At 37.0% G+C, this 72,089-nt stretch overlaps 2 protein-coding genes across 14 annotated transcripts in view; one reads left to right on the forward strand and one right to left on the reverse strand.

Moving 5' to 3' along the window:
- Nucleotides 1–24,600: 24,600 nt before the first annotated feature.
- Nucleotides 24,601–44,772, forward strand: LOC149830135 (casein kinase 1-like protein HD16). Of its 13 annotated transcripts, none has more exons than XR_016433802.1 (19): nucleotides 24,601–25,318; nucleotides 26,351–26,485; nucleotides 26,645–26,718; nucleotides 26,813–26,882; nucleotides 26,985–27,040; nucleotides 27,134–27,205; nucleotides 27,508–27,602; nucleotides 27,698–27,764; nucleotides 27,923–28,052; nucleotides 28,429–28,647; nucleotides 28,742–28,884; nucleotides 28,993–29,167; nucleotides 29,256–29,346; nucleotides 29,434–29,591; nucleotides 29,694–29,882; nucleotides 29,974–30,071; nucleotides 41,159–41,820; nucleotides 41,923–41,956; nucleotides 44,354–44,772. XR_016433802.1 is itself a non-coding variant. In XM_090016330.1 (16 exons), exons 1-15 carry the CDS (start codon nucleotides 24,962–24,964, stop codon nucleotides 30,031–30,033), a joined length of 2,166 nt encoding a protein of 721 aa, XP_089872456.1. In that variant the 5' UTR covers nucleotides 24,601–24,961; the 3' UTR covers nucleotides 30,034–30,071; nucleotides 44,354–44,571. The 13 variants fall into 13 exon arrangements, 3 of the variants coding, with proteins under 3 accessions (XP_089872456.1, XP_089872457.1, XP_089872455.1); XR_016433804.1 differs by having other exon boundaries at nucleotides 41,733–41,820; XR_016433808.1 differs by having other exon boundaries at nucleotides 28,754–28,884.
- Nucleotides 44,773–67,394: 22,622 nt separating this feature from the next.
- The window catches only part of LOC149830136 (kinesin-like protein KIN-14J), an 8,909-nt gene continuing 4,214 nt past the window's right edge, over nucleotides 67,395–72,089 (reverse strand). The window contains exons 11-20 of the mRNA XM_090015389.1: nucleotides 71,748–72,089; nucleotides 71,567–71,648; nucleotides 71,380–71,475; nucleotides 71,114–71,293; nucleotides 70,082–70,188; nucleotides 69,775–69,940; nucleotides 69,131–69,215; nucleotides 68,726–68,979; nucleotides 68,423–68,586; nucleotides 67,395–68,024 (exon numbers count right to left, since the gene is read on the reverse strand). Of these exons, the coding sequence (XP_089871515.1) occupies nucleotides 67,395–68,024; nucleotides 68,423–68,586; nucleotides 68,726–68,979; nucleotides 69,131–69,215; nucleotides 69,775–69,940; nucleotides 70,082–70,188; nucleotides 71,114–71,293; nucleotides 71,380–71,475; nucleotides 71,567–71,648; nucleotides 71,748–72,089 (2,106 nt within the window). The remainder of the gene's footprint in view (nucleotides 68,025–68,422; nucleotides 68,587–68,725; nucleotides 68,980–69,130; nucleotides 69,216–69,774; nucleotides 69,941–70,081; nucleotides 70,189–71,113; nucleotides 71,294–71,379; nucleotides 71,476–71,566; nucleotides 71,649–71,747) is intronic.

The following is a 72,089-nucleotide window of genomic DNA, read 5'->3' on the forward strand; positions in this document are numbered from 1 at the left end:
CCCGACTTTAATCAGATATTTGTTTTTGTCATCAAACATGAACTCTATCTGTAATACTTATAATTTTTTTATAGTGATTAAATAAATAAATGATAAAAACAAAACATCCAGAATTGTATCGATAAATAACCCTAGTTAAATTTTGAGGATAAAATTTTTTTAAGAAGAGAATGATGTAAAACCCATAAATTTTTTATATTTTATATTTTAATGAGAAATAACGGTAAATTTAAGGCCAAAATATTATTTAAAATTAAGATAAAAATTAAATTGTAATTCAAACATTAATTTGTATTTTCAGAATAAATTTCAAGTTGAGAATTTATTTTGAATCGGGTTTTTGATTTATAATCCAATTTAAGTTGAACTTAAATAGAATTTAATTTGAGTTTAAATATTAGTCAAAATTCGAATTAAGTTTACATTTGAATTTGGAGTCTCATTAAATTTAGATTTAAATTTCTGAAGTTTTATCAAATAGGGATTTTGATTTGGGAATTTTGAATCCAAATCAAATTTGGATTTGAATTCAAAATTAATAACAATGTCTTGAATATTATAATTGAATTTGAGTTTGATTCAAATATAAATTTAACATTTTGTTATCCTAGAAAAATCTAGGATGGGACGTCTCCTATAAAAACCCATAATTTTTTTATATTTTCACGAGAAATAATAGTGAATTTGAGGCTAAAATATAATTTAAAATTAAAATAATAATTACATTATAATTTAAACATTATTTTGGATTCAGATTAAATTTTAAGTTGAGAATTTATTATGAATCAGGTTTTTAATATTTAATCGGATTTAAGTTGAACTTAAATAGAATTTAATTTAAGTTTCAATATTAGTGAGGATTCAAATTAAGTGTGTATTTGAATTTAGAGTCTCGCTGAATTTCGATTTCAATTTCTAGAGTTTTATCAAATTTGAATTTTGATTTGAGAATTTTAAATATAGATCGGATTTGGATTTGAATTCAGATTTAATAATTATGTCTCAGATATTATAATTGGATTTGGGTTTGATTCGAATCTAAATTTAAGATTTAGTTGAATGTCAATTCAAGTTTGAATTATACAATAATTTGAATTTTTGTCAAAATTAAATTGAATTCAAATATAATACCTGTAATTCTTTAGAGTATTTTTAATGAAAATAATAATAATTAATATATATATTTTTATAAAAAAATATAAAAAATGAAAATTAGCCTAAGATGAATTATAAGAAATATCTTATAAAAATTCAAACTTGATTCGAGTTGATTTTAGTGAAATTCACATTCAGAATCAAATTTATGAAAAAGATAAAATTTTAAAAAATAATTGATAAATTTTGTTGAAATAAAATTGAATGTGATTTCAGACGAAATTAAGATAATTTGATATGTGTGTAATGTAATTTCAATAAATTTGAATTTAGTTTCATGAGTTTAAAATCTAATTTACAAAAAAATGAAAATGACTAAATTATCCAACCAACCCTAGTGAAAATCGTATTCAAAGATAATTTTGGTAGAAATGATATTTCTAAGAAAAATATTTATATAATTTTGAAAAAATAGCATTTGAAAGAATTTTATATGAATTTGAAATAATTTGGTTTATATGTAGTCTCATTTCATTTAAATTGAATTTTAGTTTTAGGAATTTTGAAATCCAAAATAATAAATAAAGTTAATTAGTAAAATGAATAAAAATAGAATGAAAAATCTAATTTAACTAAATTGAATAAGATGGTAGAAGTCCATAGGTGAGCCGTCCCATCCTATGTGGCATATCCTTGTCGACTTAAAAAAAACAAAAAAACTAAGTTAAAGATTTAAATTCAAAGATTTTTAAAGTTACCAAAAATCATGTTTTGACAAGTAAGTCAAAACTTACTAAAAAAATAAGGATGGCCTCCTAAGAATGGGGGGGGGGGGGGAGGGGATGTCCCATGAGGGATGAAAATTTAGAAAGAAGGAATAAAAGGGTTTGACAAAGGGAAAGTGGGAAAAGAAAAGAAAAAAAATAAAGCTTAACAAGTCAAACTTGCTTGCCAAGGAAGCAAGTTTGATATAGTAGGTTGAAATCCCCTATGGGGATGTCGACTAGTCCATATGATGTAGTATATATTAAATATAATATTTAATATAATACAAACCTAAGTTACAAGCTAGAAAAAATAAACAATAAAAAATATATAACATAATTTTAGTTGGACCATAGGCCTTGAGAATTTGAGAATAGGAAACTTTCTTGGTTTCCTATTCCCTTAGCCTTGAGGTCAAAGGACTTATAAAAAAAAAAAAGAGCTCACGCCCCCTCACTTCCATTTTAGCTTTTCTTTTTCCTTTCTCTCTAATTTTCTTCTATTCTCTCTTTTCTTCCACTTTCATCTCCAGCTTCCTCCATTGGTGTTGAGGAGTTCTGAAATTCTATCAAGGTGTTTCAGCCACACCTCGAAGGATTTGTGCAATTCTCATTAATGATCTGGTCATTTGGTTATCGCGTCTACTGATTTTGGCAAATCAAGGTAGGGGGTTATATTCTCTACATGTAAATCGGAACTCGTAGACATGAGTTATTTTGATTTTTAATAAAAACAAACCCTGTACCACACACCCCATGCATGGGATTGGTGTTGGGTTTGTCAAAATTTTAATAAAAAGGGTTTTGGGAAGAAAACCCCTCTCAAAAATAATTTTTTATCAAAATCAGATTTTTTAATCCGAATTAAGATATAAAAAGGAATTGCTTTCAAAAAATATAAATTTAATTAATGAAAGGGAGTTGATTTTGATTTCCCCAAGAAGAAATCGATTTCACCCCTAAAGTGGTCAAATTGTTGAATTAAAAACTAAACAAAATTAGGTAATGCTTGTTATGGATTTTGTCAAAAACAAAAACCGTAAATTCTTGGAATTCATGTAATGTTTATTGATTTCTTGCCAAATTTTTAGTTTGAAATTGTAGTTAATATTCATGAACATGTATTGTGGTGCTTAGCATATTTTTTGTTATTTTTATCATGAAAAAATATGCATTGTTATATGTGTTATTGCAAAATTACTGAAATTATTTCTCAGAAAATAAGGTTTGGAGAGACGGGTCGATTTTTCCAGCCCAACAGCTGTAAAAATGGGATTTGTCTATGGTAGACGATTTGAAAATTATGTAATGTTAGTTTTAAAGTTTTATGTGATATGTCCATATAAAAAAATATATAAATATGAATTCAAGTGGCTTGTTTTGGCTTACCCGAATGCATATTGGTTGTTAATACTCATTTTCAGCCTGATACCCGACTGGTAAATCGTTCGCATCTCCCTCGTCTAGAGGAGTTTTTACTAACAGTTTATTGTGTTAGAAACATAACAAAATTTTATAGCTTCTGTGAAATTTTAAGCTCTGTTCTTCGACAAAGCACTGAACCGTGACAATTAGAATTGAAAAGTATAGGCATGCACTAAACTGGTCGTATCTCTCTTATCTGAAAAAATTTTTATAAATAGTTTATGGCATTGGAAAGCTGACAAAATTGTATGTAATTCTAAAAATTTTAGCTCTATCCGATGACTGTACATTTTTTTATGACCTTTATAAGAGTCTAGCAGATTTGAGTTTTTACAAATTCTACACTAGTCCAAGATCCGGTTAACTTGTATTCACAATTTTTATGTGTTTTTGTGTACGCTTTTGCGAATGAATATCATAATATATATGAACTATTAAAATCAGTTTTCTGTAGGAAATTAATTGTCAAATATGAGGCATGCATTGAATAAAGTGTTGATGCACTAGCTTGCCTTTGTGGCCTGTCGCTAATAAAGGGGATGAATAGAGTTTGCCTTGTGAATCAATTGCAATTGTTAATGGTTCATGTATGCAGTTTTTATATGAACGACATGTAAGTGATGATGCCAATGGTTGGATGCATTAGTCGTTAAAAATCATTGCTTTACCTTCCATGTGTGTTTAAGTTTGAAATAAAAGAAAGGCATGTGTAATGATACTTGAAACGTATGTTTTAAAAATATGCATCCATGGGCTCTGAACAGGTTGAATCCTTGAAGTGGATTTACATATGATTGTTGTATAGAAATTAATTAATTTAACAAGTCTAACCATGTAACACTAAATATCGATGCTTATAAGGAGAGGGTGAGTGATACTAGTCTAGCTTTGTGGGTATCGTGTTTGAGCACGAAAGGTTGCTTCTTACCAGCCATGAAGATAGGAGAATCCTCCACATTAGACTGCAGCATGGAAGAACAAAATCTCATGAGTAAAGTCTGATGCATCGGAATGGTGGTGTTGGGAGCTTCTCTCGCTCTTGTCGTCCATCACTCGGTACTGGTGAATGGTGTCTGAACAGGCCAAAGTTACCCTTATTTAAAAACACTACCTGCACCATAGCTGTGATCCAAGATTACTATATGTGTTTGTACTCATAAGGATAAGAAGTGTAACACAAATTAAATCTGCATTAAAATAAGCATGGCATGCATCATCTAAGAAAGAAAACCTAATTAATGATAATAAATAACTCATCCATAAAGTCTACTTTGATAATGGTAAGTGCATGCATTTTTAACTATTCATGAATATTTAATTGTTCCTAAATAAGTGGATGCTTGCATAAGAGAAATTTTGTAAATGTATGCTTGAATGCCCTGTAAGAAATTCATATATTTAATTCTAATGTATTTAATCTTAGTTGGGTGTATGAAAGATAGGATTAATACTTGTCTACTTGTTTTAATTTATGTGTTTTAAATAGCTCTATCCTACTAAGACTTCATGTAGCGAATGAGGGATCAAGCGATGGTGGGAGGTTGCAATGGGAACCGAGCCAAGCCTTTCGCACTTTTGGATAGTTTTGGATTGCAAGCATTTACAAATGCTTAAGACTCTGATTTTAATTTAATTTAAATTTGACTGTTATTATTTAAATTTGATATATAATGAACAATTGATTAATATGAATGTTTAAATTTTAAATTCGATGTACATTAAGTAAAAGATGTGATCGTAAAGAAATACGCCAAAGCTTTATCCTGTTTGAATTTTTACTGCAAATTTTAGAAAACTATTTCAAAAAAAAAAATACACGATTTTCAGAGTAGAAAATTTGGGGCGTTACAACTTGGTAGCAAAGCAAGGATTATATTATCTAGAGATATCAATTTGTATTTAGGTAAATAGAACTTGGTATTAGAGCAGAAGAGAAAGTTTGGCTCAAACTCGTCTCACTGACCGATGTGAGTTTTTTTATAATTTTCATGTAATGCTAGGAAATTATTTCTAAAATATTTAATTTTTTAATGATTTGTGCAAATTCTAAACTTAGATGCTAAATAGAGACATTAATAGAAAATTTTATGCATGTTTATGACCAATTGATAATATATGTATAAATTATATATATATATATATATATATATATATATATATATAGAGAGAGAGAGAGAGAGAAAGAGAGAAAGAGAGAGAGATGACTTGAATGACGTATGTAGAAAATACGTATGCTTAAGGTTTTGATGTTTTATGTTATAAAATACACATATTTTGAATTATAAGATATAATTGATTTAGTAAATCGAATATGCATGATTTGAGGTTCAAATTAAGTATGTACTTATATATAAATATATATATATATATATATATATTTATATATATATATATGATGCAATATTACATGTGGCTATGATGAATTTTTTAGAAAAAAAATAATGAAAGTAATGTCTGATATACCATATTAAGGATGTGTGATAGAACGAGCATCATGATTTATATTTTAAATTTATCAGGTTTGATGATTTGATATTGAATTTCAAGGACAAATTTTTTTTAGTGGAGAATAATGTAATACCCATAAATTTTCTATACTGATTAAACAAATAAATGATAAAAACAAAACATTTAGAATTATGTCAATAAATAACCTTAGTTAAATTTCGAGGACAAAATTTCTTTAAGGAGGAAAGATGTAAAACCCGTAAATTTTAAAAAAAATTATGAGAAGTAATAGTGAATTTAAGGCTAAAATATTATCTAAAATTAAGATAAGAATTAAATTATAATTCAAGCATTAATTTGGATTCAAAATAAATTTCAAGTTGAGAATTTATTCTAAATCAGGTTTTTGATTTTTAATCAGATTTAAGTTGAATTTAAATAAATTTTAATTTGAGTTTCAGTGTTAATCAGGATTCAAATTAAGTGTATATTTGGATTTGGAGTCTCATTGAATCTTGATTTTAATTTCTAGGGTTTTATCAAATTCAAGTTTTGATTTGGGAATTTTGAATGCAAATCGAATTTGAATTTGAATTCGGATTTAATAACTATGTCTCAAATATTATGAGTGAATTTGGGTTTGATTCAAATCTAAATTTAAGATTTAGTTCAATGTCAATTTAAGTTTGAATTATATAATAATTTGAATTTTTGTTAAAATTAAATTGAATTTAAATTAAATTTAGATATAATACATGTGATTCTTTAGAGTATTTTTAATGAATAAAATAATAATTAATAAATATTTTTATAAGAAAAAATATAAAAATGCAAACTAGCCTAAGATGAATTATAAAAAATATCTTATAAAAAATTAAAGTTGATTTTAGTGAAATTCGCATTCGGGATTGAATTTATAAAAAAGATAGAATTTAATAAAATAATTAATAAATTTCATCAAAATAAAGACAAATGTGATTTTAGACAAAATTAAGATAATTTTATATGTGTATAATATAATTTTAATAAATTTGAATTTAGTTTCATGAGTTTGGAATCCAAATTACAAAAAAAATAAAAATGACTAAATTGTCCTACCAACCCGAGTGAAAATCATATTCAAAGATAATTTTGGTAGAAATGATATTTCTAAGAAAAAAAATTAGATAATTATGAAAAATTAGCATTTGAAAGAATTTCATATGAATTTGAAATAATTTGGTTTATATTAGTGTCATTTCATCTAGATTGAATTTTAGTTTTAGGCATTTTGAAATCCAAAATAATAAATAAAGTTAATTAGTAAAATAATTAAAAATAGAATGAAATATTTAATTTAACTAAATTGAATAATATGGTGGGCATCCATAGGTGGGCCATCTCATCCTATGTGGTATCTCTTTGCTGACTTAAGCAAAAAATACTAAATTAAAGCTTTAAATTCAAATATTTTAAAGTTACCAAAATTTATGTTTTGACAAGTCAAAACTTGCTAAAAACCTTAGGATGACCTCCCAAGAAGGGGGGGACGCTCCATCCTAGATTTTTCTAGGATGGGGGTTGGAAATTTAGAAGGAATGGAGAAAAGGGTTTGACAAAGGGAAAGTGGGAAAAGAAAAGAAAAGAAAAGAATATATAGCTTAACAAGTCAAACTTGCTTGCCAAACAAGCAAGTTTGATATGGAAAGGTTGAAACCCCCTATGGGGGTGTCGACCAGTCCATCAATCAATTCATATGATGTAGTATATTTTAAATATAATACTTAATATAATACAAACCTAAGTTACAAGCTAGAAGAAATAAATAATATATATAATAGACAATGAAGTGGGTTTAGAAACCACCCTCCTTCACACAATTTCAGCTAGACCATAGGCTTTGAGATTTTGAGAATAAGAAACTTTCATGATTTCCTGTTCCCTTGGCCTTGGGGTCAAAGAAATTATAAAAAAAAGGAACTCACGCCACTTACTTCCAATTTAGTTTTTCTTTTTCCTTTCTATCCAATTTTCTTCTCTCTTCTCACTTTTTTTCCTTTTTCATCTCCATCTTTCTCCATTGGTATTGAGGAGTTCTAGAATTCTATCAAAGTGTTGTAGTCATACCTCAAAGGAGTTATGCAGTTCTAGTCAATGAACCGATAATTCAGTTATCGCATCTACCAATTTTGTCAAATCAAGGTAAGGGGTTTTATTCTCTACACGTAAATGAAAACTCATAAATACAAGTTATTCTCATTTTTAATAAGAAGAAACCTTGTACCACACCCCCCATGCGTGGGATTCGGTTTGTCAAAAATTTAATAGAGAGGGTTTTTGGAGAAAAACACCTCTCAAAAATTGTTTTTTATCAAAATCAAGTTTTTGAATCTGAATTAAGATGTCGTAAAAAGGAAGTGCTTTCAAAGAATATAAATTTAATTAATGAAAGAGTGTTGATTCTAATTTCTCTGAGAAGAAATAGATTCCACCCCTAAAGTGGCTGAATTGCTAAATTAAAAACTGAACAAAATTAGGTAATGCTTGTTATGGATTTTGTAAGAAACAAAAATCATAAATTCTTGAAATTCTTGTAATGATTATTGATTTCTTGCAAAATTTTTAGTTAAAAATTATAGTTAATATTCATGAACATGTACTATGGTGCTTAGCATATTTTTTGTTATTTTTATCATGAAAAAATATGCATTGCTATATGTGTCATTGCAAAAATTATCGAAACTATTTATGCAGAAATGGGGTTCGAAGGGACGGATAACAGTTGTGAAAATGGGATTTGTCTATGGTAGATGATTTAAAAATTATGTGATGTTAGTTTTGAAGTTTTATGTGATATGTCTATATGAAAAAAAAGAAATATGAATTCGGTGGCCTATTTTGGCTCACCCGAATGCATATTGGTCGTTAATACGTATTTTTGGCATAACACCCGATCGATAAATTGTTTGTATCTTCCTCATCTAGAGGAGTTTTTATGAACAGTTTATTTCTTAGAAAATATAATAAAATTTTATAGCTTCTGTGAAATTTTGAGCTCCGTTCTCGGATAAAGCATTGAATCGTGACAGTCTGAATAGAAAAGTATAAGTGTACACTGAATCAGTCATATCTTTCTCTTCCAGAAGAATTTTTATGAACAGTTTATGGCATCAGAAAGCTGACAAAATTGTTTGTAACTTATAAAAGTTTCAGCTTTGTTCAATGACTGTACTCTTTTTTGTGACCTCTGAAACAGTCAGACAAAATTGAGTTTTTACAAATTCTACACCGGTCTAAGATCCAGTTAACTTGTATTCACAATTTCTATGTGTTTTTGTGTACGCTTTTGCGAATGAATATCATAATGTATATTAACTGTTGAGATAAGTTTTCTACAGAAAATTAAGTGTTGAATATGAGACATGCATTGAATAAAATATTGATGCACTAGCTTGCCTTCATGACCTCTCGCTAATAAAGGGGACGAATAGAGTTCACTTTGTGAGTCAAATGGAATTGTTAATAGTTCATATATGCAGTTTTTATATGAATGACATGTACATGATTATGTGAATAGTTGGATGCATTAGTCATTAAAAATCATTGCTTTACCTTGTATGTGTAATTAAGTTTGAAATAAAAGAAAGACATGTGCTATGATACTTGAAACGTATGTTTTAAAAATATGCATCCATTTATATATGATTGTTGTATGAAAAATAATTAATTTAACAAGTCTAACCATGTAACACTAAATATCGATGCTTACAAGGAGAGGGTAAGCGTTATTAGTCTGGCTTCGTGAGTATCATGGTTGAGCACGGAAGGTTGCTCCTTCCCTACCACAAAAATAGAAGAAGCCTCCATATTCAACTGCAGCATGGAGGAATAAAATCTCATGAATAAAGTCAGATGTATCAGGATAGTGGTATTGAGAGGTTCTCTCATTTTTGTTGTCTCTCACCTGGTTCTGGTGAATGGTGCCCGACCAGGCCAAAGTCTGTAATGCCCCAAAATCTCGACTTGTTAACTTTTGAAAGATATTTAGAAAATATTTCAAAATTCAGAGTTTTGGTTTTGAAAATTCGGCGAAAGTAGATTTTCCTTTGAAAGATAGACAAGTCGATAATTCTGGGTACATTAGCGTAAAACCCGCAGAAGAAAATTGGCAAAATAGTTGGTGGACAAAAAATGTGTGTGTATATATATATGTCAAAATTTAGTTTGTACAACTTTGGGGGTTTACCCCCATGAGCAAAAGTACAAAACAACAACCAAAAGCAAGTAACCAGGATGCATGCAGAAAGGAGTGAGATCTTGAGCCATCCTGTATCGCGTCATTAGCTGTCAAGAGCACTTACTCGTCACCTGCACATAAAACGGGTCAGTTTCATGAAAAACTAGTAGGTACGCAAAGAAATGTAATAAAGAACAAAGTTTTAAAGCAAAGTAGGATAAACAACTATAGTAGTTCCACTGATTCTATAGGCAGAGATTAACTAAATACTGAAACTAACTCAACAAAGCAGTCCAACATACTAAGCAGAGTAACTGAATAAGTTAAGCATTCGTAGCAGAGCTCACAATGCCTGCAATTATCAATAAATTCAGACAAGTAACTAAGTACAGAAAGTGGTCAGGTACAGTAACAGTCAATCTCTTAAAAGTCTATAACTAACTTGAAGTATGAGCAAGTTATTTTTATTTTCGATATTAATTGTCCATGCGGGTACACACATAGCATGAAATATAGAAACAACCGAGACCGGTCTAGAGGTTTATTATGCTATGTATTTTATGATACCCCAGATAGTTGACTGAGTCTGCTCCTAAGGGGACGGCCAGTGGTCAAGAGAGTAAATCCCCAAAGGCGTGTGTGACCCATAGATGCATCCAACTTCTGTAAAAGTGCCTGTAAGCTACCTTTTATAGTACATTTCTCCTAACTCCGATGACTGGAGAATCCAGGTCTTTTTATCGTAGGGTGGTCATTAACGACCTATCCATCAAAGTTTTGTACCATCCATCATCTCTCTTAATGAACCATGAAAGGTGAATGGGCATGACGGGGGTTACTTAACCGCCGTCCCATTCTACATGCTCTTGTATGTTAGATGATCATATATACATTCTGTATTGTTATTCATCTTATTTTATGCATGATCCATGTGAAAATCGATTTAAAAACCCATTTTTATCGTTAGTTTTGAGAAACTGCATTGAAATTGAATTTATCAAAAAATCATGAATTTCAAAGCTTAACCTATATTTTTAGTATTTTTATTAGTTTTAGATTTTCTTAATTATATTTTAATTAGGTCAGGTTTGAATTAGCTAATATTAATTAGTTTAGAAAGTTTTGTTTTTTAGAAAAAATACATTTTTCATAAGAGATCCTGTTTTGGAAATTATCAAAAATCTTTGGACTCTTTTTGAAAAATCTGTTTTAACCTAATTAGAGCATTATAAATACATCTTTTCCAGCAAGAGGAGATGTTTTTTCAGATTGGAGTTCACGCCCCCTCCTTCTTGCCACTCTCTTCTATCTCTCCCTTGCTCTCTATCTTGCTCTTTTGTCGATTTTTTTCTCTCCTTGTTGTCCCCTTCTTCTTCTTCCCCTTTTTCTTCAAGCTTCGAACCCTTTCATCATCGACAACTTCTTCCTCTTCGTCGGGGAAGCGTGGATGTAGCTGGATCAACCATCTTCTTTCCTCAACCCTTCCATTGGAGGTGATCCGTGATAGGTCGTTTCTTTCTCTCTCTTTTTCACCATAATTTATATTTTACATTGCATTAAGCATTGCATAGCATATAGTTTTAGTTGTTCATAGCATCTGCATAATTCATCTAGTTTATTTTATATTTTGCATCTAGAAAATAAAAAAACAAAAAACAAAAAACAAAAATACGTTCCGTTTTGATAGTTTAGCCATTTTTTGAATTTAATCATTGAAAAGTCTTGATTTAGGTAGATCATAGTTTTAATATAGGATTTATATTTTGTTTTCTTGTTTCTTGATTAGTTCTAGAATAGTTTAGGATTAGATTCAGTTTAGAATAGTTTGAAGCAAGTTTTCTTTTATGCGGTTTACGTCTAGATCATATAAATAGAATTTTTGTTATTAGCCGTTTAGTTTTTTTCCTTCTTATCGTTTTCTTGAAATTCGGTTTTGACGCCAAGTAGTTTGTTGTTTAGTTTCAATACCAGGTTGGTTAGCTATTGTTACTCTGTGTGCTTAATGTTTTAGTTAGTTAGTTTAATTGTTGGTAGCTTTTGTTTATTTAAATAAAGTGCTTCAGCCAATTCGATAGTTGTAGTTTATTTTTTTTTTACAAAGTGATTAGTCGTAGGTTACTTGCAACCTTAATTTCTTTGCAGCAGCGTCTTTTGTAGTTTTGTCAATTAGTGCAACAATATTTTAGTTTTTTATTATTAGTTGTTTTCAATCAAAGGTTAGCCTTAGTTGTAATTATTTTTTTTTAGTTACACGCTTTCATTAGAATTATATCTTAAGTAATTTTTATTTCAGCCGAGTCCTTGTTTTTTGACTTTAAGCAGATTTTTTTCTTTTTGTTTTATAGTTATGTGAGTTAGTGTTGTACGTTGGTTAGTGTATTGCATTAGTTAGTTATGGTAGTTCAGAATTTTATTATTTCTCATGCATAGTTAGATTGGTTAAAACATCAATAGTTGATTGCTTTGTGATTTTGATAACTTTAATTTCTCATGCATAGGTTAGATTATTTAATTACGTAATTCTGTCTTTTAGTGGTATTAGGTTTGTGTGATTCACGTTAAGCTAATTTAGTCTTTATTTTATTATCCATCTTGCATATAGTTAGCATTAGCCTTAGTTGTTGGTTCGGATTAACCGATTAGCATAGCTTCATTTAGCCGATTTCTCTTTAGTTCTTGCTAATTATTTTTCTTTATTACTTGTTAATTTTAATTAATCAATTAGTTCTGGTGAGTACTTTCTGATTTTTTTTAGTTTACTTTAGTTTCTTGAATTCTTGAATTAGTTAACCACTAGTTTGTTGCAATTTAGTTTTTGAGCAGTTAGTTAGGTGGTTTTGCTATTTTGTCTTTTAGTGTTAGGGTTGTTAATAGTTAGTTCATGCTTAGTTTAGTTAGTTAATTCAAATCTTATTTTTGCTGAATTTGTTAGTCATTAGTTAGTCAATTTCTTGTTAGTTTTTCTCGTACTATGTTGTTTTGTGTTTTGCATGAAAGCATTGGAATGTGCGGTAGAGCCCTTTTCGTGCCCTCAAAGTACTCTCTGAGGTCCTCTCAGGCCCTCAGAAGTGCCCCTCAGGGAGCCCTCTGGAATAAGGATCAGTAAAGGAGAAGTATAAAGGTTATAACCATTCAAACAGGGAAGCACAAGAATCAAGAAGGGACAATAAGACTCGAAGCACTGAAGCCTTCTCTTTTCTTTTTAGATTAGGGTTTAATTTCTGATATTTATTCATTTAATTGGGTCTATAACAGACTATTTATTTATTTTGTTTAAGCTCTCTACGTAGGGTCGTACTCTCTTAGTTAGTTAATTATTGAATTAATTCTTTTTATTTTGGCAATAAAGAGTAGTTTAGCTTATGTGTTTGAATACAAGTATTTCTCATTCTCTGAGATCGACCTAGACTCCACCACTCGTGCGGGCTAGTTTTTATATTTTTTGTGTCTGGATTTCACTTGATGTTGATTAAAAATATTGTTTTAAAAAGGGTTTTTCAAAACTCACACCAAATTTTTGGCACCGTTGCTGAGGAACAGTGATTAATACGAGTATTCACTTTATTGTCAAGTGTTTGTTCGCGTTTTGATAGGTTGCTAGTTTCTTTTATCTTTACTTAGGACTATTTAGTTTCTTTCTCTCTTTTAATTAACTAGGATTGTTTAGTTTCTTTTTAGTATTTAAGTTTAGAACCACGTTGCTTGTAAACCCTAGATACCAGCTTCCCTTTCTTGCATGACCCACCTACTAGGATACCCTTAGAGGTGACTGTGCACGATTGGTATTGTGCTTATAGTTTATTTTTCGCAAAAATATATGTGGGTGCAAGTGTGTGGTGCTTTTTTATTTTCTGATTTCTATTCTCTTTCTTTACCTGCTTTATGGTTTGTTGTGGTTCGGCCACACTGCACGTTAGGTAGGTAGAAAACTTGTTACTTAGGATGGTTGTTGCACCGGTCTACCCTAAGGTGCATGCAAAGGCGACGCTCGATTGACCCCGAGCTTGCAAAGATAGTCGAGGACCCCGAGTCCCTTTCTAGGAGAGCCCATCGATCCGACCCCATGGCCCAAGATCAACCGTTGACCCATCCTCGTAGAGAGTACTTCACTCATAATGCTCACACTTCGGCCTCCTGTATCACAAGACCTGTTGTAGGAGCGTCGCAGTTTGAGATTAAGGCCAACATAATCCAGATGCTTCCATCTTTCTATGGCCTGAACAATAAAGATCCCTACTGTCATCTTAACTAATTCCTCAAGATTTGCTCTATAGTGAAGATCAACAATTTTGGGGATGATGCATTGAGGTTGACATTGTTTTCGTTCTTCCTTAAGGACAAAGCCAAGCACTGGCTGAAGACCCTCGATACGATTTAGATTACCACTTGAGAACATATTCAGCGTGAGTTCCTCAAGAAGTATTTCCTAATTGGTAAGACAAACTAGTTTCGTAAAGTCATTATCAATTTATCTTAGATTGAGGGAGAACAGTTCTATAAGACTTGAGAGAGGATGAAAGATCTTCTCCGGAAGTGCCCCCACCACCAAGTGCCCCGTTGGCAACTGGTGCAGTACTTTTACGATGGCCTGACCGAAAAGGACATGCAAATGATTGATTATTTGTGTGAAAAAATGTTCATGCTCAAAAGCGAGGATGAGGCATGAGTCTTATTTGAAACATTGAGTGAAAATGCTATCCACCATGCCGTGTCTTTGCGGCTTGATAGGACCACACCTGTTCCTATTGGTCCTAAAAAGGGATGGATTTATGAAGCTGGGTCCGGACATGAATTGTGAATCAAAGTTGACCAGAAAAGTAGATCAATTACTGGCCAACCCAACTTCGATAAATCAAGTAGGAAAAGTGTGTGAGCTATGCACTAGCTCTGCACACTTTGTTTTTTAGTGTCCGACAACACCATTCTATCCATAATTCATTCAAGAGCAAGTGAATGTTGCCCAAGGTTTCATTAGACCGATGCACGATCCTTATGCACCCACCTATAACCCGAGATGGCGAAATGATCCCAACTTTGCATAAAGAGATCCACACGATCTACCCCATCTACCATCCCAGACACAACACAGACAGGGTAACCTTTCACAAGGTTACTCGTGTTCAACATTGTCACTGGCCCACACTGCGCTTAGTTTGCCTTCTCCTTAGAAGCCTACATTGAGCTCATCTTTTGAGGAGAAGTTGTTAGAGGCCTTTTATGACATTAAGATCACCCTATGTTCTCACACACAGTCAATAGCAAAGTTAGAGACGCAAATGAGACAATTGGTTGAGGCCTTGAGCAGACGAAGCGAGGGAAGCCTCCTGAGTCAATCTGTCATCAACCTGAAGGGTAAGGAACCCATGTATCACAGCCTGCACCCCACAGAGTTTCACCATGAGCAGGTCAACTCTGTTATGTCCCTTCGAAGTTGAAAGGCATTCCACCATACTCAGGAGTTGACTGATGAGCTCACTGTCATACCCACTGATCAGTCAATCTCCTCCACCAGGCCCAAGGAGAACAGGTAGGGCTCACAACCTGTGCCTTCTTTGTATATTTCCCAAGCTCCTGTTCTGCAAGTCTTAGAAAAATTGAGTGATTTCAGCAAGCAAGGAGCACACATGCACGAAATGCCTGACATAGTCAAGCATATTCACAACAACCCTCCCTTGCTTGATGCTGCCTATATTGATAGTAGATCGGTTCTTTGCTCTCCATCATTTGAGAATGGTCTCCATGTGGAGACTAAACTCCTTCCTTTCAGTCTAGAGAGTCATCGTAGGGTGCATAGGGGTAGAGTTGGAGGAAACACAACAAGCAGTGTCACAGATGACACTCCTTTCCTCAGAGCTTCTGATTGAGCATGACTTCACGTCCATTGATCTCGTGGATGATGAAGGGTTTTCAGAGACCCATCTGGCTGATGACGTAAAACTTAGTGCTTTATGGAAGACAACCCATATGTATGATGTACCATTAGTAGTCTTAGTAGTTTTTCTAGTTTTAGGTAGTTTTCTTATTTCATGAGTTTGATGCCAGAGCATTTATATATTACATATGTGTGCTTTTTTTGAGTTGCAAACTTTAGACAAATGAACCCGCCATAGAGTCATTCATATGTCATATCAGGAGACTTTTAGGTGACTTCTACTCTTTCTCTCATTTATTTTGTTCTCATGTGCATTCACTTAGTTTCATACAAGCATGGGGGAGGGTGTAGTTTGCACACCCAAAGTTTTTGTCTTTGTACTTGCACTTTTGATGTTAACTCATAAAAATTGGGCTTTTAAGGAACGAGTTTGAACTTATATGATTGCTTTGCAAAATCTAATATTTTTAGAGAATTTTTAAGCCCCCTCAAAAAAAAATCTGACACTTATATAGAAAATTGTGGTTATTTATGTGGATTTCAAATAAATTATTATAGATGCATGTTAGAGCTTATTTTGAATCACAAGTATGAATGTGCATAGTTTTATTTTTGAAAACTAAGCAAATAAACAACATTACAATTATGAGCTCAAAAGTGAAAAGAGCATATGTTTAGTTGTTTGGTATCTTCGTATTCTCTAGTAGATGAGCTCAGACACAAGTTGAAGTGTTTGTGTTCCATGTCTAAAAGGATAAGGAAGGAAGTCACTTCTATGTCTAGTTGATATATGTGGCCTATTTGGTTTGAGCAATTAGAGCCTGAGGGGTGTTTATATTTGGTGCCTTAGAGCCATCTAGCGTGGGAGCTACCGCCCCGAAAGCCCACTACATAGACTTTATAGAGAGCCTAATAGATATTGACATTGCACATGACAAAGAAGCAGACTATACGTAAACTATGAAAATTGAAGGTCTAATGACTCAAGCAATTAAGTCTGAGTGATACTTTGTATCTGGTGCCCTAAGGTCGTCTGGCTTGAGAGTCACTGATCCAAAGCTCGCTACATAGGTCACGGAACTGAAAATTTGATATAGTGTTCAACAAAAGAAAGAAAGAAAACATGTGAAAAAAATTGAAAAGAAAAGAAAAGAAAAGAGCGTAAAAGAAAAAGTTTATTGCTTAGAAGCAAATATTGAGAAAACCTGTGCAGAAAATATATGAGCGAGGATTAGTAAATAATAACATGTACGTATTTGAATTTTTGAGAATAAAACATAAATGATTATGCTATTTAGAAAAGTAAAAGAAAATATTTTATTCTGTGGTGGCAGGTGAAAGACTCTAATCATGTTTTGATAATGTAATTGTATGAAATATTTGTGAAAACAAACTCCTTGATTGCCTAATGATTTGTGAAGTTGAATTTTTATGCATATATGACAAAGATGTTTGTGGGTAGTATCACTGCAAACCCTCACGAGACCTTACTCGTCCACTGAGGTAACCCAGAGGTTGAAAGGGCTTGTTGCATATACTAAATGCAAACGTAATTCCTACAAAAGTGAGTTAGGTTTTGATTAGTTTAGAATTTTTGCTTTTTGCTTTAGTTTGCTTGAGGACTAACAAACAATAAGCATGGGGGTATTTGATCATGCATACATTTTGCATTGTTATTCATCTTATTTTATGCATAATCCATGTGAAAATTGATTTAAATACCCATTTTTATCGTTAGTTTTGAGAAACCACATTGAAATTGAATTTATTGAAAAATCATGAATTTCAAAGCTTACCCTACGTTTTAGTGTTTTTATTAGTTTTAGATTTTCTTAGTTATATTTTAATTAGGTTAAGTTTGAATTAGCTAATATTAATTAGTTTAGGAAGTTTTGTTTTCTTAGAAAAAAACATATTTTTCATAAGAGACATTGTTTTGGAAATTATAAAAAATCTTTAGACTCTTTTTGAAAAATCGGTTTTAACCTAATTAGAGCATTATAAATACAACTTTTCTAGCAAGAGGAGACATTTTTCTAGATTGAAGTTCATGCCCCTCCTTCTTGCCACTGTCTTTTATCTCTCCCTTGCTCTTTTATTGATTTTTTTCTCTCCTTGTTGTCCCCTTCTTCTTCTTCCCCTTTTTCTTCAAGCTTCGAACCCTTTCATCATCAATAACTTCTTCCTCTTCGTCGGGGCAGCGTGGATGTAGCTGGATCAACCATCTTCTCTCCTCAACCCTTCCATCGGAGGTGATCCGTGATAGGTCATTTCTTTCTCTCTTTTTCACCATAATTTAGATTTTACATTGCATAGCATATAGTTTTAGTTGTTATAGCATCTGCATATTTCATCTAGTTTACTTTATATTTTATATCTGGAAAATAAAAAAAATAACAAAACAAAAATATATTTCATTTTGATAGTTTAGCCATTTTTTGGATTTAATCATTGAAAAGTCTTGATTTAGGTGGATCATAATTTAAATATGGGATTTATATTGTGTTTTCTTGTTTCTTGATTAGTTCTAGATTAGTTTAGGATTAGTTTCAGTTTAGAATAGTTTGCAGCAAGTTTTCTTTTATGCGGTTTACGTCTGGATCATATAAATAGAATTTTTGTTATTAGCTGATTAGTTTTTTTCCTTCTTCTTATCGTTTTCCTTAAATTCAGTTTTGACGCCAAGTAGTTTGTTGTTTAGTTTCAATACCAGGTTGGTTAGCTATTGTTACTCTATGTGCTTAATGTTTTAGTTAGTTAGTTTAATTGTTGGTAGCTTTTTTTTATTTAAATAAAGTGCTTCAGCCAATTCGATAGTTGTAGTTTATTTTTTTTTTACAAAGTGATTAGTCGTAGGTTACTTGCAACCTTAATTTCTTTGAAACATCTTTTATAGTTTTGTCAATTAGTGCAACAATGTTTTAGTTTTTTATTATTAGTTGTTTTCAATCAAAGGTTAGCCTCAGTTGTATTTTTTTTTAGTTACATGCTTTCATTAGAATTATATCTTAGGTAGTTTTTATTTCAGCTGAGTCCTCGTTTTTTGACTTTCAGCAGATTTTTTTTCTTTTTGTTTTATAGTTATGTGAGTTAGTGTTGTACGTTGGTTAGTGTATTGCATTAGTTAGTTATAGTAGTTCAGATTTTTATTATTTCTCATGCATAGTTAGATTGGTTAAAACATCAATAGCTGATTGCTTTGTGATTTTGATAACTTTAATTTCTCATGCATAGGTTAGATTATTTAATTGCATATTTCTGTGTTTTAGTGGGTATTAGATTCGTGTGATTCACGTTAAGCTAATTTAGTCTTTATTTTATTATCCATCTTGCATATAGTTAGCATTAGCCTTAGTTGTTGGTTCAAATTAACGGATTAGCATAGCTTCATTTAGCCGATTTCACTTTAGTTCTTGCTAATTATTTTTCTTTATCACTTGTTAATTTTAATTAATCAATTAGTTCTGGTGAGTACTTTCTATTTTTTTTAGTTTACTTTAGTTTCTTATTCAAGTTAGCCATTAGTTTGTTGCAATTTAGTTTTTGAGTAGTTAGTTAGGTGGTTTTGCTATTTTGTCTTTTAGTGTTTGAGTTGTTAATAGTTTAGTTCATGCTTAGTTTAGTTAGTTAATTCAAATCTTGTTTTTGCTGAATTTGTTAGTCATTAGTTAGTCAATTTCTTGTTAGTTTTCCTCGTACTACTTTGTTTTGTGCTTTGTGTTTTGCAATAAATCATAGGAACGTGCGATAGAGCCATTTTCGTGCCCTCAAAGTACCCTCTGAGGTCCACTCAGACCCTCAGAAGTGCCCCTCTGGAAGCTCTCGGGAATAAGAATATGTAAAGGAGAAGTATAAAGATTATAACCATTCAAAGAGGGAAGCACAAGAATCAAGAAGGGACCAGAAGACTCGAAGCACTGAAGCCTTCTCTTTTCTTTTTAGACTAGGGTTTAATTTCTGATATTCATTCATTTAATTGGGTCTGTAATAAGCTAGTTATTTATTTTGTTTAAGCCCTCTGCGTAAGGCCATACTCCCTTAGTTAGTTAATTATTGATTTTTTTTTTTTTGCAATAAAGAGTAGTTTAGCTTGTGTGTTTGAATACAAGTATTTCCCGTTCCATAAGATTGACCCAGACTGCACCAGTCATGCGGGCCAATTTTTATATTTTTGGTGTCTGGCTTTCACTTGATTTTGATTAAAAATATTATTTTAAAAAGGGTTTTCCAAAAATCACACCATTAGACCCACAAGAGCATCTAATCTCTGAAGGCGTATCATCACATTTTATGTGGTTCCAGCAAATGTGCTGATTCCACATTTTGAGGTTTCATCGGCCTCTCATACTACCCATCGTAGTGCAACATTTCGTCCTTCTCTAAAGGCACGATTACGATGGTAGGCATGGGTATCTCAAAGGATAACCCAACACATCATCTGACAAAGTAATTTATTATGTGAACAAAGTGTACAACAGAATCATACAAGGCTTATGATCTCCATAGATCCCCATGTACCTCCCAAGTGTCTGAACTCAGGGTAAAGCTAACTGCATCTAGCAGTGCATAGAGAAAGGCTAGCTTAGCCAACTCAAAAAGTCGAGATTTCGTATAAAGGAAATCTCCTTTTTTTAGACTGAAGCGTCGGTATCTGATTTTGCGTCTTTCACAAAGAGCGAGTATCGATACGTGCACCTGCACGCTCTGCGAGGCCTGCAATAGCAGGGTCATATGAGGCAAGGCCTCACTCCGAGTGTGGTAGCTCAGAAAGAACCAGTAGCATACAATAACAACAATGGAAGTAAAGATAGAAGTGTAAGAGCACAAATAATTCATCAAATACCATCACAGAATAAGTACTAAAAAGTAGATGCAGAAGGAAATACTTAAAGTAAATAATCTTTCCATTTTTATATATTTATGTATTTTAGTATTTTGTTTATTCCTAGCCTTTTTGCGCGACTTGCCCCTACCTTGAGGGTTGCGGTCTTGTGTTCGTCTGCGAGTGTAGGTACGAATGGGCTCAGGCCATGGGGCCATGAGCGTGCTCTATCGTGAAAACTGTGAAAAGTCACATAGTTAGTGGATGAATTACTATTTATAATGGAAAAGCGAACAAAAGGGGCAGTGGCTTGGCCCCTACTGAAAAACAAAAAGGCGATAAGGGTTTGGCTGTTGCTGACCTTTCTGGATGCGCAGGCAGTGGCAAGGCCGATTTGTCAAAAGGTTGAAAGAGGGTGGCAGGGGCCCGACCCCTGCCAACCCATCCTTGAAATGGCCAGGCCCTTACCGGAATAAAACAGTGGTTGACAGGGGCTTTGCCTTTGCCAGAAAAATAAACATGAGTTGGTAGGGGTAAAGCCTCTGACATAAAAGGTCAGTCGACAGGGGCTTTCCCCCTTCTGGGAAAATCAATAGGCAGGGGCTTTTGTCCCTGCCGAGAAAAAAATTCATCGAGAGGGCCTTTCCTCTGTCGAAAACCATTGGTCGGTAGGGGCTTTTGTCCCTGCTGAGAAAGAAGAATCGACAGGGGCAAAGCCCCTGCCGAAAAGCATCGATCGGTAGGGGCTTTGCCCCTACCGAAAAATAAGAGAAAGACAGAGGGTGAAGCCCCCTTGTCTGCCAAAGATCGCAGAGGCAGAGGGCTCCGCCCCCTATCGAATGTTGAGAAAGAGAGAGAGAGAGAGACAGGGTGCAGAGCCCCCCCCCCCCCCCAATCTGCCAAAAATCGCAGAGGCAGGGGGCTCTGCCCCTTGCCGGATGCCGAACTAGAGAGAGACAGAGGACGAATAAGGAGAAGAATAAGAAGAAAGACACATCAAGGTAGAGAGAGAGAGAGGGGGCCAATGTGACTGCTGAAAAGGGAAGCAACAGGAGGTTGTCGGGCATTGCCAGCGCACGCAGGGAGAGGAAGAAGACAACGAGGGGGGGGGGGGGAAGAGGAGGTCGGTGGTGACTGTCGACAACAAAGAGAGCACGGGAGAGAGATAACTCGGGGAGGGTGAGGGAGAATGGGGAATGAGAGGGGGTGGCCGACGATGCTGTCGAAAGAAAATAAAAAGAAGGGGGATGAGGGCGGTGGTCGACGCATGGAGGAGGGGCTCGTCGGCTGTCCCTCCCATGCGTGCTTTATTTTTTTTAAAGCATACAGTCAGTGGTAGCGAGGCGGTGCCTGACCCGACTGCATGTTTGGATCTGGGTCAGGTCTGGATCCATATCTAAACTGGGTCCAACAAATTATTGTTTTTTTTCAAGGATTTTACAAAGCCACCCTTGTTTAAAAACATCGCTTGCATCGTAACCCTGATTCAAGATTACTGCTTGTATTTGTACCCACTGGGATAAGAACTGTAACATATATTGAATATGTATTTGACATGCATCATCTAAGAAAGAAAACCTAATTAAAGATAATAAATGAAGCATGCATACAATCATCTACTGTAATGGTAAGTGAATGAATTTTTAACTATTCATGCATATTTAATTATTCGTAGCTAAGTAGATGCTTGTTTAAGGAAAATTTTGTAAATGTATGCTTGAATGCACTGTAAGAAATTCATGGCTGCAATTTTGATGTATTTAATCTTAGTTGGGTGTATGAAAGATCATATTAATACTTGTCTACTTGTTTTAATTTATGTATTTTGAATAGCTTTACCCTACTAGGACTTAATTGTCTGATTCTTTTAAAATTAAATATTTTCAGATAGCGAATGCGGGATCAATCGATGGTGGGAGGTTGCAACAGGAAGCGAGCCAAGCCTTTCCCACTTTTGGATTGCGAGCATTTACAAATGCTAAAGACTCTGATTTTAATTTAATTTGAAATGAACTATTATTATTTAAATTTGATATGCAATAAACATTTGATTAATATGGATGTTTAAATTTTAAATTTAATGTATATTTGAAAAAAGATGTGATTGTGAAGTAATACGCCAAAGTTTTATCTCTTTAGAATTTTTGTTGTAATTTTATAAAATTATTTAAAAAAAATTACATGATTTTCGAGATAGAAAATTTTGGGTGTTACACTATCAGGTTTAGTTTGGTTCAAACTCAACCTATTGACACACTTATACTGCCAAAACTTTGAAAATCTCAGGACATGATTTGCATTTCCAAATCTTTTCGAATTTGCTTTGATATTTGTGAGTATGGTAAAATCATGGCCCTGTTGAGACATTGTAAGTTCGAATCTCAATGGTATGTGATATGTTCCTAGTGGGCTCACCGTGAGTGTGGTTTTGAACCTTGGTATGGGTCAAGTCGCGTAGGTCTAAAACATGGACAAGTTCAAAACATATTATCTTCTTTGATTCTGAAAGACTTTAGAAAAATGATGATTTCTCTTACATAGCTGAATAAAAAAAGTTGATTTTTGAGGTGAAGCTTTTAGGCATGTTGAAGAAGATTTTTTAAAAATTACAAAGTCAAACTCATTTAGAATGGAGAAAAATCACCTTACTAACAGATAGAGGAGCCTTAAGACAGAATGAACGAATAAGAGGGTAGGGATTCAAGGGGTAGAGAGAAGAAGGAAAAAAGGCCTAAGAGCCAAAGAGTAGGTGAGAGAGATAAACACGTCCACTAAAAAGTGGCAATTTCTTGAAATAGAGAGTAAGACAAACTTTATTTTAGTTTTTTTTTATATCCTCGATACAATGAGTTCCTCTTTTATAGGCAAAGGAAACTTCATCAAAGAGATTACAAAATCCTAAGCAACTGCACTACTAACAAAAAAAAAATTAAAGCCGTAAGCTTATTTTGTAAAAACCTTCACCCAAGGCCTTTAAGGAGACCCAATGCACTAGGACCTACTTAGGGTTCTACAAAATCTTTTAATTATGGACTCCAAGAGCTTTGAAATCTTCATGGATGGGTCCCACTCACCTTCTCTTCATTTTATAGGGAGACTCCCCATTGACATGAGTCCCACTTTGGTTGAGGTGCCTTGTATGAAATGAAGCTTGGATAACTGATTTGGATTGACTTTCAGGTTTTTTCTCCTCATGATCCGTATCAATGACTTGAAAAAATGGATCCGAATCAAGGTTTCTTAAAAATTTTGGGTATCACTATGAGTGTATAACTACTGTAGGATCTGCTTTCTCTATTGAAAAAAAAAAAAAATCGTGGCCGCTCCACAAGATACGTGGCTCAAATTGCATCACAGGATTACCATGATCAACCATATTCGTAAAGAGGATGCTCACGCAAACAACCATCATCCATAGAACCAGGTTTACCGAGAGGACATTTTCGTCCATAAAAAAATCTCAGATAAGCTATCTAAGCGCTAGGGCTTCAAATTTCTGTATTGTCCATTCTTTTTTTTTTAACTAAAAAAAGAAAGATAAAAAAAAAACTGTGGATGCTCGCGCTATCGGTACGAGTGGATCCAGACCGTCACCCGTGGTCACAACGGACGGCCAGATCTGCCCGAAATTCCCGACCACACCGATCGAAAACGTATGAATACAGTTGAGACCAGGTCGATCCAGACCGTCATTCGTGGTCACGATCGGACGGCTAGATTTACCCCAAATCCCAGAGACATACCGAAGAAATGCTTAAATATACAGTTCGAAAAGCGTACTCTTATACATGTAATCGCGCCTTTATGAAACTCGCATCTCGTTCGTCGTTAATCTCGATTATCGGACGGCTAGAGCTTGTCCTTCCCAAATGAAAGGCATACGCTGTATGTACGGTTTTGTATACGTATGGGAGACCTCATTATGGCCAATTTAATCGCGTCTCTCTGCAGAAGCTGCATGAAGCAAAACGAAACCCTCGCTGTGTCGTCGTCACCGTTATCCTCTCCCTCGCTCGAATTCTTCGGCGTTCATCCGGCCGATTACGGTCTCGGCGAGCGGCAATCGAGGTCTCGGGAGGGGGCGATCGGCGGGCGCTCTGGTTCGGTGGCTCTCTAGGGCTATCGGTTCGATTTTCTGAGGTTTTCTCGCTGATCGGTAGCGGATTCTTCGGCGAGGGGCGGGAACCCGGCGGAGGATCGGTTTCCCGGCGCGGTATTTTTGTTTCCCGTTTTTTCTACCGCGCGGCGTTGGAGGAGAGTGCCAGCGATCGAGAGTGAGGGTTGAGGTTTCGAGAAGGATGAGATTGGATGGGTGAACGATGCCGGTTCTGCGCAGTGGAGTGCGCAAGGGCCGTGCACAGCCACGCGCGGACTTGAACGGGAAGGCAGCCGGCGGAGCGGCCGGAGGAGGAGGAAGGAAGAAAAACAATGGAGCGGGTGCAAGGCTGAGATCAGGAGCGGCGAGGGGTGGAGTCGCAGCGGCAGGCGGCAGTGGGGAAAGTGAGGCGGCCAGGGTTCTGGAGAACAGCGACCGAGGGGAGAACGCCGTTGTGGAGAACGAAGGGAAGGATTTGGTGGAGGTAGCGAAAATGGAGGACTACGACAGCGGCGGGAGGAGCGCGGATAAGGTCCCTGCGGCTGAAGACGAGGGAAGCACTGCTCCCCTTCCTGAAAAGGTTAACCTTGGTGTTTCTTCCCTTTCTTTTCCGATTCTCTCTTTATTTCGCAGAGAAAAATGTAGATAATCCTCGTTTGCTGGTTATTTGGAGATATTTAGCTTTTGTATCCTTTTTCTCTTTGATACATTTGTTTTATTTGTTGGTCTGTTCGTTTCATTATTTTTCGATTGTTGATCGAATGAAATGGCTTTTAGCTAGTCATTTGGAGATTATGATTATTTGGATGTTCCCCCATTTGCATTGGATGTGTGAAGAAGGAGATGAGGTTTGGTTTGTATTAGAGTTTTTTTTTTTTTGAAATACTCTGCACTAGACTAGTTTGTGTCGAGGGATGCATTTATTCTTTTCTGTTACTTGTGTAGTCTTGTTATTTTTTCCATCTTTATTTGTCCGTGTTATGCTCTGTTTATTTTCATAGTTTCTACTTATCAACTTATCCCTTGATTTGTGGTTTTTTCACTGTGTACGTTTCTTTCTTATATTGAAGTGCAGTCTGTTCATTGTCTTTGTGTAAGACATGACCATATGGGACTGAGGGTAGTTTCGGATTCTTTGTTTACTATTTTTTGGACCTGGAAATATTTATTTTTCAGATTTCTCTGATTGGAATTTGGGGATTTTGTGAGGACCGTTAGACTTTTCTTTCTTTTTTGGTCAGTGGGAAGGTTGAAAGTTATCTGCATTCATGATGGAATCGTAAAACCTGTGCATTACTGTATCCAGGAAGTTCAAAGCTGTGTAGGATTCCAATTCTATGCCTCTTACGCATCCCCAAACTTTTTCATTTGTCTAACTTTCTCAGTTTTGTGCTTGTGCTATAATTGGGTAAAGAAAGATTCTCATGGAGGTTTGTTCTTCTTTTGTTAGTTATCTCTTTGTGAGCTGTTGGGAGCAGGTTTCTATGGCTTCATGCCAGAAATTCTTATTAGCTAGGATAGTTCATACTCTTCTTCATGTGCAAGTGGTTTTTTCATTTGTTTGGGAAAGATGATTGATGATTAAAGTGTCCTATTGCCTTTTCTGCCCCAGGTCCAGGTTGGCGGTTCACCACTCTATAGAATTGAACGGAAGTTGGGAAAAGGAGGTTTTGGACAAGTATATGTTGGTCACCGTGTATCTGCTCCCAATTCAACTGAAAGGACAACTGGTCCTGGTGCCATAGAGGTAGTGAATTTCTATGACGTTTGGCCAATCTCATACACTAGACTATGAATGTTTAGGTTTTTCTGCCCTTTGATTTTTGATTTTCTGGTTGCCGGGGGGAGGGGTAACAAAGACATGTATATTTTACTTGTTCACCTTTCCTTGTCTCTTGCACTACAGGTTGCTCTGAAATTCGAACACAGAAGTAGTAAAGGTTGTAACTATGGTCCTCCTTATGAGTGGCAAGTCTACAAGTAAGTCACTTTTATCTTTGCTAGTCTTGTATTTGTCCAGCTTAGTGACTTTTTTAAGCTGTGCACATATGTCATTCCTCTTCTGTTTATGCAGTGCACTTGGTGGCAGTCATGGTGTTCCTCGAGTTCACTATAAGGGCCGTCAGGGTGATTATTATGTCATGGTATCTACACACTGCCCTCCGTGTGTTGATGATGTGCACATTTATGGGCTAATCGTCCTTGAATGTTTACCGTATTTGCTGATCTTACGAAAACCTTGACAGGTAATGGATATGTTGGGACCAAGCCTGTGGGATGTTTGGAACAATAATGCTCACGTGTGAGTTTCTAGCCAGATTGCTCCTTTTTTCATTATGTATTTACCTATGCTTCTTAGTTTTCTTTCTTATCCTTCTTTTTTAATTCCGTGCAGAATGTCCACTGAAATGGTTGCTTGTATTGCTATAGAAGCGATCTCTATATTGGAAAAGATGCACTCTAGAGGGTCTGATCATTTATTCTGTGACTTTTCAGCAAAAGTTTATTTTTAATCAAAACTGTGAAGTACTTTTCGTCATGCATAATCATACCATTTTTTTTTCTTCTCTTTAGTTGTCTATGGATTCTTATAGATTTTAATTTGCAAAATCTTGTTTACTTTGGATTTAGCTGCGTTTATTGTTAAGTAACTGTCATGTGTTGCTATATTTTGTATAGGTGGTATAATTTGTTGTTCCTTCTGTTGTGGAGATGTAGATTTGAGAATCAAAATTGGACTGATAATGAAAATTATATTTGCTTTTGCAGATATGTTCATGGAGATGTAAAGCCTGAAAATTTCCTTCTTGGCCCTCCTGGGACTCCTGAAGAGAAAAAGCTATTTCTCGTCGATCTTGGGTTGGGTAAGTTTTCTCTCTGGTGCTTATATTTGAACATTGTATCTGCTGCTGTGAAATGAATTGGCTTTAATCTTCTTATTTTCATGATAATTTTCCAGCCACTAGATGGCGTGACAGTTCAACTGGTCAGCATGTTGATTATGACCAGAGGCCAGATGTTTTCAGGTAAAGTTCATTCCTAGTTGGATAAAAACATGTTGGTATGGTGTGCCTCACATTTTAGGATTTGACTAAATTAGCTTTTCAGTGAACTGTTTCTATACTATGAGCCAGAGTGTACTGTACTCTTTTGGAACATGATCCTTTGCTTTGTGTGTTTGCAGGGGAACAGTTCGTTATGCGAGTGTACATGCCCACCTAGGAAGAACTGGTAGTAGGAGAGATGATCTGGAATCACTTGCGTACACACTTGTGTTTCTTTTGCGTGGTCGTCTGCCTTGGCAAGGTTATCAGGTTGGCTGTTTGTTTCTATTCTCTTCCCCATTCTGATGTGTATGGGCTTTTCTTTAAATTGCATTATGAATTTATGATGCTTTGCGGGTTGTGGTCTCTTCCATATGTTTGTTTGATTCGGAGTGTCTCAAGTCCTCAGATGGCTGCATAAAAAGAGATTATCCAAAGAGAATATATGTTACCATATGCAGTGATGATAATTCGCTTTCATGCATTTTTTTCTACATAGAAAAGTGGTGTCATGTGCCATTTAGTTCTCATGACTGTCCGATCCTTTCATGGTTGTGCATGTTATCGAGTCATAGCAGCTGCTTTTGAAATATGCGGTTTTCTTTTTCCCGTTTTTTCTAACATGTTTTAATTTTTCTGTCTGTAGGGTGAAAATAAAAGTTTCTTGGTTTGTAAGAAGAAGATGGCCACATCCCCAGAGGCTCTGTGTTGCTTTTGCCCACAGCCATTCAGGCAATTTATTGAATATGTGGTAAACTTGAAGTTTGATGAGGAACCCAACTATGCCAAGTATGTCTCTCTCTTCGATGGGATAATTGGTCCAAATCCAGCTGTAAGGCCAATAAATACAGATGGGGCTCAGAAGGTACCTATGTGTCTGTGTTTGATTTCATGGTCTTTAACTTATTCTAATATTCTCCATTTGGAAGTCATCTAATGCCTAATCATGTATTCTAAAGCTTGTCTATCAGGTTGGGCAAAAGAGAGGACGGCTGATGATTGAAGATGAAGATGATGAGCAGCCAAAGAAGAAGGTCCGCATGGGGATGCCTGCTACACAATGGATTAGTGTTTACAATGCCCGTCGACCAATGAAGCAGCGGTATGCCTAGATTCTTCAATTCAGCATTTGTTTTTATCCAAGTTTTATGGAATCTTATTGTTCTTAACCTTACAGATGATTGCATTATTTGTACTTGTGCCCCTTTAGGTACCACTACAACGTTGCAGATGGAAGGCTTGCACAGCACATTGAGAAAGGGAATGAAGATGGGTTATTTATCAGCAGTGTGGCATCTTGTACAAATCTGTGGGCCCTTATTATGGATGCTGGAACTGGTTTTTCTTCTCAAGTTTATGAATTGTCTAACTGTTTTCTTCACAAGGTGAGTATCTATATCTTCTATCTTCCTTTTTTAATGTTTTACTTTTCATTGGCGGTTGTGTACAAATTCTATGTTGGTACTTTTGAAGGAATGGATCATGGAGCAGTGGGAGAAAAATTATTATATTAGTGCAATAGCAGGCGCAAACAGTGGAAGCTCTTTGGTGGTAATGTCAAAAGGTAATATAAGCTTATCTAAAGACAACTTCTATTTTGCCAGTCATTTTATGCTTATTTGCTTATTTATTTTTGGATGCTTCAATGCAGGTACTCAATATGCGCAGCAATCTTATAAGGTTAGTGATTCATTTCCTTTCAAATGGATAAACAAGAAATGGAGGGAAGGTTTCTCTGTTACCTCCATGGCCACTGCTGGAAGTAGATGGGCAGTTGTCATGTCTCGAAATGCTGGCTTCTCAGATCAAGTATGTGCATTTTATAAAGGGTCACTCATTTGTTTTTCATCATTTGGAATTATGGCCTAGTATGGCTATAGAATGATCTGATGTGTTGCTTCGAATCTTCAGGTTGTTGAACTTGATTTTCTGTATCCTAGTGAAGGCATACATCGGAGGTGGGATAGCGGTTATCGCATAACTGCAACTGCAGCAACATGGGATCAAGCTGCTTTTGTTTTAAGTGTACCAAGAAGAAAGCCTAATGATGAAACACAGGAGACACTTCGCACATCTGCATTTCCTAGTACACATGTTAAGGTGATTTTTTTAATTTTTATAACACTTATGTTGTGTTCTAGTTGTGGTGATCTTTATTTGCTATAATTTTTTTGCTTTTCATTTTTTGCAGGAGAAATGGGCCAAAAATCTCTACATAGCATCTATTTGTTATGGAAGAACTGTTTCTTGAGCTCGGAATTCTGTTGGGAAGTTCGGATTCACCATAATGTAAGTGGTGGTATTACTTCCTCGTGCATCAAGCCACTTCCCGATCTTTCTGCTTTAGCTGCAGGCCATGCAAACCTCTCATTTTTGTGGAGTTGAAAGAATTTTTGATGTGCAAGTTTGCATGTTAATCTGGTTGCATCTTGCTACCTCCTTGTGCAGTGACAAGCATTTTGATGCTTATGCACTAGTAACTGCTATCTATCAATATAAAACAATGTTGGATCTTGTCATTGTTAAGTATGTATAGCATTTGATAAAATTTTCATTTTAATGAGAACTATATTATGTTCCATTATCATGTGTTATAGGATTCTGTTATCAGTGAGCATAGGGTGTGTACTACACAGTAGTTGCACTAAATTTGAAGGACAAATGTATGCCATTTTTTGCTTAAAAGTCCTCCCTGTAACCCGTTTGGATGCTCTTTCTTGTTGTTATTGGATCATGTGGTAGAGAAAGCTTTTGCACAATTGTTCCCTTGCTGGAATACATTTTCTTTTCTTATGCTAAAGGTACAAACTATCTGTCTGTCTCCCTGCTGGAATGCCATTTTCTTTGTTGGGCATGTGCATTTTTTTGAGTTGCACACAACCAAGTGGTTTACATACTATCTCAGAATGGGTTTATGGGTTCATGTTTTTTGTTACAAGTATATGATTTCCCTTATCTCCTTTAGTTTCTAAGCTTGCATGTAAGTGCCAATTCGCCTGGCATGTCAAAGGACAGGATGCCTCATAAAATCATGATGCTGCAATTCAGCAAAAACCTGCTTATGGGTGCACTGGGGGGCCTCTAGACAAACGATAGCATTAGGTTAAAAGCTTAAGGCATTTCTCTGCAGGCATTATTCTTGTTTTTTTTTTATCAGAGGTAGATCACTGTTGTTGGTTCTTATTCCTAGAAAGCATACTGCAGAGGACATTGGGCAGTTTACTCCGATTACCTTGCTTAGCATGGTCTATATGATAGTTTCCATGGTTCTCACTGATAAACTCAAGTTGGTAATGCCAGGGATTATATCTAATTCCCAATATGGTTCCATTTTGGGAAGACAATTGATGAGTTTGACTCATTCCCCATGAAGCCATCCACACACCATAACAAATTCCAAAATCTCGGCCTTTGGAAGATTGACGTGGAGAAAGATTTCAATTTGGTGAGATGGTGCTTTTTGCTTTTTTGCTTAAATAAAAGGTACTCAATATGCTGCTTAATTAAAGAACTTGATCTTCATGATTTGAGCGGGCTGACTTAGTATTTGCAGTCACCTCGCTTTTGATGCTAGAGTGGAATTCTTAGAATTTTAAAGGGTTTGACTGAGTAAGATATGTATAGATGTCAGGCCAAAAAATTAACAAGACCAAGAGTAAGGTTATTATTCTTAATGCAAATGAGAGCACAATAAGGATCCACTCACTATTTTCCAGTGTGGATTTGGAGAACTCTCATTGAAATAACTAGGGTTTTCTCTCCTGAAAGGGTATCTCTAGGGAATCTCAGTGGATGGTGGTGGAAGGCAAGATTGCCATGAAGCCCTAGACATGGAAGTCAAACCACTTGTCGCTGGTGGGTCCACTCGTCCTAGTCTGACACATTTTTGTGATAGTGCCATCCTTTTTAATGTCAACACTCTATATGCCCAATAAAAATGGAAAGAAGATTGAGCCAAATGATTAGATCCTATGTCACAGGGATTCGGCTAGCAGGGTGCCGCACCCGCGTCGACGCGATTCAACGCGGGTGCGGTCAACCCGACCCTGGGTGCGTTGACCTTCCGGCAAGGAGCAAAGGAGGAGGGAAGATCGCGATAGGGGGCCATCGGCTCCTTGCCGGCCTTCCGACGCACCATGGGAGAGAGGGAGGGAATGATAGGGGACTGCCGACCCTTCGGGGACAGAGAGAGAGGGCCAGGGGCGGCATGAGCCACCGACCTCCTGCCGACACCCTGATCGGAAACAGAGGAGAGAGGGAGGGCACGACAGAGGTTGTCGACCCTCTACCGGTTCTCCGACGACCCAACCGAAAAGGAAAATCGCAAGGAGAGGCTTTTTACCTGCGAGGTCGCAGCGACGACGACGACAACAACGATCTTGAGGAAGGAGAGGGGATGGCGCTGAGCTCGCAGATGCATGCAGGGGCTGGTGGTGTTCGGGAGTATACCGGCGAGTCGAGGGAGACGAGGCAGAGGGAGAGCGATTGAGAGAGAGAGATGAGGCGGGCGATCAGGAGGGGAGATGAGGCGGAGGAGGGAGGCGCAGGCGGTGAGGGTCCCCCCCCTCTGCGATTATTTGAAGGCTCGGGGGACGCCTGATTCAGGAAACCCCAAAGGGGTTTCCTTTCTCAGAAGAAGGGGAGGCTGCGGGGGTTTGAAATATGCGAGGGGTTTAACCCTCGCATTCAGATGCTAATAACTTCCAAAAGACATGTAGATTGCTAGTTGGTAGAAGCTAAAAAACGAGCATCTGCCATCTGGTTAGAAGGTAAAAGTTCATTCCAACTTCATAGTTTGTAGTTCACGTCACGTCAATATTAATGAGCAAATAATCCGAATCACACATTCTGTTTAAAGTTGATATCTCTAGTTACTTTTTCTGCATGAAACTATAAATAATGCATTTAATGCGCCCTTTCAAGACCCTCCTATTCTTCATTTTCGCCATTTAACCATTAATTGGGGTCTGGCGCACGTCAATTTCCCAGGCTAAAACTCATTGAATATGATTCAATCAAAAATATTCCCCACCGAAAGAGAATCATTCCCTTCTAACGGAGGGTGATATCGCATATCTATACAAAGGGAGAGGGGAGGAATGATGTGGAGCCCACTGTAATGATTCATCTTTCCTCGTTGGTCCAAATCTACAACAAAGCTCCTTGACGTCCACGTCAGATGACCACGTCGAGGGACGGCTGCGGAGTAGGGAGTAGGGTGGTGTGGGAGTGGGACTGGGCCGTCAATGGGGCCCACGGATGGACCTCGGCATTTACTGGGCGTGGGAGTGTAAGGCGTGGCAGAGACTACCACGTTCCCAGCAGTACGCGTTCTCGCGGGTTCTTGCTGATGAGGGGGCCACGGGACAGAAGCTGCCAGAAGGACCCTTGGCCGACCGGGTCCGTGGGGCTCACAGTGTGTCATGTCCTCATCTGTCTCATCTGCTTCCAAAAGATTCTTGCTGAATAAATTTCTCTAACTCTCCAACTGTTGATGCTCGAGTTTATATATATATATATATATATATATATATAAAATTTGTTTTTGCCGCACCCCCGCACCCAAGGTTTTTGAAAGTGCCGCACCCCCATCCCCGCACCCGCACCCGCACCCATGTGACTTAGATTAGATCTTATTTTTGGAAGGGGTATAATGATATTGGTGGTACTTCACTGCTCCCAAGGTGTGGGAGGGATATATGGATGGAGTATCTCAAGAGAATTAAAATGATGTATGGTTAAGAAGTGGTGGCAGCATTGTCACAATATGAGTGGTCATCAGGGCTTCTTATTCTTTAATACGGCTCGGAGTGGACTTGATCCAAGACGGCTCTGGTTTGGGCTTCCTTGTGCGGCTTGAAGCTCAATAACTGTTAGGGCTGATCGACCTGTGGGGTCTAGGTAGGGATAAAATTGCATCATAATGGACCTCGACCTGATTACTAATTGGGTTTGTAAGGGCCACCCCAATTTTATAAGACCTTGTTTTAAGCTTGATAATATTGGGTTGGGCTTTTGGTGAGCCAGGGTTTGGGTCGGGCCCTAACAAGCCCCAGGTTGGGCCGTGTTCAGTTGACCCAATGTCCACAACTAAATATGGCTTGAATAGATGGTTGTGGAGCTGAAAAGAGATGACCAACCACAAGAATGGATCTAGGATTTGCAAAAATGATGGCTCAAGTATTTTGGTACTTTTTTAGGTATGATTGTCATGAGAGTGGGAAATGGATATTCTGTTTTCTTTTGGCAAGACACATGGTTGTTGGAGGTTCCTTGTCCAAGCATTTTTAGAAGGTTTATGCAATGACCAGAGTTAAGGAGGCTAAGGTGATTCTTTGTTGGTATCCTTGTATCTGCAATTGTATCCATGTGACAACTGGAGAGGGCGACTTTCTAGGGGGATGCAATTGATAGCTACTATCTATTTTGTGGCAGTGCCATTTGATGACATCACTTGATAGATAGCTTTGGAAGCATTCCAACAAAAGTTTTCTCTGTTCTTGTTACTTGGCTCCTTCATTGAAAGGTAATGCTCCTTTTAAAGGGAGTGCTTTGGATGCAAGGCATGTGGCCTAGAGCTAGTGGCTTTGTGTGGATACACGACAAAGTTTTAACCTTGTCTAATCTCTGATCTTGGGGTATTCAAATGGCAAGTAGGTGTTCTTGTGTTAACAAGTAGGAGAGGATGGTTAGAGTGGTCGATTTTTCCAGCAGTTTTATCTTTTTGCTTGGCTTAATTCTGTTATTGATCTTGAGGCCATCACTTCTATGATTGACTTGACCTTGGCAAGTGTAGACACCCCATTTTTGATGAATTGAAAGTTTATTTTGACCAATTAAAAGTTTTGCGTATTGGCTCTTGGTTTATATTTCAAATGCATGAAAGGTAATGCTCCTTTTGAAGGGAGTGCTTTGGATGCAAAGCATGTGGCCTAGAGCTAGTGGCTTTGCATGGATACACAACAAAGTTTTAATCCTGGCTAATCTCTGATCTTGGGGTAGCCAAATGGCAAGTAGGTGTTCTTTGTGTTAACAAGTAGGAGAGGATGGTTGTAGTCATCGATTTTTCCAGCAGTTGTATCTTTTTGCTTGACTTAATTCAGTTATTGATCTTGGGACCATCACTTCTATCATTGACTTGACCTTGGCAAGTGTAGACAACGAGGTGAGCCAACACAGGCAACTGTGGGATACCCTCATACATCACCCTACAAAGATTCCTTGGCTAATGGTTGGTGATTGAAACACTATGATCCCTCATCGAGCACAGATGATCGAGCTTGAGTCACCCGGATAGTGTGGAATTTAACATGATAGATAAGTGCAGTATGTTGGAGCTAGACCAAAGATGGAACCTGCTTACATGGAACAACAACCAACTGGGAAGTAATTTTCACAGAGGAAAGCTCAATTGAGGCCTAATTAACAATCTTTGAGACTCACCTTCCATAACACTACAGCAGCTCATGCCCCAGTTGATATTAGATCATAATGGACTTTTAGTTAACAGCAATTCGGGTAAATCCCGTGTCTTCCTTTACATTCTTTAAGTTTTGGTCAGAAAAAGAGGAGTGCGAGAAAGTTGTTAGAGACTACTGGAATATAAAGGTGAAAGGGTGTATAGCATGTTTAAGCTTACCACAAAGTTGGATGAGGTGAAGCAGAGGCTGAATTAGTGGGCTAGAAGGAACATAGGGCATATTCCTACCAGAATCAAAGTTCTCCTGAAGGAACTAGAGGAATGCCAGTTGCAAGCTAGTGATGATCGAGAAGAAGACATAGTTAAAGAGCTCCGACTTAGAGACAACTCCAGTTGTTGCAAGGCATGTGGCCTAGAGCTAGTGGCTTTGCATGGATACATGGCAAAGTTTTAACCCTGGCTAATCTCTGATCTTGTGGTAGCCAAATGGCAAGTAGGTGTTCTTTGTGTTAACAGGTAGGAGAGGATGGTTGGAGTTGTCGATTTTCCCAGCAGTTGTATCTTTTTTCTTGGCTTAATTCTGTTATTGATCTTGGGGCCATCACTTCTATCATTGACTTGACCTTGGCAAGTGTAGACACCCCAGTTTTGTTCAATTGAAAGTTTATTTTGACCAATTAAAACTTTTGCGTATGGGCTCTTGGATTATATTTCAAATGCATGATGCTGGGGTCCAAAATAAGGTTGATCTCACTTTTGGTGCTCCCCCCATCAAAAAGATCTTTTTAAGGTTTTCACCTAAAGGACAAAGTAAAATAGAGGATGTTAGCTTTTCAATTCAATAAAAATCATCCACTCGATTGTCAAGATCAATACTTATGGCCAAAATGGGTTAAACTGTCTATAAAATAGCATAGGGCTCATCGACAACAGTTTTGACTATTGCCTATTAGTGTCTTAAAATCATTGACGATAGTTGAATCATCAATGATGATCGAGAAGAAGACATAGTTAAAGAGCTCTGACTTAGAGACAACTCCAGTTGTTGCAATGCATGTGGCCTAGAGCTATTGGCTTTGCGTGGATACACGACAAAGTTTTAACCCTGGCTAATCTCTGATCTTGTTGTAGCCAAATGGCAAGTAGGTGTTCTTTGTGTTAACAGGTAGGAGAGGATGGTTGGAGTTGTCGATTTTCCCAGCAGTTGTATCTTTTTTCTTGGCTTAATTCTGTTATTGGTCTTGGGGCCATCACTTCTATCATTGACTTGATCTTGGCAAGTGTAGACACCCCATTCTTGATCAATTGAAAGTTTATTTTGACCAATTAAAAGTTTTGCGTATTGGTTCTTGGATTATATTTCAAATGCATGATGCCGGGGGTCCAAAATAAGGTTAATCTCACTTTTGGTGCTCCCCCCCATCAAAAAGATCTTTTTAAGGTTTTCACCTAAAGGATGAAGTAAAATAGAGGATGTTAGCTTTTCAATGCAATAAAAATCATCCACTCCATTGTCCGGATCATTACTTATGGCCAAAATGGGTTAAACTGTCTATAATATAGCACAGGGCTCATTGACAACAGTTTTGACTATTGCGTATTAGTGTCTTAAAATCATTGACAATAGTGGAATCATCAATGCGATTTTTGCCTTATTTTGGTTACAATTTCTTTTTTGCTTACAATTACACTAGCAAGGATGTTATCTTCAAAACCACTTTCTAAATCCTTTAAATTGCATAGGTATAGCCTTTCAAAGTCTTAAAACCATCTCAAAATTCATTTCAAAATTGCCCCTAAGCACTAGATCAACCAATAAAATGCATTTCTCCAGAAATTCAGCAAATTAGAACCTCAAAATTAAGAGGAACTAAAAAAAAGCAATTGGAATATGCAAGGACTCCTTATAAAATATGCTAAAATTCTAGGATCTTCAAAAGCCTTGGTTTATAGCATCAGGTCCTATCATGGTCACCAAAAACTGTTTCAAGGATAAACCTTTTGCCCTTTTTCTTAAAAAACAAGGTTGAAATCATCTTTTCTGAAAAATGGGGGTACAAGTGATTTTATGAATTGGAAGTCATTCACCCTCCAATTACAGCGGATAACTCTAACAAGACCTTGGCTTCCTTTGATTGGATTCTTAGTGTATTCTTTTTTGAACCTCTTATGAACTAAAAAAATATGAAAGGTTGAGTCCCAATGATGTTATGCACCATTGAGCTTAGAAAAATAAAGAATAGAGTTGGATATCTAAGATGTTAGAGAACACTAAATTAAAATCAAAATAAAAAAATGAAATAGAGGCAAGGAGATGGGAAATGCTCACTTGGGGCCTAGGTAGCCCTTTTTAGGGATTCACAAGCTTGTCATCCATTTAGCGTAGTTCTAAGAGGTGTGCCCTTAGAATTGTTTAGGTCATGGGTTTAAATCCAAGGATGGGATTTAGATGATGTTTTAGGTTACTCAGAGTTGCATGGTAGATTCGAGTCCAAACATATAGACCAACATAAAACACTGATCCAGATCCAATCTAAATCAGATTAGAATGCCCTTCTAGATCCTATATAACATAGACACGACAATATGGGTGTCGTACTTGTGTCGATATGTCATGACATGGGTGTGGGTATGCTCTAGGTCGGGTCCCGCACTGCTCCGAGTCGGGTCCAACCCAGACCTAACCCACATTAAGTTTTTTTAGGGTTTTACTTTGGTCAAACAAAGTTTTTTTTTGTCCCGCCCCCACACGATACCCACCTCTCTCTGGTCTCGTTTCCCCTTTCCCTTTCGGCTCTTTCGTCTCGACTTCGCTTTTTTTTTTCTCTCTCTCTCTCTCTGTGGTCTCGCTCTCGTCTTCCCCCCTCTCTCTGTGGTCTTGCTCTCGTCTTCCCTCCCCTCTCTCTTGTCTCATCTTGCCTTCCCCCTCTCTCTCTCTTGCTCTTGTTTCCCTATCTCTAGTTTAAGGAGAGAGAGAGAGAGAGAGAGAGAGAGAGAGAGAGAGAGAGAGAGAGAGAGAGAGAGGAGGGTGGGGCGTATCTGGTTTCTCCTTCCTCTTCTTCTGTCAATGCTGGAGAGAGAGAACTCGTAAGAGTGGGCAACTCTCTCTCTCTCTCTCTCTCTCTCTCTCTCTCTATATATATATATATATATATATATATATATATATATATATACAGCTAGCTGTGTCCCCATACCTGCATTTTTTGAAATCGCCATACCTGCACCCATACCCATGTGACATAGTGTAGATCTTACTGTAATTATTCATATCTGAAAATAAAGTGTCCGATTGGGATTGGAGGTCAGAGTAGGTTGCACTAAAACTTAGGCTCACTCTCAAAGACTGAATACTCACATCACTAATCCAAATGCATTGGCCACTAATCTAGATGCATTGGACGAGGGAAGTTGATTCCCATTTATAGATATTGTTGATAAGTCTTTGAATCTGAGGATCCAGAACTAGGTATCATGCAGGAAGCTTCTCTTGATTGCTTGGATTTTTGAGAATGCATTATATTGGTTGATCTAATGTCTAGGGGCTGGTTTAAAGTAGAATTTTATGTATTTTTAGGGTTTTTATTTGGAAGGGTCATTTGCATAATCTAAAGGATTTAACAAGTGGTGGTCCGAGGATAACCTCTTTCCTCCTTCACTTCTAATTCTAATACAAAAATGCCCTTGGTGATAGTCTAGACCAATGTTGTCTGTATCGTCGCATATCGTACGATATGCTACGATGCATATCGTTACTTTTTAGAAAAACAATACGATACACACTCGTATTGCGATATGAGGTGTATCCGTATTCGTATCGTACAGTATGAGCTTGCATCATACCTGTCGTAGGATACTCTGTCAACATACTTTAAAAAGGGTTGAATCATAAACTTTTTTTTTGGGTTTTAAATACCTCTTGAGGACTGACTCCCTCAGTTGTGTAGAGGCCATAAGAGGAGTATTCACGCACCCTAGGAGTCGTGAGTGTGATTTAGGGGCCGATTCGTGCTCAAGGGATAAGACTTTTTGCGGTTTGCTCAAGAGTGCATTTTCACTCAATTTTCACTCAAGTGAGATAAGGTAAAAAATCATCGATCTTTGTTTCATCTGTGTATGATTGAAGTTGAAGGAGGGTAAGTTCCTTTTTTTAATGTTTTTATAAGATATTACTTTTAGTTTTTTGCACTTAATCTCATTTTTTTGTGCCCTTAGAACTCAAAATTTGTCCCTAAGTGTACTATTGAGCATTGTTTTACATTTTTGTAGTGATTACAACAACAACAACAACAACTACGCCTTCATCCCAAAACAATTGGGGTTGGCGATATGAACCAAAAAAGAAAATCATTTTGGGTCTTCCACATGAATCCTTCTCCTCCAATCATTTCTATCCAATGCCATGTCCTCGGTGAGGTTCAAAGCATTCATATCCTTTCCTATCACCTCCATCCGTGTCTTCCTAGGCCTACCCCGACCTCTTTTAACTAATATATTTTCCCATTTCTCCATCCTTCTAACTGGAGCATCATTAGGCCTTCGCCGAATATGTCCAAACCACCGTAAACGATTCTCTCTCATCTTATTTTCAATGGGTGCAACGCCTACCTTCTTACGTATCTCCTCGTTCCAAATCTTATCTTTTATTGTATTCCCACACATCCATCTCAGCATACGCATCTCAGCTACACTCATTTTTTGAATATGATGTCTCTTGGCAGCCCAACATTTTTGTAGTGATTAAATTTAGTAATCCGTGCTTTAGGAGGTCAATGAATGGTGTCTTGGAGGATGCCTATCAAAGGTTCTTGCATTGAAATATTATACACTGGTTGACTTGGAGATGTGTTTGAAAGGAGTGAAGTGTTACTTTTGTGGTTTTGTAATGCATGAAGGAATATATAGATTTAAATGTTATGTGTTGGAGTATAAAAACTCTACTATGAAATTGTGTACACATCGCATTCCTATTGATTTTTGTGTTGAGCTTCTTACTATTCTTATAGAAGATGATAAAAGAAAGACACGAGAACGTGCAACATTTGCGGGAGAGCAATTGTCAAAGGTGGTCTCTGATTCATAAGATAAAAGTGACTCATTCCCATCTCAAGCCACTGAACGATGCAATAAATGAAGAAAATTATAGAGTTGAAGTTAAACACTGAAGATGACTTTTATATGTTTATGAACTCTAGCTTTATGCCTTTTTCCTTAGCATGACATTTTGAAACAAAAAAATGTAACTTTAACTTTTGCAATGAATTATGAAATCTTTTTGGCTTTTGAATGTGTCATTATTTTGTCTTAATCGATTGTATTTGTGGTGATTAGATGCGTGACTGATGCACAACCAAATGTATGGTTGTTTAATGTTTAAGAACATATCTATGTTTAGTTAATCTTATTAAATAAAAAAATAAATAAATAATGTTTTTGTATCATATGATTTTTTTTAGTTTTTTTAGATTTTTAAAGAAAATTTTAGTAAAATTTATGATTTTTTATGATATGATACGAATCTTACAATGGGCTTGATCGATATGGGTTACGATACAATACTTACAACCACTAGACTGTTGACAATGATAATGACACGAAGTTAACTGATGACACATGACCTTTGATAACACTTTAGACTGTTGTCAATGCCTTTAAAACATTGGTTGGTGATAATCTGAACTGTCATCAGTGAGATTTGAATTGTTTTTCAAACAATTCACAACTTATTTTGGCCATAACTTTGATCCCAATATTGTATTGGGGTGATTTTTGTTGCATTCGTAAGCTTACACCTTCTACTTCGTCTTTTATCTGCATACCATTAAAACATTGTTTTGATAGTTAAAAATGTACTTAAAGTAAAATCTGACATTTGACTCGAGACATTATGCATTTGAAAATAATTCAAGACCTAGTTTGTAAAACCTTTTTTTGGTCAAAATTGGATTGTCTGCAGTGAGATGGATGATGATGAAGGTGAAAGGAGACTCATTATTTGGTGTTGATGTTGTATCTTAGTGGATAGTTCGGAAGGAGAGAATAGGTTTTCAACATTCTCACTTTTAATCCGGAATTACTGCAACAAACTGTGCAAAGTGTATTCAAGCTTTATGCTGTGAGTGTGAACAAATAGGTATATTTCATAAGAGAACTGAACTGCATTGGTCGCTAAAGATTGGGACATCTGTAAAGGTCATTAATAGAGGCTCCATTCAGGGTTTTTATTCTTCTGCAGTGTTGCTTATCTGCTGTTGTGACTTCTCGTCACCTTTTATATGATGTTTACAAATTGTCTTAATGAAACTTTTCTTCTCAAAAAAATATGGTAGGTAGTAGCTGTTAAAGGATCCGTTTGACTAACACAATGTTTCAAGTGACATGTAATATGTTATTTCTATTTTTTAAAGAAGACTATCTGCTCTCGGTCGGGGCTATCTGTTTGGGTTAAAGTCAGAATATGTTATTGATATGAGGTTGTTGATATGTTGGAATTGGGTTTCCTTTTTTTTCTGGTAATTGCAACATGTCAGGAGGTTTGGATAATATTCTCAAGGAAAGTTAGGATGATCGATGATGTTTATGCAGCAACTTGGAAGTATAAATCGCTACAAACACATGGTGAATCTATAAATTTCACATGACAAATTCGTGGTTTCTGTTATTTTTCATAATATTTTGAATGCTACTCTTTCATTGAATTGCATTTTGATTGTTTTTCAGGTTAGATTGTTTACTCGAGCTTGGTGATAGAAAGGCAAGCCCCAACAGTAACTGAACTTTAGTTATATACAAATATAAGTTTTCTGCATTGTTTAGTCAGGTTGCTTAATTTGCTCCAACATTGATGACATATAACCAATGAAATTTGATTTCCTGCTAGTTGTGAAATTTTCATTTCTTTTAACGACATATTTGTATAACTAGTTGATTATAATGCTCTCTCTATGTATATATACATATATGTATAGGGAAGGGGGACCGTCCAACCAAAGAAGGGGCTCTGCATGGTTGGTAGGAGCTGTCAGTTCACGTCTCCTTGTGGTGGGACGTTGCAGGTTCAAACCCCCGTGGTACGTTGAATAATAACTGGTGGGGGTCTGCCTAACCCCAGCTTGACTTAAAAAAAAGCCCAAAATCTACAACCAACGACGATCGGATGGCTCCCCTTCTCCAATGCTTGAGCATCTCATCGATCGGACCTCATATATTTGTTCTTTATAATTTATTTAGTAAGAAATATGCTTTACATGAAGACTTTACGGTCCCCCTTCCCTATCAATTAAACTATGATGCTTCATACCTCTGTGTTTAGCCACTTTGTGTAGATGTAGATTTTGGGTATTGATTATTATCTTATGTCTTGACTAGAGAGAAAAAAGCAGTAGACTATACTTATAACTGTTCTTAAGAGTACTGCAACAAGGTAGCATCTGACACCCAATAAAGTTGCAGAGAGAGAGAGAGAGAGAGAGAGAGAGAGAGAGAGAGAGAGAGAGAGAGAGAGAGAGAGATTCTCCTCTCTTTTAAGGAGTGATACTGCATGGTAGTTTCTTATTAGATTTTCAGATTGATGCTCAAATAATGTACTGTTTGTTATTTTTTTGCCTCTTCAAGTGCTCGAAGTATGCAAGCTGGAAAAGTTATCTGGTAGAGAAGGCTAGCATATTCAGAGTTCTTTTTTATTTTAGCTGCCTCTAATTTGGTCACTTACATCTCAGTCTGAGACAATGGCAAATAATGTTGTGAAAAAGGAATTACCTGCCTCAATAGGGCTCTGTTTGGAGCCGGAGATGAGAGGGGAGATGTGGATTCAGTAAATTCCATCTACCCCAACTACCAAAGCTGCTGTTTGGAAACTTTGTTTTGGGAAATGGAAATGGAGACAAGTTGAGATGGAGATGACCTCCCATCTCCCTGTGTCAACTACATCCTAAAAAAGACTGTAGTTGATGACTCCACTCCCATCACCCATTTGCTTCACCACTCCCATCACCCATTTGCTTCACCACTCCCATCACCCCTCTCATCTCTGGCTCCCAAACAGAGACTAGATTTATTTGTTTAGTAAATGATGGCTTGCAATAGATTTTGTGGTTATTATGTTTAGTACAATGCACAGATTATAGTGTATCATATGTTATGCTGTTGTAGCTGAGTGGTGTGAGGCATCTCATTTGTGCTTGCTTTCGTTCACCACGAGTCTAATCCTTTTCAGAGAACTGCAGTATATAGATAATTTTGTTTGTCTCTGTGTACTCATCTTAGTCAAGTTTGAATTTGATGAATTAAATGTATTTGAGATTCAAGCCATCTGTTTTGGTCTTGCTTGGCCGTATAGGTTTAACTGCTATGGTTTGGTATGAAATCTCATGATGGCCATTTTGTGATAAATATGGTTAGTGATGAGAACTTCTTTTAGATTGTTATAGGAAGCCAACCATGATGTTTTTCCATGAGGAACGGGAAACCACCCCCAGGATCAGAGACTTAGTCGTGCTGGCTATGCCTGCTGTATTTGCAATCGCTATCCTGATGGTGACCCTTTGCGATCGGCACAAACAGGAGGCATAATGCCCTTGTCCTTGTATGCAAGGAGCCATACTTGGGATCACTTTCCCGATGGTGCCCCCTTGCGATCGGCACAAACAAGGGCATAATGCCCTTGTCCTTGTATGCAAGGAGCAGACCCATGGAAATGGAACCCTGACCACCTGTCTAGTAGCCAAGGTCCCGTCCCACTACACCAAACCCCTTGGGGCTGAAGCCAACCGTGATTGCTCTTATTAAATGCACTATTTTACTCTTCTTTGGTTGTGCTTGGATCGTTTTATGCTGCCATATCCCCAAATTTTTTATGCTGCCATATCATCTAAATGAAAGATCATTTGCATTTCTTTTGGGCCTAGCATATTTGGGTACCATTTCTTCCCTTAGTTTTGATGCCTTACTGGACATGTTCATCCTTCCTGCTAAGATATTCACTGGCATAGACCACACACACACACGCACTCATGCACGCATATTTTATATCCTTGGAATAGTATAATATTGGTCTTTGTTTTTCTTTCCATTTTCACAGGGATATTCTACAGTATCAGTATTGTAAAGGAACAGTTCGAGAATAACTAAAACTCGTTTGTTTCTCTTGCAGTTATCTACCAAAGGTGAGCAAAAGCACATGGACAATATTTAGTCCAATGAGGTCCTCTGGCTGTCTGGGCATGCACGTTGTGTGCTATGACTTGACTAGAGAGAGCGAGTTGCTCGACTCGAGTTGAACAAGGAGTTCTTGAGAAAATTGAGATGATAGCTTTGGTCCGTCACTCTGGTTTGGGAACACGCAACATCTCGTGAAAATTTCAAACAAAATTCCTGCTTGGCTTTTTGAGCAAAACTCTCTCTCTCTCTCTCTCTCTATATATATATATATATATATATAGCGGCGGTCGTGACTTCTGTTAATTCCCTTAGGCAAAAATAATCGTTGTCTTTGATCCGCATGGGATAACGGTGGACGACTCGCTCATCCACTGTATGTCCCTCTTAAACTAGGGAAAACATTTCGCCCTTCACACTGGCAGCCTTAGAGCAGTTCCGTTCCTCCGTATGCAAGAAATATTGCCAAGGTTTATCGCTTATGTTCAAAATAAAATATGAAATTGTTGCAGGTAGACACCGTGATTTTGCAGATCACAGCTCTTCGTGCAGCCAGGGTGCAAACACGGCTTAATCAACTAACGCCTCTATAATACTCCCTAGTAAATATTTCAAACAATAGTAAACCAGTTCTTAATCAGAGTAGATTATGGTTTACGGTAATTACCTGATCTGGCTCACCTAATATGTGAACTCCATGCTCTGCAACCATCTCTACGGAAACTATTGCTGTTCCAAGTCTGATTATTTGGTTCTTTGGCGTCAAATGAAACACAAACTAGGCTCTGTTTGGGAGATGCGAATCTGAGGGTTATTACGGTTTACCTCCTTTCTCTCATGCTTTCTGCTGTTTGGGAACGTTAGTGTTGGCTAAGTACATTATCACATTTCAACACGGTTTATAAGATGATGTTTTTGTCCAACCCATTCTCAACACGTTTTGGCCAAGCTTTATTTTGGCAACATGTTGGAATGGTGTTTCCATCTTAACTTTCTTGATGTAATCTACTAATAGCTCTTTTATCTCACTGCTTGCTCAATCTTTTATCCATCTAACATAGCCTTAATGTCTTTTATCATAAGCATTCAAAATTATGCTTCATTTTTTTTTTACCATGTCTACCAATCATGACCTAAATTCATCATCTGGTCCATTGGTCAAGGGATATCATAATCCAAATGGGCAACAAAAAGCTTACAGCAACCGGCAAGGCCGTCATATGATAGGCTCATCGATGTAAAGCGCCAGACTTCCATAATCCAAATAAGAACGAGAACCATCCATTTGTACGTGAAATAGCTTAGTTTTTCATTTCCCAGATCTGGAATTGCTAAACTTTATTAGTGATAGCTCTATTAAAACTCAGTTTTTTCCTGATGTAGAATGTGTGATGTATACGTGTCATTGGAGGTAGTAATTTTTTCTGTATATGAATTACACTGAGGCTGTATGTAACTCTTACAATGTTCTAGGCATGGTTTTCATCTGAAATGTTATATGATAATTCATCATAGCACAACAAGAGCCCAGGTACGGAGGTGAAACGGAAAAATATAACATTGCAACATTTTGGAATTCTATACTGTAGGCTCAAGAAAACTCTCCTGTCATTGGAAAGAATTATCCACTGCAACATTGTTATCAAGATTTGAATTGTATAGCAAATTTATCTTCCATGAGGCTGCGTTTGACTCACTAGGCAAATGCCACCTGTATACACCAGGTGGTGTTTGTCCAGGACCTCTGCACAGGTTCCATCGCCCTCTGCATTATAAAGCAGCGGGAAGCAACTGAACCCCGCCGGACCAGTTGGTTCCTGCGTATCACATGCAGGACTGCACCTGGCAAGGACCGGTCTGTCCCCATTTGGGTGCGTCTTTCTATTCAAACTCGCCCTAAGTAAAAAAAAAATTGTGAAATAATAACGGCAACAGTGGTAACAAAATTAGAAAGATATCATGCGGTCATAAAAAGTAAATATGATACTTTAAGCACGTTTGGTGCTCTACAGAATCATTGTTTGGAAACTGAAGAGTGATTCTCTTCTTTGTAAGCAAATGTACCCTTAGTATTTACCAACAAAGGGATTGCAGACAATACAACAACACCAATGCCTTCATCCCAAACAATTGGGGTCGGTGATATGAACCAAAAAGAAAATCATTTTGGGTCCTCCACATGAATCCTTCTCCTCCAATCATTTCTATCCAATGTCATGTCCTCGATGAGGTTCAAAGCATTCATATCCTTTCTTATCATCTCCATCCAAGTCTTCTTAGGCCTATCCCGACTTCTTTTAGCTAATAGATTTTTCCATTTCTCCATCCTTCTAACCGGAGCATCATTAGGCTTTCGCCGAATAAGCCCAAACCATCGTAAACGATTCTCACTCATCTTATATTCAATGGATGCAACATCTACCTTCTTACATATTTTCTCGTTCCGAATCTTATCTTTTAGGGATTGCCGACATTAATGCTCTAGCAAATTCAAAGTAAAATGATAGCTTATTATCATGTGAATTGAGTCCTAGACATCATAACATATTCACAGGAGAAGGTTTTGTGGTTTACATGACAGGTAGAGCCAAGATAATTAGCAATTGAACTTCCTCAAGATTCACCTTTTGTAGCAACCTTTTAGGGTGCTTGACTGCTTGTTCAAGCATGGACAAAATACTTGTGCAGCACAGATAGAACACGTCCTGTCTAGAACATGAACAAACTGTACTTATCCATCATTTGATTTGTATTGTACGGACAACTTGAACACATGAAAAATGATCATACTGTCCCCGACAAAACAGTGTGTTTGCTGAAATACCTAGCAATTTGACAAAATCCCTTGTATATCTAAAATTTCAATTCTCAACTTTTTATGATATTTTTACCCCTTCTCAAATATGGCACAACCTTCGCAAATATGGCACAACCTTCGCAACTCATACTTGCGAGTGTTCCCAAAATATGCGAACCTCGGGACATTCGTACCTTCTTTGCATGGTTGCAAATGTCATACTGTATTTGCGAATGTCCTTCCTGTGTCATTTTTTATTTTATTTTTTATTTTTGCGGCATCCTCCTGCCTGTGCGAATTGCGAATATCCACAGCATCCAAAATTGCGAATGCCTTCCTGCCTGTCCCCAGCGAGCATACGTATCACACACAAATGCCTGTGTTGTCCTGCAGTTGTGAATATCCTCCTGCCTGGGCAGTGCTCGTTGTCCAACTGCATTCTCTATGCTTCCATAGTGACCATACATATCCACAGTTGCAACACTGAGATTGCAGTTCAGCTCAATCCCCTTCTTGTGCATGTATGCATGAAGCAACTTGCCTTGATGCAATGCTGACAAGTCTGTACCACCCGATATTAAGCTTACCAGAGTGGCATCATCCGGCTCAGAGTCTGATTTTTTCTTTTCAATGAAGAGTTGAAAAACAGTTCCAATGCTTTATCCATCAGCTCCACATCCAGAGTAAATGAATCAAACTATAGTGCAATCTACTGTCGTCCAACCCACACTTGATAACAATCATAACATATACATGGATCTTCTTTCCCTCAAGAAGTTCGATCAATCTAGTGCATGATGACAACATGCTAACAACAGTAACCTCGTTTGGTTAGTTCTCATCTCTCAAAACACCATCAGCGCTTCGGTATAGCACCCACTTTGCAAACAACCAAAAATTAGAGAAGACCATAAGTTCACATCTCTGTAAGGCATTTTGATCAAGAGCTTTTGTGCTTCCTCCACTAAACCCATCGTTGCATATCCTGCGATCATTGCATTCCAAGCAATAGTATCTTGATGAACAATTCCATCAATGATTCTGCGGGCAACACATGCTTCCACACGTCCTACATATGAACAATTTCATTGAGAACAAACATATCCATAGCCAGGCTTTCAAACTTAAAAACATAAGAATGAATATGCATTCCTTATTCAATTGAGCAGACTTGCAAAGCTGATAGAGCAGTAGCCAAAATGTATCCATTAGGCCAACCAACCGCTGAGAGAAATTCAGAAAATAGAGCTGGCACTTCACCATAACATCCCAAATGTTGGAAACCATCCAGTGCCATACTCCACGAGACCGAATTTCTCTTAGGCATCTCTTCAAAAAGTTGATGGGCACGCTCAACAAACACATCATGAAAACACCCACAAATAATTGTGTTGTAACTCATGGTATCTGGGGAAGGTATTTCATCAAACACTTAAGTGCAACTTCTGCTCCTTGCCAATTTATGTACATCTGAAGCAAATCGTTCATCACAAAAAATATCAGCCCAAAAGGAGGTTCACATATTTTGATGACATTCGCAACCCTGGTTACAAAGGTCCTACTGTATTTGTATTTGTGAATGTCCTCCTACTTGTGCTATAAAAAATCGCACAAGCAGGAGGCAGGAGGATATTTGCAAACATTTGCAACCATTAGTTGCAAAGGTCACCCTGTATTTGGGAATGACCTGCATATGTCATTTTTTTTAGTAAATGGAGGTTCACACATTTTGGGAACATTCACAAGTATGAGTTGCAAATGTCATGCTATATTTGTAGAGGAGTAAAAATGTCTTAAAAAAGTGGATAATCAAAATTTTGGATACGTGGGAGATTTTGTCAAATTATTAGGTATTTCAAGAAGCATGCCATTTTTACAAAGACAATACAATCATTTTTTTTGAATTATGGGTCAGATATCTTCATTTCAGATCATACAACCCAATCCGCTCCACCATATGAATGTTTGAACATGTTCAAATTGGATTTTAGCCCCATATATGGATTTTAAATTGGATCAAAATACCAAAAAAAAAAAAACTATAAACTTTATGTAATTTGAAGAAAAAAGAAGAAATCATATGTTTTGATATACAAATGCTTTAATGGGTATTGGTTCCAAATATGAAAGTATGTTAAAAAACTATCAATTTTAGCCATTAATATGGATCTCAAATTGGATCCAAATATAAAAAAGTACAAAATTTATGTAATTTGAAGGAAAAAAAATAAAAAATCACATTTTTTATATACAAATGCTTTAATGGGTATCATATTGGACCCAATGATGAAAGTATGTCAAAAATTATGAATTAGATCCAAATATAAAAAAGTATAAAATTTATGTAATTTGAAGAAAAACTAAAAAAACATATTTTTGATATGCAAATGCTTTAATGGGTAACATATTGAATCCAATGATGAAAGTATGTAAAAAATTATGAATTTTATCCTTGGATATAGATCTCACACTGTATCTAATTACCAAAAGATGTTTAAAATCTAGGTAATTTGAAAACAAAATAAGAATTTATATATTTTGATATACAAATGTTCATACATGCATTCAAAAACATTCTTATTGCTTATATATGCATTCAAAGTACCTATCCATTCATTCGTTCAAAAGCAATATGATTGCTCATACATTCATTCAAAAAACAAGCATGCTTATTCATTCATTTAAAACAAAATACCTGCCCATACATTCATTAGAAAATAACCTACACATACATGCATTCATTAAAAAACATTCCTGTTGCTCATACATGCATTCAAAATAGCCATTTATCCACTCATTTAAAAGCAATATACGTGCTGTCATTCAAAAATAAAATTGCTCATTCATTCATTTAAAACAAAATACCTGTTCATGCATTTGTTTAAAAATAAACATGCGCATACATGCATTCATTAAAAAACATTCATGTTGCTCATACATGCATTCATAATACCTACTCATTCTTTCATTCAAAAGCAATAGACATGATCACACATTCATTAAATGATAAACTTGTTTATTCATTCATTCAAAACAAATTACTTACTCATACATTCATTCAAAAGCAATATCCCTACTCATACATTCACTTCAATGCAAAATACCTGCAAATGCATTAATTTAAAAACAATAAACTTGCTTATTCATTCATTAAAAACAAAATACCAGATCATACATTCATTCAAAGCAATATACCTACTCATACATTCATTCACATCGTTCTCATATATCTTCATACGCCACATTCCTTTCATACATTCATTCATACATCTTAAAAAACATACACTTGATATCTTGCTTATAATTAAAAAAATACACAATTCATATGCGAAAAGCCAAATTCATTTCCTAAGCAAAATAACAACATAGTATATATTAAAATATTTAATAATATATATAGTTGTATATATATATATGACAAAATCAAAATCAAGTCATATAGTATGTGAGAGAGTATCATAGTACGTGAGAGTATCAATCATCAACCACCCACCCCAGACCCAAAAAGTGTATATCACCCTAGCACAGATATACATAAAAAACTAGAAAAAACCCAAAACCAGAAAGAGTCCCATAACAAGCTCTCAAACATCTTCTAGTGGCTCTAGATTGCACCTCTCGCGGCTGCACTTCTGTAGACACCCCAATTTTGACCAAGATATTTTATTTGAGTCATTTAGTGCCTTCTGCCCATTTCAAGGTCTTTCTAACTTCAATTTTATTTTAAACCTTCAAAATGATATTCTCATAGTTTTTATCTAAAAGATAAAATAAATAAAAAAAATTTAACTTTTAAACAAGCCAAAAATCAAGTCAATTCGATGTCCCAACCAAAAGTTATGACCAAAAGAAGGTAACTTTTTTAGTTAAAATCCTATTTTTTCAACATATCTCACTTTGGATGCATTTTTTACCCTTATAATGGTTGAATTTGCTTTTTTTTATCCAAAATATGGATTAAAGTTGAGGATGTTAGCTTTTCAACGCATTAAAATTCACCTTAAATGAACATCTGGTTAATATGTTATGAGCAAAATAAATTAACATATCACTGATGACTAGTCAATTGTTGTTAGCAATGTTTGAATTGTCATCAATAAAGGATGAGTTGTCATTAACATTGATCAGATAATACACTTGTCATTAGTAATGACCTTATTTTTTTCATGAGTGGACCTGATATGTACACTTGCCATTGACACACCACTTGTCCTCAACTTGTTATTAGCATGGCCTTATAGACATTTGGTCCAAATTCATGCGAGAGATAAGGATAAGCCTCCAGAAACTTTCCATTCCTATAATAGAAACTCGAGAACTCTTTCCAATGAGCCTAGACCCTATTTGAGAATCCCAGAAAACAACCATGTTTATCTTTTCATCCTAAGAGCCTTAGCCTTTAAGTAGGGTAATTCTAGATAATCAGAAAGAGACCTCATAGTCATTAACCAGTTGGATCTCGCCATGTCATATTGGGTCAGATCCAAATCTATGTATCTCAAATCCAAAATATTAAGAACCAAATGTATCAGAAAAACTATAATAGGGACCATCTTGCACTAGCTCAACATTTAAAATCTAGAACGTAGAGGCACCCATACTCAGCTACATCTACTATTCAACCTATCTTTCTATAGCCTAGTGCCCAAACTTTGCTCAAGTAGGTCTAGCACAACATAGCCCACTTAGCTTATATTAGCTCCAGATCTCCTATCTCATTTAGTATTCCATAGCCTGCATCTAGCTGGAGTGTTGTCGAAGTCTCTACGCGCTCGTTATCATCTTAGGAAACAAATACCTAAGCTTGAGGTGAGATTAAGTTCTCTTGTACTTTTATTTGTGTTTATTCTATTATTTATTATTAAAAGTGCAGTTTTTTCTAATATAGATCATACTTGTCATATTTTTATGCTTTTTCGAGCCTTGATGGTGGCTCACACCAAGCTCACCCATTTTTAGGATTCACATATGAAGTATGAGTTTTTTGTAAGCTAAATCTCAGCCATCATTACAAGAAAAATATGTTTTAGCGACAGACGCTATCCGTCGCAGATTTCGTCACCAACATGTTTAGTGATGGATTAGCGACCAGTGTTGTGAAAGGCGTACGCCTCAGTACCTGAAGCGTACGCCTCAGAGGCGAGGTGCACGCTCAAGGTACTGAGGCGTTGCTGTGATGCGCCCCTCATCAACCTCCGACCAGTTGTGACCACCGACCACCGGAGTTGCTGTGCTGCAGCTGCTGCTCAGTCTTCTCCGACCACCGGACGACCGACATATCCCTCGCTTCCGTACCAGCTGGGCGGTGGTCCTTCTCTTACTGCCTCCCCTCCCACCGCTTCACTTCCATTCCAGTTGTGAGAGGCGTACGCCTCAGTACCTGAGGCGTACGCCTCAGAGGCGAAGCGCAGGCTCAACGCCTCGCTTCGCCTCATCGCATTTAACAACCTTGTTAGCGACAGATTCGTAATGGATAGCGTTCATCGCATAATCCTAGTCGCTAAATTGCGACATAATTTATCTGTCGCTAGTTAGCGATGACCTATTTTCGTCACTAATCTGTCGCTAATTAGCAACGACATAGTGACAGATTATATCCAGATATAATTCGTCGCTAACTTGTCGTCAGCAAGTTAGCGACGGATTCACGACGGATTAAAATCCATCGCAAACCATCATATGATTGAAATTCGCGACGTTTTGGAGACGAAAATAATTCGTCGCCAATCAGTCGCTAATTTAAAAAAAAAAAATTTGAATTATGAAACTCGAGAAAAATTTCTCATAATACAATTCATATAACCTGCTTATAAAAAACAAAATACATATACAGGTGAAACAAAATTAATACAGGTTCTAAGTTAAACAATCAAATACAGTCTTTGCCAAGTTATAATTAATTAAAAGTACGTCAAACAAATCAAATACATGAAACTAATCATCGTCAAGATTCAGGGCATCATCCTCTTCATTTTCTCCATCTACCCCTCCCTCCATACCTCGGTCAGCTCCTCTACGCTGATCATCTCCAGCATCCTACAAGAGAACCAAACTGTTAATATTTATAAATAAAATATAAACAAAATGCTCATATGTGTTATAAAATAGTAAAAAACTTCCATATTAATTCAATCATGCTCATATGTGTTCTAAGGCAGTAAAAAAACTTGCATAGTGATTCAATCATGCTCATATGTGTTCTAAGGCAGTCAAAAAACTTGCATATTGATTCTATCATGCTCATATGTGTTCTAAGGCAGTAAAAAAAACTTTATATGTGATTCAATCATGCTCATATGTGTTTTAAGGTAGTCAAAAAACTTTATATGTGATTCTATCCTGCTCATATGTGTTCTAAGGCAGTAAAAAAACTTTATATATGATTCTATCATTCTCATATGTGTTCTAATGCAGTAAAAAAACTTTACATGTGATTCTATCATGCTCATATGTGTTCTAAAGCAGTCAAAAAACTGTATCTGTGATTCAATCATGCTCATATGTGTTCTAAGATAGTCAAAAAACTTGCATATTGATTCAATCATGCTCATATGTGTTCTAAGGCAGTCAAAAAACTTTATATGTGACTCAATCATGCTCATATGTGTTCTAAGATAGTAAAAAAACTTTATATGTGACTCAATCATGCATATATGTGTTCTAAGACACTAAAAAAACTTTCATAGTGATTCAATTATACTTATATGTGTTCTAAGGCAGTAAAAAAACTTTATATGTGATTCTATCATGCTCATATGTGTTCTAAGGCAGTCAAAAAACTTTATATGTGATTCAATCATGCTCATATGAGTTCTAAGACAATAAAAAAACTTTATATGCGACTTAATCATGCATATATGTGTTCTAAGGCAGTAAAAAAACTTGCATAGTAATTCAATCATGCTCATATGTATTCTAAGGCAGTAAAAAAACTTTATATGTGATTCTATCATGCTCATATGTGTTCTAAGGCAATAAAAGAACTTGCATAGTGATTCTATCATACTCATATGTGTTCTAAGGCAGTCAAAAAACTGTATATGTGATTCAATCATGCTCATATGTGTTCTAAGACAGTAAAAAAACTTTATATGTGATTCTATCATGCTCATATGTGTTCTAAGGCAGTAAAAAAACTTTATATGTGATTCTATCATGCTCATATGTGTTCTAAGGCAGTCAAAAAACTTTATATATGACTCAATCATGCTCATATATGTTCTAAGGCAGTAAAAAAACTTTATATATGACTCAATCATGCATATATGTATTCTAAGACACTCAAAAAACTTGCATAGTGATTCAATCATACTTATATGTGTTCTAAGGCAGTTAAAAAACTGTATATGTGATTCAATCATGCTCATATGTGTTCTAAGGCAGTAAAAAAACTTGCATATTGATTCAATCATTCTCATATGTGTTCTAAGGCAGTCAAAAAACTTGCATAGTGATTCAATCATACTTATATGTGCTATAAGGCAGTCAAAAAACTGTATATGTGATTCAATCATACTCATATGTGTTCTAAGGCAGTTAAAAAACTTGCATATTGATTCAATCATTCTCATATGTGTTCTAAGGCAATAAAAAAACTTTATATGTGACTCAATCATGCTCATATGTGTTTTAAAGTAGTAAAAGAACTTTATATGTGACTCAATCATGCATATATGTGTTATAAGACACTAAAAAAACTTGCATAGTGATTTAATCATACTTATATGTGTTCTAAGGGTGTCATGGATGAAGCTCTACTAATAGAAATCATGGTCATATGATGAAATCATGCATATATTAGCATAAAATCTAACAACATAAAATAAATGACATGAAACTTTCATACCTGACGGATACCTTCAGACGAAGTTTTCCTATCCTAAAAAAAGTTGCACAACTCATTACGGACAATGTCTTTAATAGATTCATATACAAAGTCACGCACTGTGTCCTTAAGAAGCTGGCGAACATCATCCCAAGAATTAGAAAGGTCAATCAGACGCTTGGAGTTGATGTTGGCGGGAGAACTCTTAGAGCCCTGGCTTGAGGATGCAATGACTGGTGTGGTGCTCATATTACTCCCAAACCCGAACATACGACCCTTTTTTGGTTCACCGGTTGCAGTCACCCATGTTGCCGGATCAAAAGACGGATGCTGAGTAGAGTCATCGCCATATCGCTCTAACATCTACTGCTCGTATGACTTCTACAAAGTAATGATTATAATATGAATTAATAATTAAAAACTATAATGTTCATGGTAACTTGTCTATTATAATGTTTATTAATACAATAAATACATACCGTTGTCGCTCTCGCGTTCTCTGATACGAACTCTCCGATGACCTTACGTTTATGTGTTTCAACAAACACATCCTTGTAAGGCACAAGATCTTATTTTTTTGCTTCATGCGAAGTTAAATGATAAAAAAACAATTAAATGAGAAACTGAGGCTTATGAGAATCATCCTCTCAAAATGTGAGACAATGATTCTCACAAAGGACCAAGCAAACATGCCTTGCATGTTTGGAAACAAGAAAATGCCTCATAGGAAAAGAAATTTTTTTATGATAAGTTTTGACAAAATTATTTTTCAAATGAAAATGTTCATTTGTTTGTGTGGCATGAGAAAAATGGACTGAAAAATTGTGAAAAGTCACTCAAGTGTTGTGTGGTTGAACATGTGAGCCCTTTCTTGGAGGAAGATAGGGAGAAGGGGTTGATCAGACTCCCTTTCAAAGAGATAGAGAGAGATGAAAATAGAGGTGCATGGGTGGAAGATGAAGATAGAGTAAGGCAACAAGTGACAGGCAATGGAATGAGATGCCTTGAGGGTGAGTGGATTGCTCTTATGAAAAAAGAAAACTTTTGATAAGAATTTTTTTTTTACCTCCTTAGAGAAAGTTTAAAAGTGTGAAAATAATAGAAAATAGAGGTAAGAAAGAAAATTTTATAATTTTTCCATCGGTCCCAAACAAAAGAAAATTTTGCTAAAAATCTGATTTTTGATAAGAAAAACATCAAAAGCTTTCTTTCTTGGGTTAAGGCAAAGCCCCTCATCTCTCTTCCCTTTCTACCTGTGATTCACTGTGATTCATCCCTGAAACTTTGTCTTCCACCACCATTGTCCTCCACCCACTCCCTCTCTTTTAACTATCGAGAACCTTTGCAGTTTGGGTTGCTCAACAACATGAGGTGAAACATAATAAGTAACCTAGCTAGACCTGTAACAATTTTTTACTGATACAATGAATGACTTGCATCTCTAGTTTTTCTGCTCAAATTAAGATCTTTGGTGTGACTGTCAAACATATGTTAAAAAAGGTAAATAAATAATATGCATGCTAGACCTCCACGAAATAGTTTGATTGAATTTAAGACTGAAAATTTTATCCACATAAACGCCAGTCAATAAAACCAAATTTTCGGCTTTTATCCATGGTTAGCTTTTTCCAACTTAATGATAGTCAGCTCTATTAGTGCAAACAATGCATTTTAATTTTTTTTCCTCATACTATAAAAAAATTAGAATGGTTAACTTTGGTGTGGAGGTAGATGCCTATCGGGCCTTAATAGAAATTTATCTATTGATTATTTTGCTAGTTGCATACAACACAATGTTCTCAGTATCGGTATTGGTTCAGGTGAATTGGCGGATACCGATTCTCAAGTGAATCATTCTGAATGGGGGTTCAAATTACAAATGTGGGATTCCCTGCAAAATATGTTATCTGGTGTCATCTGAAAACCAACATCTGGGAAGGGTAGCTCATCCAGTGAGTATTGATGTTCATGTCTTTGCTGTAATTGGAGTCTTTATCCAAAAACACTATTTGGGCAACTCCCGAGCCTACTCTTAAGGCCCGAACCTTTGTGTGGTTGGTTTATGTCGATCAAGTTAACATGAAGTACGGCAGGCAAAGTCAGCGTGGCAAGGTCTTTGATCCTGAGTTGGTTTCTCTGTGTAAATATAAAAAAAAGTTAACATGCAAAACAAATTGATGGACCACGGCTTCAACCTGGCTAGCAGATGTTATCTCTGCCAGCAGGTAGAGGAAACCTTCTGAACATCTCTTCGGCCACTGCCCTGCTTCCATTCAGCTGCTCCGGGATGCTTAATGGAGCCTCTCTATTGCAGCCTCTCCACACCATGCCCTTCAATAACAAGTAGAAAATACTTTCTAGATGGTGGCTTCTCTCAGATTGGTGGTAAATTTAGAAAGAAGGGAACAACAGGGTCTTTCAAGGAACATCCTCAAATGTTCAGCTAATTCAACAGTCGATTTCAAGGGACGTTTCAATCCTCACCAAGGACATGCAAATGGCCAGACCAAGACCTTACTCGACCGAGTTTCATAGGTCTGAACCTTGCTAATTCATCTTTTTCACTGTTGTGGTTTGCTTTTCCTGCCTTGGTGTGATTGCTTATCACACATGTAAATCCCCATTCATCTCTTTACTTCTATTCAAAAAATAAATAAATAAGCTGAATCAGCTCATCGATAACCATTTAGTTCAGGTGAATTGGCAGTAGCCGGCGTAGGAATTCGGTGAGCTGTCGAAGCGGGAACCCCTTCGTTGGAAGTGGGGTTTCAAAACATTTTGTGGGAGAGGTCGGCGGTCGGCGGGCGAGAGGCGGCGAAAAAGGAAAGAGAGAGGGGAGTCGGGGGTAACCTGAGCCGAAGGGGGAGCTCGGTGGCCGGCGGGCGATGAGCGACCGACGTTGAGCGACGGGCGACGAGCGGCGTGTGGCGGGCGACGTTCGACAGAGAAGAAAGGGAAAGGGAAAGGGAAAGGGAAAGAAATGGACCCGAATTAGGAATTTATGGGGATATTAGCGACAGAAAATGGCCGTCACTGATCCGTCGCTAATCAGTGATGGATGGGCGACACAGTTTTCGTCACTAATCCATCACGAAGTTGCGACGGATCTTAAGACAGAATAAATTTCGTCGGTAATCCATCGCTATTTAGCGATGAATTACCGACAGAATGTTTTCCATCGCTAATTTTGCAAATAAGTGAAATTTTACCGACGAATTAATTTCTCTCGCTAATTCGGCGCAAATTTGTAATGAAAAAAATCTGTCACAAATTTTCGTCGCTAATGAGCATTTTTCTTGTAGTGCATTGAAGATTTCAAATTCATGGAGCGACTGATCTTTGCTCAGCGGAGGAAGAAATATACACTACTTGAAAAGTGGAACCCACATCTCTTGTCTCTTTAATTAGATTTGATTTTTAAATTTGACCTCTTATTTGGACTATCCTCATTTTGGTTTTCAAAATATGAGGATCTACAAAATGGTGATCACTGTGAGACCACTTGTTTAAATATAGAAATCAACAATCTTTGGGATTTACTATTGCAAGGTTAGTCTTTGTCGTTTTTTTTTTTGTGTTTTCGGATATTGGATCCACCTTGGGTCTAAAATCAATTTATGCTTTATCTTCCTATTATGAACCTACCCTATTGAAAAGATCATATCTCTGCATTCGCGAGTCTGTTCATTGCATGATAGGAGTTGTTGGAAAATAGACATATGGGACTACATTTCTTATTTTAAGTGTGAGTTAGGTTTTTGCATTTAAGGCTTCCAAAAAATGCACGAGAATTAAAAAATAGTTAGTTTCTCTATTATTTTCTGCCGACCAATCTCTGTTTTTTGGGTCATATATCAATGCCTAGATTTAAAAATTCAATGTTTTTATAGCCATTGGAAAGCGAAGTTCTTGACCTAACTCTATCCTGTTTGAAGTCAAAATAAAAAATCCTTCTAGGATCTGCATTTATGGGTTTCAAAATCTTTAAAATCAAGACGAATTTCTTACTTACAATCGGTGGTTACTAGATAACCTATTTTCCAGAAACCATATCTCTCCAACCGTATATTAGATCATTGCGATCTTGGTGTCGTTAGAACTCTAGTGTCCTGATATTTTTTTGTTCTTTTTTCTGTTTCTCCAATTTTTTAGTATTGTTGGTAGAAAATAGATTAGATCTGTCAAAACAGGTGTCCCATTGGCTGCTTTTCTCCTTATATAGGTGCATTTTTTGGGTTGTATCTTAGCATCCGTCTATCATTTTTAGTGATTCAGGTGTTGTTGAAAAGCTCTCAAATGTTATTTTTTTATTCTTTTGGAGTTTTTTTTTCTAAATTCTTTCAATTTTGAGCCCAAAATTAGTATTAAAGTCAAAAGCTTAATTCTAGACTACAGAATTTTTTCAGCAACTCACCAGCTTTTGGATCAGATCTTGCTTTTCTGGTATTCTAGTCTGGTGATTCTAGCACCGTTGGGTCATGGATTGTCTTGATAGTATTTTGTTACGTGCTTGTGTGGCACTCCTCTCCATATAGGTCATTTGGAGAGGATCTCTTTCGGGTCTAGTCCGCGATCTTGCGATCCACATTCTTAGAATTCAGATATCGTGAGAAAGCTGTCTTCGTGAAATTTTCATACTAATTTCTTTATTATTTTGATGTTGCGACATTCAAACGACATATATATCGATCGCTCAAACATCAACAAGTTTGCTTGTACAAAGGGTAAAAATGTCCTAACAAAATCAAGAATCGACACTTTTGGGTATGGGAAGGATTTTGATAAATTAGTAGACATTTTTGAAAATGCACCATTTTTGAAGAACAATAGTCATTTTGTGAAAAAGAAAAGGTTTAACATTTTGAAGTCATATCTGAAAAATCAGAAATATGAGGCTTATTTTTTAAATTAGGGGCAAAAGGTTGGTGCCCAAATGAAACTTTCCCTATAATTTATGCTAGCACCATCGTATAGAAAAGCAGAAATTGATTATCATTCAACACAAGTCAATTGAAGAAAGCCAACATGGAAGAACCCCAACTACTGGTCAGACCCCCCATAGCTAACTTTTCACACTATATCCACCAAATAAAGAGGGTAGACTGACAATCACGTGTATGGTTTATTGTGAACTATAAAAAAGTAACTTCCCTGGCCTGTCCCTCACCATGCAGAGCAAATGCTGCAGATCTTGCTTGGGTTTGGAATTAGCATAATTCCTCTAACTCTATGCATTCCTCCATGTCGATACTTCCCTTCCTTCCTCGTCCAGGTACAAGAATCTCTAGCTGTGATACTCCTCCGGCTTGAGAACTTCTTGCCAAATATCTGGCAAATCTTGCCAAGGCTCCAAGCCATGATCTTCAGTCCTTAGATTCAGCATTTCGCAAGGATGAACTCGATTCCTTATGAAAGATCTTGCAGTTGATGCTCACAACGTACTAAGGTAATTAGGCAGAATTTGGTATCAAGTACTGTGTTGATTTTGTGAAATGTGCTTCATTTTTGTTACTTATGGGTATTGAATCAGCAGCGTGCACTTTGCGCACTCAAAAGCAGGTCTGGAAATGAGCCGGTCAGGCTAAAACAGGCTCATCAAGCCGGGCCACATATTTCTGCAGGACTTGAGCCCGTGCTCAGATGGGCCAAACTGCTTCACTAGACTTGGCTTTACTTCGCTAATAGGATGCAGCTAAACTCTGTTAATTACTCGAACCAATCACCTAATCACGTCTCAGTAAAATAGCTTAAAAATTGTGCTTCCTCGTGGTAATCAGTGACCTTTACTAGACTGGACCAGGCCCTTACCTGTGATCTCAGATTCACATACAATGTAGGACTTCCCAGTACGCTCCTTGCTGGATGCGTATGAAAATGAGGCACCCAGCACCCCTTTTTCTGCAGGAGTGTTTGTTTCAGCTGATACATGGTTAGGTGATTAGGCAGAGTACTTTACAAAGCAATCAGTCTACACAAAACACAGAAAATTGCTAACTCATAATGATTTTGTGTGCACCAACATAGAAAATCGTTATGTGGGCAGAGATTTTCTGTGTAAAACACAAAACACAGAAAATCACTACATGAGCAGCGATTTTCTGTGTTTTGTGTAGCCTGAGTACTCTGTAAAGTGCTCAGGCCCGATCACTGGATCTGCTATGGTTTCAGCCCCCATGGGAAAGAAAGCCCTTTTTCATACGAAATGTGGCCCCTTTCATATGAAAGGGGGATGAAACAGACGCCCACACTATTTTTGGCATCGGAATTCACCCTCTTGATTGGTTCCTTTTGTTTGGAAAAAACTTTTTTTTTTAAATCACTGGCATGCAGTTGGCGCCAGTCATTTAGGCTGCCTGATGGTTCTAAATAGGGACTTCCTCGTCCTATGTTGTTGCATACTTGGGCTTGCAGAGAGTTCTACAGGTTTTATAATGCAGAAATGTGGAGCCAAGTTCAAGACCCTTTCTGATGTTCGCACTGTGACGAGGACAGAACCGTGAGACCAAACTGCAAGTGCTGCTATCTCACTCACTTGTGGAACATATATTCCACATCTCCTGTAGTTTACATTAAGGAATAGTAATTATCATTCCATGGAGATATCGAAACACTCTACATGACTGACATTTACGATATAACACCCCGTCTCACTAGAGGAAATTGAATTGGTGGTGTGGGAGCTACCTTTCCTGAAATCGCCAAGCCCGAATGGCTTCCCCCATTGAGTTTTTTAAGGCCACCTGAGAATCATGTAAGATGGATTTGATGGAAGCTTTTGGAGATTTTCATAAAAATGGGAAGGCGCCTAGTAGATGGAGCCAATCTTTTCTTATTCTTATCTCGAACAAGGCAGCAACGACATCACAAACTTTAGACCAATTTTACTACTAAACACCACCCAGAAATTGCTCACTAAGGCCCTTAGCAATAGACTGAAAAGGGTTCTTTCATAGGCTATTTTTCCTAACACAATGTGCTTTTCTATTGGAAAAAGAAGATTGCATGACTGTGGTTTTGGCACGAGGCTATTCATTTTATTCACGTCTCTAAACAGAAAGCTTTTCTTCTCAAGATTGACCTGCTCAAGGCATTTGAATCCATCAAATGATCTTTTTTATTTAGATGTTGGGGATTTAGAGATAAATGGACAGCATGGTTAAGAGCCATTCTCTTCTCGGCTTCTATTGCCGTGTAACATTAATGGTGAAAGGGGCGAGTTTTTTAACCATCTAGAGGTCTTAGGCAAGGAGACCCACTGTCTCATCTTTTATTTATCATGGTTATGCAGGGATTCTCTTGCCTCATGAATAATGCATGTGAACAAGGTTTGTTTAAAGGGATTAAGCTTCTTGGTCTTTCAAAATTTTTGCACCTCCTTTCTTCTGATGATATCCTTATTTTTGGAAAAATGTCATATACTTTTGGTTGGTTCTACGATGTTTTTCAGAGTTGGCGGGGTTACAAATAAATGGAGAGAAGAGTAAGGTCATCACTTTCTGAAGAGTAGGAATCATATCATACCTTTTTGTTGTTGCGGAAGCAAAAAAAAAACAGCGGATCGATGATGCTCGCTTTTGCTCAATGGATGTGTGCCCTCACTTGGAGAGAACAATGATTCCCACGAGTCCAAATTCTCCCAAATGTCTTCTTCCCTTTGCTTCTGTGCACACACTGTGCACCGTATTCCACTTTTGTTTTCAGCAACCACACAGCCTCTCTCACTCTGTGTGCTTTCCTCTCTCTGTCTCTCACGTTATTAGAGAGAATCCCTTATGAAAGGAAAAGTGGGCGGTTCCGGATCATGCCCATCATGGGCGGATCCGGTTCCCAACCCAACACTTTCACTGATAATAGTGGGACTTTTAAGAACTTTGTTTCTTGTGTGCTTGAATGTGGCAAAGAGAAATCACCTCTTAAATACTTGGGCATTCCTATGTATAGAGGTGTGTCTGGGGATCGATATTGAGCGGGGGTGGAGGATAGGGACTAGACATGTGGTGGTCAAACTTTTTTCTATTGCGGGAAGGATCACTTTGGTGAAATATGTATTGGCTACGATTGCTCAGCACCTTATGCTTGTTTTTGTGATGCCTAAAAAAATGGCCAAAGAATTGCAAAAATCCTTTCAAAAATTCTTATGTGATGGTAGGAAGGAGGGTACATCTAGTAGCTTGCTCAGTTGGCAATCGGTCTCGTTGCCCACAAAAATTGGAGGTTTGGGATTATACACCAACACCGGGCTAAACATGGCTTTTATGGTTAAATGGTGATGGTGGGTTATTTGCACAAAAGAAGGCTTGGTGGCCAATTGTCAAGGAAAAGTATGGGCTAAATGGGTGGCCTTGAAAATGGCTGCAGGACAGGACCCAAGATGGAAGAACGAATCAGGGTTTTGAAAGGGCATCTCAACAATTTTGTTGGTTTTTTATGGAATTCAGTAAGGTGGACTTATGGTACTCTGTAAGTTTTTGGTGGGATGTTTGGGTAGAGAATCAAGCATTGAGGGTTCGTTTCCTGAACCTATTTTCGAACAGTTCAGTTGCCAATGTGGTCGAAAAATGAGGGTTGGTGTTTCGATTATCGTAGATCTCCCACAACATAGGCTACTTGTGGACTCCAATTCTTTCTTTCCCTCTCTTCCCAAATTCATCTCAGGGACTAGGAGGAGGATAGAATCAATTGGAGGCTTTCCACCGTTGGACGGTTTCAGGTAAAGTCCTGCTATAGAGCATTATGTTCATATTCAATATGCTTCCTACCCAAGGGGGCCGGCCCTTTGGAGTGGGGGTCTTCCTAGTGAGAGGCTCCACCTTCGCATGGCTAATTTTGCAGGACGGTTAAAATAGATTGGTTTTTGCAATCAAGGGGTTTTCATTTAGCTAGCAAATGTTGGATGTGGATCAAGTGAGGAGACAATCAAACATTTATTTATAGACTGCAAATTCATTGACTGATTTATATTTTTTGGTGTAGGGTGAGACAGGCGGACAAATTGCCAATAACCTCTCTTTTAGGGATTTAATTATGGCAAAGGAATTCCTTCGGAAAGGATCAAATTGGGTTCTTGTGAGGCGCTGCTGGCTGTTGATCGCTTGGAGGTGCGTTTGGCTTGAGAGGAATGAACAAAACTTTTGACGGACGCCTAAAAGCAATGAGAGCCGTTCTTGACATGATCCAATGGGAGCTTAGACAGCGTTCTGTCCGGATTCAGATCTAAATTGGATAGATCTTCTATGTTTTGAACGTCCATGAAGGTGGTGGGGATTTCTCGGTTTATCTTTTGCCGTTCAATTGTACTGCTTTGTTTTGTTTGGCATTAGGGTGACATTTCGTCCCTTTTGAATACTGCAGTTTTATGCTACAACGCCAATAAATGGAATGTTTTCTTTCAAAAAACAAATATAATACACCATTGTAGAGAGCCAGCTTGCTATTTCGTCTCTCATTTTGTTTGTTCGTTTTCTATGATGAGTTATTTTCCTTGTCTTTTCGTGTATGCGTGAAATCGTAATTTGAGTGACCAGATCATTCTTTCAATTGGAATTGGGTGAATTAGCAAGGGTACGGTTCCTATGTGTTACTATGGCACCGTTTGATTCACGGGACAATTCCAAGCAAGGACATCGTGGTTCCCGTGCAGGTGTTGCCCCGCTTTTAAACTGCAGGGGCAAAGTGGGACTGCTTTGTCCCTACCAGTTGATTTTTTTAAGGGGGCATCTGGACGCAAGAGTCGCACCCTAGGGCTAGGGGTGCTTGCTGGGTGGGACTCTTGTATCCTGGACAAACACGCCAGGACGGTCCAGCGCATCAAACACGCTCTACAGGTAGATTTTAGATCTTTGTTGGATCCAACCCAAACTAGTTAATGAGAGTACAAAAGCTTTGTCAAGGTACCGCTGCGTAAGTCCCACTGGTTGTCTAAGTTTGTGTCCATTATTGCAACAAAATGGTTTGAGAGCACGCTTTAAGTGCACTCCACCAACCAAAATATGCTTCTTGAAAGAAAAATGTGACGGTCGTAAATGGAGCTCGGTTGCATCTTAGTTAGAGTCAACTCGTTGTTCGTGGTACTTCATAATAACTGCTGATCAAGCTTAATCAAAACCCCTCTATGCTTACCAACTGGGGGCTCCGCGTGGTTAGTAGGAGCTGTCAGTGCACGTCTTCCTGTGGTGGGACGTTGCAGGTTCAAAACCCCAATGGTAAGTTGAATAATAACGAATGGGGGGGGGGTCTGCCTAAACCCAGCTAGACTGTCAAAAAAAGAAGACCCCACTATGCTTTTACAATAAAAAATGCAACCATTTTTCGGGTTAGAAGTTGGAACAGGTTGAATCCCCAAGGGCTCTGCAACCTGGCTAGGTGGTTAGGCTTAAAATCTTCCAAGTTGAAGGATGTAAGGAGTTTAATTCCTGGTGTGTGCATCTTTTGCCAAATTAAGCTGAGAATATTGCCGGGGAGCACAGTGGGCCTCAGGGATTTTATTGGTAGAGGCCTGCATTAGGCCCAACTGAGTTCACACCATCCCAGCCATGACCGATGAGAACCTGGTTTTCACTTGGCTTAGACATGAGCGAGCGTGCCTGCACGTGCACACACACACACACACACACACACACACACACACAGGCTCCTGTATGATAAGATTACCACACAGGTTGAATTTGATCATACAAGATCCAATGGTCCAACCAGAACCAGCTAAGTCCTGCTGGAAATCCGACACCACAAATCCACCTAGATTTCACATGTATAATTGGCCAACCAAAACATGTCGGCCTGTGATTGCAGCCAACTCAACGGAGACAAAAACCAAAGTAACGATTTAAGAGCCAATCTTGCCACATTTCTACATAAGAACTGAAGGATACTCCCAACAATCTGATTTTTGTATAATAAATAGAATCAATAGAACTTACATGTCAGTACACCTAGAAAATGAAACTAATAATGCAAGCATAGAAATGAAGATAATCACTGATAAATGCACCTTAAAGTAGCAGAACATTTTCGGAATGCAGAATATTTTGTATACATCTGATAATGTTAATCCTAACAGCTGCTAATTTAGCAAAAAATACATGATTATAGAACAAAATAAAGAGAAAATACAGGAACATAGGGAGATGAATCACTGACGTATCCCACATCTAAGAACAATGGGGATGTGTGATCAGCGTCAGGCTCTGGCAAGAACAGGGATTCTCATAGAAGCAGGATAGTAAAGCAGCCCTTCATTGAAAAAAGAAGAAGGAAAGATTAAGAGAAATCAGAAAATGCAGGATGAATTTACAAGTGCTTTTGCACAAATCAATACATGAGACATATAGGTTACAAGACTTCAAAATGGGATGCTTTGGCCTCAAAACATTAATAAGTAGGCTGTGAAGGGATATACCACCATCTTCAGCATTTGCTAATCATATGGCTTAAGTTGTGTCGTTGAATCGACATGCTGTTGCAAACAAGGTTTATCTCACCAGGCCACCAATGAAATATCACCCATCATTGCCATCTTTTAGAAGAAGACTTTGTTGCTATTGTTGTTGTTGATGATGATGTCTGGCTTACAACTGATTTTCGCAAACCTGAAAAACAAGACAGATCAAAAAAGGCATAAAAAGAAGAAATATCTTCATCAGAAATCAAACATACCTGTTGATGCCTTCAAGGAATCCTTGGTTCCAGATTGTGGCCGAGATGATATTACTGGTCCTGATTTTGGTGGTGGACGAACAACACGTGATGGGGCTTTTGGCCTGCAATTAAAATAGGAAATCTCAAGAATTATGTTCTGAATCATCTACAAGTCACAATGATCATTTAAGCATAAAAATCATTCTGTGAATCATAACAAAGGTGTCAAGTAAATCGTTGTTTCCAACATGTCACAAACAAGAAAAAGAAAAAAAATATTCTAATCAGCAGCTGGTGAAAGAAATCAGAACTGGCCTACTATGTCTAAACTAGATACAAAGCTCTTTTGCCACTTAGCAGATAACCCTGATCACATCCACTTTCAGTCAGCGAGATGTTCCCTTTTTATTGAGAGGGTCATCTCTTGAGTGTCTGCAAAATGAAATTTCATGGTAAGCAAGAAGAAACATTGCTAAACCATCTACCTCGCATCCGAACACATGCTATTCATTTCTAGAAGAAAGACAAAAATAACAAATTCAAACTAAATATGCTAAAATTCTTCCAATATATAGGTTTGGAGTCACACGTTTTACACTGCCATTTTTTTCATTTAAGACACATTCACAAGATGTCCAGTCCAATGTCACTGAAAAATATCAAATTTGTGTATGCTGGTTGTTCTTTAGAACAATCAGATTCATATTCAAAAGGCTGCAGTCCTTTTGAAATTGAGACCAGTTTGAATGAAACTAAAGCAACAAGTGTTTAATGTTTTTACCGTTTCTCCACATTATTTGAATTTTTAGCTGCTTCTGGAAAAAGGGTCATCTCCACTATGCTAGAAATCGATCCATCAGTCTCCGTACCCATAGAGAGACCACCATCAGATATGTCACTCAACCTCTCCTCTGAATCTCCATCTCCAAATCCCAAAAGTTCAACGTCAGCTGCTTGAGTGTTTTGGCTTGAATCCATACCAACATGTTTCGGTTGTTGGCAGTATTCCATCTGGTGTCTGAAGTCATCAAAGGATTGCTGAGAATCGGCCTCCAAATGCCTGTCACTGTACTCAGAACAATTATCCAAATCAGAAACTGCTTTCCTGTGCCCTGTAGCTGCATCACATACAGAAGAACTTGACAGAAGCCTGTTTACTTTTCCAGTGGAAGATCTTCGACTCGGATTAACAGAGCCTCCTACGGCTGGCCTATTAGGAGACATAGATGGGGCAGACTTTGGAGATGAAGCAGACCTTGGTGATGAAACAGATGAAACAGACTTTGGAGAGTTTGTGCTCCGCTTCTCTGTGGTGCCCTCAGGGGATCGTGGCCTATGATCTTTGAGCAACTGTAACCGTTCAATCTCTGCATCCTTCCTTGCAACCAGCTCTTTCAGTTGTGCCACCTGCAATAAACAAAATTTAAGAGGGGCAGGTTACACATTGTTCTAAAATGTTAAGATGATATTGTCCTCAAGCATAGAAAAAGATTCCATTTGGCAGTTAAAGATTTAAACCATTTCATATTAAGGACACACACACACACACACAAAATGGTTTAGTACCAATAGGAAGAATAAAAAAATAAAATAAAAGGCTAAATTCTGCAACCCAGTGATAAGGGGAATCATAGATTAACTTTTCATAGAATGTTGCACACAATCATGTGAGATTAAAATAGATCTGGTTGCATGTTAAGAAGATGAAATGATAAAAAAGAAATGAAAAAATGTGGTTTGCAAAAGCAAGAAAATAACCCATCAAAACAAAAAACACGAAAATAAAATAAACTAAAGAAATAAACCTGTTCCATTAAATCTCTAACATCTTTGCCCTCTTTGTTGCTCTTTGCAGCCCCTAACTCAATGCCCGATACCCTTTCAGCAAACTTCAAAGTGCTCATAGACTCGGAATATGACCCAATGTCAGGATTCAGTTGCACAAACATGAGAGTCTTGGCTTGACCACCTACCAAAGAGAAAAAAAATAAAATAGAATGTGAATCTCATATAAATAAATTGTTGTTTATTAATTCAAAATAGCTATCACTGAAAGTGCATGCATTGCTAAATCATAGTGAACACAACTCAAATCATTATGAGAATACCTAGGGAACCCTGCAGGATTTGAGTAAGCTTGCTGTTCCTATATGGTATATGAGGACTCTTTTGAGCTAGAGCATATATAACATCTCCTAGAGCAGACAGGGATTTGTTGATATATTGCGCTTCCTTAAGCCTGTCACCTGTAGCTTCAGAGCGATCAACCCTTTCACTCCCAGCAAGATCTACCAGATGAAGTGATCCACGTAAAAGAACACCAGTCTCCAAGTCGGTACCTCGAACATGTACTGTAAGGACACTGCAAACGAATGCCAAAAATAAAAACATACATGTAAATTCCGGTCTAATGAAAACAATTTATGCTTCCCCCTTACAGACCAATAGAGAAAAGGAAAAAAAAAAGGAAAATCACCCATCCACCCACACAGATACTGGTCATGAAGTGAAACCTGTGTGAACGGCTACTTCTCTGATTCATAGCAGTTGAACTTACAGCCCTGTTCATCTGGCCTATATCCATCAGTGCAAGCACATCTGCAGTTGAATTAACAGGGTGCATGCTTGCATCAGGGACACTCAATCCATTGTGTTGTGATATGTTCGAAACCCCAAGTGTACGCAAGTTAAGGAAATGTTTCTTACACAAATTATCCATAAAAGGAATCACCAAATTATTAAAATTATAGGTGGAGCCAAGACAAAGATATCAAGCAACACTGCCTGCTTATATACAAAAACAAACCAAAGTAACTGGGAGGTCACACGGGAGTGTGGCATACAGTTATGATTCATTTGATTCTTGTATACTTTTGATGATTTTGTATTTTCTTGTACATATGTTCTTATGTTTGTACATAGTTTGAGATTAATGGAAGGAAGCCAACTCCCAGCTGCATTCTTGGCTAAAAAAAGCGTAAAACATAAGAAAAAAGTAAAGAATATGAAGCCCCACAGAAATCAGACCAACTACGAAAGATTACAAAATAGATAAGAGATTCAAATACCACTTCCACCTAAAAGAACTTGGAATAGGTAAGAATGGGACATGTATCACATGACATGGAATTTATAAAAGGATATTTCTTCTGAGCACCATCACTTGTGAGTAGATCACGCACTTGTTCATTGTATATTTCAATCATCTGAACTGCAACTTCATATGCATAAGTAGTTTTTCTTTTCTGGGAAATGAGGAAAAGATCATTTAGTGCTCGATAGTTGACTCCCCATGTCTCCTCCGTAGGTGAATCTGGTCCACTCTGATGAAAACACGAGACATACAATGAAACAAATAGAATCTAATAGCAATTTTTAAAACTTTTATGCAATAATGAGATGCATTTGTGAAAATTAAAAGACTTGGTGAAAGCTAAAACCAAATTTAGTAATGAAATGCATACCATTGTAAAGGTTTTTCCTGAACCAGTTTGACCATATGCAAAAATGCAGACATTGAAGCCATCAAGAATAGACCGTATAAGCGGTTGTGTGTCCATAAATACCTGCTCTGCAAAACAGCAAATGGGGTTGAATAAACAAATAAGTGGAATATGAAGCACAAAAAATGAAGATTATGCTCTTCTCTTTTTTCTTTCACATGCCCCTAGAACAAACAGAAATTGAAAATAAGGTGGAAGTTCTGACTGTGCTGAGTGGGTGCTGGTGTGCTCTCTAATGAAACAAAAGCAGAACGCAGACACATTCAGCATTTGTCAGTTGCAATTAGTGTTTAAACTATGTCACATGGATGCGGGTGCGGGGGTGCAGCACTTTCAAAAAACTTGGGTGCGGGGAAAATATTAAAAATTATATATATATATATATATATATATATATATATATATATATATATATATATATATATATATAAAGTCCAAAAGTTGGACATAAATGACCCTAGGTGCGTTGATTGCACCCAGGGTCAGGTTGACCACATCGGGTGCGGGTGCGGCACCTAGTTGGAGAGTCCCTGTGACATAGTGTTTCAATTGTTGGTCATTCTGACCTAATTGACAGACCATCCAGAATTAGAAGGGATTCATCTTAAACCAACTGGTCATGATTTTCATGAGTCGCTTAAAAAAATATTATATAAGGAACATCTCAGATTCATAAAACGTTTCAAACAATTACATCATTGATATCTAAGAGAATTCAACCAAGACTACTTTGGCAAAAAACCATGCATTCACCTTCTTCCAAGAAAATACAGGAAAAAAAAAAAATAGTTCAAGTTCGCTTGCTTCTTGAGGACAATATGAACACTGTGACAATTAACCTGACACCAGAATATGTTAAGAGGGAACTTTTGTCATCCAAATGTATCTGAAAAATTTTCCACAGATATTTTACACCATACGAGCTACCCATCGTGGCTGAAAAAAGAACAAGTAGAAGAGAATGTTCCAATAATGGATGTCAGAAACACAAACCTTGAGTAACCCTTGGACCAAAGACCTTGTTGAACCTGAACATGCGCTGGCCATCTTTTCCTGGTTTGGAAGGATTTGAGACATTCAATTCACCATCTTCCCCAATATATTCTACAATGCTTTGCTTTGCAGCTTCACCAGGAAGGAATGGCCTCACTCTACAATATACCCTAATATTTCCTATATTCCAAAGTAAATCCAAAATTAAAAAACTATCAAAGATACAAACTGCATCTTAATATTATTGTGATGAAAAGAACAAGCACCTTTTAAGTCTTGAACTTCATTATATAGCCTTCTATTTTCATCAAGAACGAGACGATAATTCTGTGCTGCATCTGCCAATGCTTTGAGATTTAAATCTGCACAAAATAAAAACCATAGAAACTGAAATTTGAGAATGTTACAGAACAATTTTTCATATGATAAAAAGCCATGTAAAAGAATTCATACCTAGGCTACTAATTTCTTCCAACCAGCCCCTCCGTGCATCAACAATTTCCTTCTTTGCAGCTTGAGAAGCCAACCTCAAGTCCTAATAAATCACAGGTACCAGTTTCTAGTACAGTGTTTTTCAGTGCATCACAGTACAAATGTTTTAAAGAACTGGTTAGGGAAGGGCTGCAAGTCTTACCCCAAGGGCCTGGAGCTGGTTGTCCATGAACCTTTGGTAGCCAAGTTCTTTTAATTTCCAGTTCTGAGCTCTTGATTCTGAAAGTGCCTTGAGCGCTTCTGATTTTCTTGTAGACTCTTCTAGGCTGCATTCAAGTTGCTTCATTTTCTCCCCTAATTCATGTATAGTCTCTTTGCCTTCTGTTTCTAAGTGCAAGCAACGCTGTTCATATGTCTTTTTAGTTGATTCAAGTTCTTGATTCAAAGATGAAATTGCAAGCTCAATCTCTTCTTTCTCCTTCATCAGTCTAAGCACATCCTGCCCCTCATTTTTCCTCTTCTCCTCCATATTGTTTTTCTCTGT

The sequence above is a fragment of the Nuphar pumila genome, chromosome 8 (genome assembly GCF_984573655.1).
Source record: "Nuphar pumila chromosome 8, dmNupPumi1.hap1.1, whole genome shotgun sequence".
In the NCBI taxonomy this organism is placed as follows: Eukaryota; Viridiplantae; Streptophyta; class Magnoliopsida; order Nymphaeales; family Nymphaeaceae; genus Nuphar; species Nuphar pumila.

What these genes read in the sequence shown, in the direction of transcription:
- LOC149830135 (XM_090016330.1), top strand. Translation starts at nt 24,962, where the DNA reads ATGCCGGTTCTGCGCAGTGGAGTGCGCAAGGGCCGTGCACAGCCACGC. An exon ending in CTGGTCCTGGTGCCATAGAG is followed by an intron (nt 26,486 to 26,644) that starts GTAGTGAATTTC and finishes CTTGCACTACAG; the next exon opens with GTTGCTCTGAAATTCGAACA. An exon ending in TATGAGTGGCAAGTCTACAA is followed by an intron (nt 26,719 to 26,812) that starts GTAAGTCACTTT and finishes CTGTTTATGCAG; the next exon opens with TGCACTTGGTGGCAGTCATG.